The sequence below is a fragment of the Arachis stenosperma genome, chromosome 4 (genome assembly GCF_014773155.1).
Source record: "Arachis stenosperma cultivar V10309 chromosome 4, arast.V10309.gnm1.PFL2, whole genome shotgun sequence".
In the NCBI taxonomy this organism is placed as follows: domain Eukaryota; kingdom Viridiplantae; phylum Streptophyta; class Magnoliopsida; order Fabales; family Fabaceae; genus Arachis; species Arachis stenosperma.
The window spans coordinates 82,478,920-82,539,867 of NC_080380.1; the positions used below are offsets into that span (position 1 = coordinate 82,478,920).

Consider the following 60,948-nt stretch of genomic DNA (forward strand, 5'->3'; position numbering starts at 1 on the left):
ACTGCAAGTAATTCTTTTTCTGTGGTTGTGTAATTCTTCTGTGCATCATTTAGAACACGGCTCGCATAATAAATGACATGCAGAAGTTTGTTATGCCTCTGTCCCAACACTGCACCAATGGCATGATCACTGGCATCACACATTAATTCAAATGGTAATGCCCAATCTGGTGCAGAGATGACTGGTGCTGTGACCAGCTTAGCTTTCAGGGTCTCAAATGCCTGCAGACACTGTGTGTCAAACACAAATGTGTGTCAGCAGCTAACAGGTTACTCAGAGGTTTAGCAATTTTCGAAAAATCCTTGATAAACCTTCTGTAGAATCCTGCATGCCCCAGAAAGCTTCTGATTGCCTTAACATTGGCAGGTGGTGGTAATTTTTCAATTACCTCTACCTTTGCCTTATCCACCTCTATTCCCCTGCTTGAAATTTTGTGCCCAAGGACAATTCCTTCAGTCACCATAAAGTGACATTTCTCCCAGTTTAAAACCAGGTTAGTCTCTTGGCATCTTTTCAGGACAAGTGATAGGTGGTTAAGACAGGAGCTAAATGAGTCTCCATATACTGAAAAGTCATCCATGAAGACTTCCAGAAATTTCTCTACCATATCTGAGAAGATAGAGAGCATGCACCTCTGAAAGGTTGCAGGTGCATTGCACAGACCAAAAGGCATCCTCCTGTAGGCAAACACGCCTGAAGGGCAGGTGATGCTGTTTTCTCTTGGTCCTGGGGATCCACTGCAATTTGGTTATAGCTTGAATAGCCATCCAAAAAGCAGTAATAGTCATGACCAGCTAGTCTTTCTAGCATTTGGTCTATGAATGGTAAAGGAAAATGATCCTTTCTGGTGGCTGTATTGAGCCTTCTGTAGTCAATACACATGCGCCACCCTGTGACTGTCCTTGTAGGGACCAGTTCATTTTTTTCATTATGAACCACTGTCATTCCTCCCTTTTTGGGAACAACTTGGACAGGGCTCACCCAGGGGCTATCAGAAATAGGATAAATAATCCCAGCCTCTAGTAATTTAGTGACCTCTTTCTGCACCACCTCCTTCATGGCAGGATTTAGCCTCCTCTGTGGTTGGACCACTGGTTTGGCATTATCCTCCAACAGGATCTTGTGCATGCATCTAGCTGGGCTAATGCCCTTAAGATCACTTATGGACCACCCAAGAGCTGTCTGTGTGTCCTTAGCACTTTAATCAGTGCTTCCTCTTCCTGTGAATTTAAGGCAGAGCTTATAATCACTGGAAAAGTGTCACTCTCTCCCAGAAATGCATATTTCAGGGATGATGGTAGTGGCTTGAGTTCAGGCTTAGGAGGCTTATCTTCCTCCTGAGGAATTTTCGAAAATTCCTTTGCCTCTTCTGGCTCTTCCTGATCAGTTGGAGCATCTTTGAAGATGTCCTCAAGCTCTGATTCTAGGCTTTCAGCCATATTGATCTCTTCTACCAGAGAGTCAATAATGTCAGCGCCCATGCAGTCCTCTGGTGTGTCTGGATGCTGCATAGCTTTTACAGCATTCAACTTGAACTCATCCTCATTGACTCTCAAGGTTACTTCCCCCTTTTGTACATCAATGAGAGTTCGTCCAGTTGCTAGGAAAGGTCTTCCTAGAATGAGAGTTGCATTTTTATGCTCCTCCATTTCCAGCACCACAAAGTCAGTTGGGAAGGCAAATGGCCCAACTTTGACAATCATGTCCTCTATTATGCCTGATGGGTGTTTAATGGAGCCATCAGCAAGTTGGAGGCATATCCTGGTTGGTTTGACTTCTCCAATCAACCCAAGCTTTCTGATAGTGGATGCAGGTATTAAGTTAATACTTGCTCCAAGATCACATAAGGCTACCTTGGTGTAAGTGCCTTCCAATGTGCATGGTATCAGAAAGCTTCCAGGATCTTGAAGCTTTTCTGGTAAGCTTTTTAGAATGACTGCACTGCATTCTTCAGTGAGAAATACTTTTTCAGTTTCTCTCCAATCCTTCTTATGACTTAAGATCTCTTTCATGAACTTAGCATAAGAGGGTATTTGCTCAAGCGCCTCTGCAAAAGGAATCTTTATTTCAAGAGTCCTTAAATAGTCTGCAAAGCGGGCAAATTGCTTATCCTGTTCCGCTTTGCGGAGTTTCTGAGGATAAGGCATCTTGGCTTGATATTCTTCAACCTTAGATGCTGCAGGTTTATTCCGTACAGAAGTGGTTGAAGAAGCCTTGTTAGAGGGATTACTGTCAGCACTCTCAGGTGTCTGATCCTCCCTTGGCGTTTGGACGCCAGAATTGGGTGGAAAATGGCGTTTAACGCCAGCTTTTCCCCCTTTTCTGGCGTTTGAACGCCAGAACTGGGCAAGGAATGGGCGTTTAACGCCAGCTTTCCTTCCCTTTCTGGCGTTTGAACGCCAATATTCCTCTCTGGGCTCTCACTGTCCTCAGAGGGATTTTGAACAGTGGTTTGGTTGTCCTCTGTCAATGTTCCTTGTTTGACTTTTTGCTCTTTTGAGCAGTGTTATTCAAGGTCTTCCCACTCCTCAATTGAACTGCTTGACACTCCTCTGTTATCTGTTTAGATATTTGCTGTTTTGCTTGATTCAACTGTAGTTCTATGCTTTTATTAGCAACTTTAGTTTCATTGAGCATCTCTTTAAATTCTGCTAACTGTTCTGTCATCAGGAGTAGTTGTTGATTAAGCTCCATTATCTGTTCTTGAGGATTAGAGTCAGTGACTACTGTCATGACTTCCTCTTCTGGAGAGAACTCATTGCTAGAGTACAGATATTGGTTTCTAGCAACAGTGTCTATAAGCTCTTGAGCTTCTTCAATTGTCTTCCTCATGTGTATAGATCCACCAGCTGAGTGGTCTAAAGACATCTGAGCTTTTTCTGTAAGCCCATAGTAGAAAATGTCTAACTGTACCCACTCTGAAAACATTTCAGAGGGACATTTTCTTAGCATACCTCTATACCTCTCCCAGGCATTATAAAGGGATCATGATCCTCTTGTTTAAAGCCTTGGATGTCCAGCCTTAGCTGTGTCATCCTCTTTGGAGGGTAAAAATGATTCAGGAATTTGTCTGATAACTGTTTCCATGTCTTTATGCTTGCTGTAGGTTGGTTATTTAACCACCTTTTAGCTTGATCTTTTACAGCAAATGGAAACAGTAATAATCTGTAGACATCCTGATCTACCTCTTTATCATGTACTGTGTCAGCAATTTGTAAGAACTGTGCCAGAAACTCAGTAGGTTCTTCCTGTGGAAGACCGGAATACTGGCAATTTTGCTGCACTATGATAATGAGTTGAGGGTTTAGCTCAAAGCTGCTTGCTTTGATGGGAGGTATACAGATGCTACTCCCATATGCAGCTGTAATGGGGTTAGAATATGACCCCAGAGTCCTTTTGGACTGATTAATTCCACTTGAGTCCATGATGGACAAAAGGGAAATGATAATAATTGCAAAGAGATAAATTTTGTTTATTTTTTTTTTGAAATAACCGAAAAAAATAAAATAAAAAGAAATTTAAATAAAAAATTCGAAAATCAAAAGGGAAAATGAGATCAAAGCAATTTGAGAACTGAATCAATTAGCTAATTAAAAAGATTTTGAAAATAGCAATTAAAAAGATATGATTGAAAAATTTTTTTATGAAAAAGATTTGATTCTTAAAAAGAGGAAAGAGAAAAACACAAAAAGACACCAAACTTAAAATTTTAGAAAATCAAACACTAATTTTTTCGAAAATTTTAAAGGAAAAACACAAAGAGGACACCAAACTTAGAATTTTTATGAATCAAAAAGGGACTAAGACTATGCAAAAACGAAAATTTTAAAAGAAAAATAAAAGCATGCAATTGACACCAAACTTAGAATATGAAACTAGACTCAACTTAAAAGACTCTAAACCAACAAAAATAAACAGTCCTAATCTAAGCAACAAGATAAGCCGTCAGTTGTCCAAACTCGAACAATCCCCGGCAACGGCGCCAAAAACTTGGTGCACGAAATTGCAATAACACTTTTGCAATCCCGCACAACTAACCAGCAAGTGCACTGGGTCGTCCAAGTAATACCTTGCGTGAGCAAGGGTCGATCCCACGGAGATTGTCGGCTTGAAGCAAGCTATGGTTATTTTGTAAATCTTAGTCAGGATATCAGAAATTATCAGGATTGATTGTAAAAAGCAAAAGAACATGTAATGGTTACTTGTACTGCAGTAATGGAGAATGGGTTGAGGTTTGGAGATGCTCCATCTTCTGAATCTCTGCTTTCCTACTGTCTTCTTCATCAAACACGCATGTCTCCTTCCATGGCAAGCTCGTGTAGGGTCTCACTGTTGTCAGCAGCTACCTCCCATCCGCGCAGTGAAAGCTAATGCAAAGCACTCTGTCACAGTGCCGCCAATCACCGGTTTGGTTCCCTCCCCTACCGGAATAGAATCACTCTTTTGCGTCTGTCACTAACGCCCAGTAGGTTACAGGTTTGAAGCACATCACAGTCATTCAATCATTGAATCCTACTCAGAATACCACAGACAAGGTTTAGACCTTCCGGATTCTCTTGAATGCTGCCATCAGGTCCTGCCTATACCACGAAGATTCCGATTAAAGAACCAAGAGATAACTACTCAATCTAAGATAGAACAGAGGTGGTTGTCAGGCATATGTTCATAGTTGAGAATGATGATGATTGTCACGGATCATCACATTCATCCGGATTAAGAACAAGTGTTATCTTAGAACGGAAGCAAGCATGATTGAATAAGAAACAGTAGTAATTGCATTAATCCATCAAGACACAGCAGAGCTCCTCACCCCCAACCATGGGGTTTAGAGGCTCATACTGTAGAAGAAACGTGTACAAAATGTTATGAGGTCATCAGGTTTGATTACAATGTCAAAAGGTCCTATAAGTAGTAAACTAGTATCCTAAGGTTTACAGAAATGAGTAAATGACAGAAAAATCCACTTCCGGGCCCACTTGGTGTGTGCTTGGGCTGAGCATTGAAGCTTTTATGTGTAGAGACATTTTCTGGAGTTAAACGCCAGTTCTCATGCCAGTTTGGGCGTTTAACTCCAACTTTTAATCCAGTTCCGGCGTTTAACGCTGGAATTTCTGAGGCCGGATTGCTACGCGGGTTTGGGCCATCAAATCTTGGACAAAGTATGGACTATTATATATTGCTGGAAAGCCCAGGATGTCTACTTTCCAATGCCGTTGAGAGCGCGCCAATTGGGCTTCTGTAGCTCCAGAAAATCCACTTCGAGTGCAGGGAGGTCAGAATCCAACAGCATCTGCAGTCCTTTTCAGTCTCTGGATCAGATTTTTGCTCAGGACCCTCAATTTCAGTCAGAAAATACCTGAAATCACAGAAAAACACACAAACTCATAGTAAAGTCCAGAAAAGTGAATTTTAATTAAAAACTAATAAAAATATACTAAAAACTAACTAAAAGATACTAAAAACATACTAAAAACAATGCCAAAAAGCATACAAATTATCCGCTCATCAGAGATCAAGCTTGGGTAAGCCAGTTTGGCTTCAGTGGAATTTTTATTTGCAATTGTGTAGATCTCACAGGCAATCACATGATGAACCTCCACTTCTTTTCCCAGCATAATGCAATGAATCATCACTGCTCTCTTGATGGTAACCTCAGAACGGTTGCTAGTGGGCAATATGGAACGCCCAATAAAGTCTAGCCAACCTCTTGCAATTGGTTTGAGGTCTCCCCTCTTGAGTTGGTTTGGGACACCCTTAGAATTGGTTATCCACTTAGTTTCAGGGAGGCATATGTCCTCTAGAACTTGATCCAACCCTTTATCTGCTCTCACCATCCTCCTATTAAAGGAGTCAGGATCATCTTGAAGTTGAGGCAACTTGAAGATTTCTCTTATTTTGTCCAGATGGAAGTACATAACTTTCCCTCTGACCATGGTTCTGTAGGTATGGTAAGCGGTTCCAGTCATTCTCTGCTTATCTGTCAGCCACAGATTTGAGTAGAATTCCTGAACCATGTTCCTTCCAACCTTTGTCTCAGGATTGGTTAGAACTTCCCATCCTCTGTTTCGAATTTGCTCTTGGATCCCCGGATATTCATCTTCTTTCAGATCAAATTTAACTTCCGGGATCACTGACCTCAGACCCATTATTTTGTGATAATGGTCTTCATGTTCCTTGGTTAGGAACTTCTCTTGATTCCATAGATTCTTTGGATTATTCTCTTTCTTGCCTCTTAAATTGGTTTGTTTTCCCTTAGGAGCCATGATCTTGATGAATCTTGGCTTAGTGATCACGGAAAAGCACACCAAACTTAGAGGTTTGCTTGTCCTCAAGCAAAAGAAAAGAGAGAAGAGAGGGGGAGGAAGAGGAAATTCGAATGGTGTGGTGGAATGAGGGAGCCAAACGTGTATTTATAAGGTGGGGAGGGGAGTTTTCGAAAAAAGAGAGAAATTTGAAAGGAGATTTGAGAAGATATGGAAAGAAATTGAGAAAAGGGTGAAATTTTTGAACAATGTTTGTAATTGATTTGAAATAAATTTGAAGAATGGTTTTGATTTTTGAAGATTTGAAAGTGAATGATGAATGATTGAAGTGTGATTTTGTAGAAAAGTATGGGTAAGAAAAGGAAAGTTTGAAAAAATTTGATTTGAAAACAAAATTGTGGTCCCCCCACCTTGCTGGCGTTAAACGCCCAGAATGGCACCCATTCTGGCGTTTAACGCCCATTTGTTGCCCCTTTTGGGCGTTTAACGCCCAGACAGGTGCCCTGGCTGGCGTTAAACGCCAGAAATCCTTTATCACTGGGCGTTTTTCCAAAACGCCTAGGATGCTGCACACCTGGCGTTAAACGCCCAGAATGGTGCCCATTCTGGCGTTTAACGCCCAAAATGGCACCATTCCTGGCGTTAAACGCCCAGAATGGTACCCATTCTGGCGTTTAACGCCCAAAATGTCCCTTACTGGCGTTTTTTCGCCAGTAAGCTCATTTTCTCTGCTTTTTGAGCTGAATCCTTCTGTAACTCTGTGAATTCCTTCATTTTTGATACTTGCCTCTGTAAGAACTAATCATATAACCTCCTAATGACTGGGTTGCCTCCCAGCAAGCGCTTCTTTACTGTCTTTAGCTGGACCTTTACTGAGAATCACTCAAGTCTCAGTTTTGAGCATTCCTGCTCAAAATTGCTCTCAAGATAATGCTTGATTCTCTGTCCATTAACAATGAACTTTTTGTCAGAATCAATATCTTGAAGCTCAACATATCCATATGGTGACACTCCTGTGATCACATACGGACCCCTCCACCGAGATTTGAGTTTTCCTGGGAACAATTTGAGCCTGGAGTTGAAGAGCAGAACTTTTTGTCCTGGCTCAAAGACTCTGGTTGACAATTTCTTGTCATGCCACTTCTTTGCCTTTTCCTTATAAATTTTTGCATTTTCAAAGGCATTGAGTCTGAACTCCTCTAGCTCATTTAACTGGAGCAATCTTTTCTCACCAGCTAACTGAGCATCCATGTTTAGGAATCTGGTTGCCCAGTAGGCTTTATGTTCCAGTTCCACAGGCAAATGACAGGCCTTCCCATACACCAGTTGGTATGGAGAGGTTCCTATAGGAGTCTTGAATGCTGTTCTGTATGCCCACAGAGCATCATCCAAGCTCTTTGCCCAATCCTTTCTTCGGGCTATCACAGTCCGTTCTAGGATTCTTTTTAGCTCTCTGTTAGAGACTTCAGCTTGCCCATTTGTCTGTGGATGATACGGAGTTGCCACTTTATGGCTGATTCCATATCTAACCATAGCAGAGTATAGCTGTTTGTTGCAGAAATGAGAGCCCCCATCACTGATTAGTACTCTGGGAACACCAAATCTGCTGAAGATATGTTTCTGGAGGAATTTTAGCACGGTCTTAGTATCATTAGTGGGTGTAGCAATTGCTTCTACCCACTTAGATACATAGTCCACTGCCACCAGAATGTAAGTGTTTGAGTATGATGGTGGGAATGGCCCCATGAAGTCAATTCCCCATACATCAAACAATTCTATCTCTAATATCCCTTGTTGAGGCATGGCATATCCGTGAGGCAGGTTACCAGCTCTTTGGCAGCTGTCACAGTTACGCACAAACTCTCGGGAATCTTTATAGAGAGTAGGCCAGTAGAAGCCACACTGGAGGACTTTAGTGGCTATTCGCTCACTTCCAAAATGTCCTCCATACTGTGATCCATGACAATGCCATAGGATCCTTTGTGCTTCTTCTCTGGGTACACATCTGCGGATCACTCCGTCAGCACATCTCTTAAAGAGATATGGTTCATCCCAGAGGTAGTACTTGGCATCTGAAAGCAATTTCTTTCTTTGCACATTGCTGTACTCCTTGGGTATGAACCTCACAGCTTTATAGTTTGCCATATCTGCAAACCATGGAGCTTCCTGAATGGCAAAGAGTTGCTCATCTGGGAAAGTCTCAGAGATCTCAGTAGAAGGGAGGGACGCCCCAGCTACTGGTTCTATTCGGGACAGATGATCAGCTACTTGGTTCTCTGTCCCTTTTCTGTCTCTTATTTCTATATCAAACTCTTGCAGAAGCAACACCCATCTGATAAGCCTGGGTTTTGAATCCTGCTTTGTGAGTAAGTATTTAAGAGCAGCATGGTCAGTGTACACAACCACCTTGGATCCTACTAGATAAGATCTAAACTTGTCAATGGCATAAACCACTGCAAGTAATTCTTTTTCTGTGGTTGTGTAATTCTTCTGTGCATCATTTAGAACACGGCTAGCATAATAAATGACATGTAGAAGTTTGTTATGCCTCTGTCCCAACACTGCACCAATGGCATGATCACTGGCATCACACATTAATTCAAATGGCAATGTCCAATCAGGTGCAGAGATGACTGGTGCTGTGACCAGCTTAGCTTTCAGGGTCTCAAATGCCTGCAGACACTGTGTGTCAAACACAAATGGTGTGTCAGCAGCTAGCAGGTTACTTAAAGGTTTTGCAATTTTCGAAAAATCCTTTATAAACCTTCTATAAAATCCTGCATGCCCCAGAAAGCTTCTGATTGCTTTAACATTGGCAGGTGGTGGTAATTTTTCAATTACCTCTACCTTTGCCTTATCCACCTCTATTCCCCTGCTTGAAATTTTGTGCCCAAGGACAATTCCCTCAGTCACCATAAAGTGACATTTCTCCCAGTTTAAAACCAGGTTAGTCTCTTGGCATCTTTTCAAGACAAGTGCTAGGTGGTTAAGACAGGAGCTGAATGAGTCTCCATACACTGAGAAGTCGTCCATGAAGACTTCCAGAAATTTCTCTACCATATCTGAGAAGATAGAGAGCATGCACCTCTAAAAGGTTGCAGGTGCATTGCACAGACCAAAAGGCATCCTTCTGTAGGCAAACACGCCAGAAGGGCAAGTAAATGCTGTTTTCTCTTGGTCCTGAGGATCTACTGCAATTTGGTTGTAGCCTGAATAGCCATCCAAAAAGCAGTAGTAGTCATGACCAGCTAGTCTTTCTAGCATTTGGTCTATGAATGGTAAAGGGAAGTGATCCTTTCTGATGGCTGTATTGAGCCTTCTGTAGTCAATACACATGCGCCACCCTGTGACTGTTCTTGTAGGAACCAGTTCATTTTTTTCATTATGAACCACTGTCATGCCTCCTTTTTTGGGGACAACTTGGACAGGGCTCACCCAGGGGCTATCAGAAATAGGATAAATAATCCCAGCCTCTAGTAATTTAGTGACCTCTTTCTGCACCACCTCCTTCATGGCTGGATTTAGCCTCCTCTGTGGTTGGACCACTGGTTTGGCATTATCCTCCAACAGGATCTTGTGCATGCATCTAGCTGGGCTAATGCCCTTAAGATCACTTATGGACCACCCAAGAGCTGTCTTGTGTGTCCTTAGCACTTGAATCAGTGCTTCCTCTTCCTGTGGATTCAAAGCAGAACTTATAATCACTGGAAAAGTGTCACCCTCTCCCAGAAATGCGTACTTCAGGGATGGTGGTAGAGGTTTGTGTTTAGGTTTGGGAGGTTTATCCTCCTCCTGAGGAATTTTCGAAAATTCCTTTGCTTCCTCTAGTTCTTCTTGATCAGGTTGAGCATCTTTAAAGATGTCCTCAAGCTCTGATTCTAGGCTTTCAGCCATATTGATCTCTTCTACCAGAGAGTCAATAATGTCAGCGCCCATGCAGTCTTCTGGTGTGTCTGGATGCTGCATAGCTTTTACAGCATTCAACTTGAACTCATCCTCATTGACTCTGAGGGTTACTTTCCCTCTTTGTACATCAATGAGAGTTCGTCCAGTTGCTAGGAAAGGTCTTCCTAGAATGAGAGTTGCACTCTTGTGCTCCTCCATTTCCAGCACCACAAAGTCAGTTGGAAAGGCAAAGGGCCCAACCTTGACAATCATGTCCTCTATTATGCCTGATGGGTGTTTAATGGAGCCATCAGCAAGTTGGAGGCATATCCTGGTTGGTTTGACTTCTCCCGCCAACCCAAGCTTTCTGATAGTGGATGCAGGTATTAGATTGATGCTTGCTCCAAGATCACATAGAGCTGTCTTGGTGCAAGCACCTTCTAATGTGCATGGTATCATAAAGCTTCTAGGATCTTGAAGCTTTTCTGGTAAGCTTTTCAGAATGACTGCACTGCATTCTTCAGTGAGAAACACTTTTTCAGTTTCTCTCCAATCCTTCTTATGACTTAAGATCTCCTTCATGAACTTAGCATAAGAGGGTATTTGCTCAAGTGCCTCTGCAAACGGGATCTTTATTTCAAGAGTCCTCAAATAGTCTGCAAAGCGGGCAAATTGCTTATCCTGTTCCGCTTTGCGGAGTTTCTGAGGATAAGGCATCTTGGCTTGATATTCTTCAACCTTAGATGCTGCAGGTTTATTCCTTACAGAAGTGGTTGAAGAAGCCTTTTTAGAGGGATTACGGTCAGCACTCTCAGGTGTCTGATCCTCCCTTGGCGTCTGAACGCCAGGATTGGGTGGAAAATGGGCGTTAAATGCCAACTTTTCCTCCTTTTCTGGCGTTTGAACGCCAGAACTGGGCAGGGAATGGGCGTTTAACGCCAGCTTTTCCCCCTTTTCTAGCGTTTGAACGCCAGAACTGGGCAAGGAATGGGCGTTTAACGCCAGCTTTCCTTCCCTTTCTGGCGTTTGAACGCCAATAACATTCCTCTCTGGGCTCTTACTGTCCTCAGAGGGATTTTGAACAGTGGTTTGGTTATCCTCTGTCAATTGTTCCTTGTTTGGCTTTCTGCTCTTTTGAGCAGTGTTATTCAGTGTCTTCCCACTCCTCAGTTGAACTGCTTGACATTCTTCTGTTATCTGTTTAGATATTTGCTGTTTTGCTTGATTCAACTGCAGTTCTATGTTCTTGTTAGCAACCTTAGTATCATGAAGCATTTCTTTAAATTCTGCTAACTGTTCTGTCATCAGGAGCAATTGTTGATTAAGCTCATTCATCTGTTCTTGAGGATTAGGATCAGTGACTAATGCCATGACTTCCTCTTTTGGAACGAACTCATTGCTAGAATATAAGTATTGGTTTCTAGCAACAGTGTCTATAAGCTCTTGAGCTTCTTCAATTGTCTTCCTCATGTGTATGGATCCACCAGCTGAGTGGTCTAAAGACATCTGAGCTTTTTCTGTGAGCCCATAGTAAAAGATGTCTAACTGTACCCACTCTGAAAACATTTCAGAGGGGCATTTTCTAAGCATACCTCTATACCTCTCCCAGGCATTATAAAGAGATTCATTATCCTCTTGTTTAAAGCCTTGGATGTCCAGCCTTAGCTGTGTCATCCTCTTTGGAGGGTAAAAATGATTCAGGAATTTGTCTGATAACTGTTTCCATGTTTTTATGCTTGCTGTAGGTTGGTTGTTCAACCACCTTTTAGCTTGATCTTTTACAGCAAACGGAAACAGTAATAGTCTGTAGACATCCTGATCTACCTCTTTATCATGTACTGTGTCAGCAATTTGTAAGAACTGTGCCAGAAACTCAGTAGGTTCTTCCTGTGGAAGACCGGAATACTGGCAATTTTGCTGCACTATGATAATGAGTTGAGGATTTAGCTAAAAGCTGCTTGCTTTGATGGGAGGTGTACAGATGCTACTCCCATATGCAGCTGTAATGGGGTTAGCATATGACCCCAGAGTCCTTTTGGACTGATTAATCCCTCTTAGGTCCATGATGGACAAAAGGGAAATGATGATGATTGCAAACAGATAAATTTTGTTGTTTTTTTTTTTTTTTGAATTAACCGAAAATTAAAATAAAAATAAAAATAAATTAAAATAAAAATTCGAAAATCAAAAAGAAAATAAGATCAAAGCAAATTGAGAACTGAATCAATTAGTTAATCAAAAAGATTTTGAAAATAGCAATTAAAAAGATATGATTGAAAAATTTTTATGAAAAAGATTTGATTTTTGAAAAGAGGAAAGAGAAAAACACAAAAAGACACCAAACTTAAAATTTTTAGAAAATCAAACACTAATTTTCGAAAATTTTAAAGGAAAACACAAAGAGGACACCAAACTTAGAATTTTTATGAATCAAAAAGGGACTAAGAACATGCAAAAACGAAAATCAAGAGAAAATTAAAAGCATGCAAAAGACACCAAACTTAAAATATGAAACTAGACTCAACTAAAAGACTCTAAACCAACACAAATAAACAGTCCTAATCTAAGCAACAAGATAAGCCGTCAGTTGTCCAAACTCGAACAATCCCCGGCAACGGCGCCAAAAACTTGGTGCACGAAATTGCAATAACACTTTTGCAATCCCGCACAACTAACCAGCAAGTGCACTGGGTCGTCCAAGTAATACCTTGCGTGAGCAAGGGTCGATCCCACGGAGATTGTCGGCTTGAAGCAAGCTATGGTTATCTTGTAAATCTTAGTCAGGATATCAGAAATTATCAGGATTGATTGTGAAAAGCAAAAGAACATGAAATGGTTACTTGTTCAGCAGTAATGGAGAATAGGTTGAGGCTTTGGAGATGCTCCATCTTCTGAATCTCTGCTTTCCTACTGTCTTCTTCATCAAACACGCAAGACTCCTTCCATGGCAAGCTGTATGTAGGGTTTCACCGTTGTCAGTGGCTACCTCCCATCCTCTCAATGAAAATGTTCCTATGCTCTGTCACAGCATGGCTAATCAGCTGTCGGTTCTCGGTCAGGCCGGAATAGAATCCATCGATCCTTTTGCGTCTGTCACTAACGCCCTGCCTGCTAGGAGTTTGAAGCACGTCACAGTCATTCAGTCATTGAATCCTACTCAGAATACCACAGACAAGGTTTAGACCTTCCGGATTCTCTTGAATGCCGCCATCAGTTCTAGCTTATACCACGAAGATTCTGGTTAAGGAATCCAAGAGATATCTACTCAATCTAAAGTAGAACGGAGGTGGTTGTCAGGCACACGTTCATAGTTGAGAATATGATGAGTGTCACAGATCATCACATTCATCCGGATTAAGAACAAGTGATATCTTAGAATGGAAGCAAGCATGATTGAATAAGAAACAGCAGTAATTGCATTAATCCATCAAGACACAGCAGAGCTCCTCACCCCCAACCATGGGGTTTAGAGACTCATGCCGTGGAATGTACACAAAGAAACGTGTAAAAATGTCATGAGGTACAGATACAATGTCAAAAGATCCTATTAATAGTAAACTAGTATCCTAAGGTTTACAGAAATGAGTAAATGACAGAAAAATCCACTTCCGGGCCCACTTGGTGTGTGCTTGGGCTGAGCATTGAAGCATTTTCGTGTAGAGACATTTTCTGGAGTTAAACGCCAGCTTTCATGCCAGTTTGGGCGTTTAACTCCAAGTTTTATGCCAGTTCTGGCGTTTAACGCTGGAATTTCTGAGGCCGAATTGCTACGCCGATTTGGGCCATCAAATCTTGGGCAAAGTATGGACTATCATATATTGCTGGAAAGCCCAGGATGTCTACTTTCCAACGCCGTTGAGAGCGCGCCAATTGGGCTTCTGTAGCTCCATAAAATCCACTTCGAGTGCAGGGAGGTCAGAATCCAACAGCATCTGCAGTCCTTTTCAGTCTCTGAATCAGATTTTTGCTCAGAACCTTCAATTTCAGTCAAAAAATACCTGAAATCACAGAAAAACACACAAACTCATAGTAAAGTCCAGAAAAGTGAATTTTAGCTAAAAACTAATAAAAATATACTAAAAATTTAACTAATTATACTAAAAACATACTGAAAACAATGCCAAAAAGCGTACAAATTATCCGCTCATCACTAACGTAGCCACTAACGGGGATATTCTCTGCTTCTTGTTACCTGAAATCAATCAAACAAAGTGCATCAAAGTCTTGCTTTTAATCATGAAATTATGCATCATCCATTTTATCATTCAATTCATGCATAATTCTCATGAAATCATTCAAAATTCATAATGTTTGCTTGAATCATGGTATGAATGCATTTTTAACCAAATACTTGCTTATTTTCTAAGAAAATGCATGAAACCAACCTAAAGCATAAAAAAAATGGCTAGTAAAACTAGCCAAGATGCCCTAATATCAAAACACCAAACTTAAATCTTGCTTGTCCCCAAGTAAGAAAAGAACCATGCACAAAGAATTCTCTTAATTGCAATGTATTGAAAATTTCTTATGATGCCTTAGTGGGTGAAGTGAATAAGTGACAGTGGGGTGAACAATAAATTATATGCTTATGCAAGGATTCCAGTGCTCATTAGTCCTTACATTTTGGAAGTCTTAAATCTTAGGACTTTCATTCAAATGATATTATGGAAATCTCTTTATAGATTGTCACCTTGAAGCAGCACTCATTTTCTAGCATTTTTCTTTCTTTTTGGAATTTGGCCTCGACTCTAGGTATCATGTCCCAAAGCGGCTTTTTAAGATAAGCTTTCAATCAATACTCCCAAACCAGTTGGTCTAAGGTATTAGGTGTTGAAGCACCCCTTAGGATATACTTGCTGAAGCCTCTCTCTTTGACACAAATCCACCACAAGCATTTAACTAGGACAATAACTCTTTGAGTTCTTGTTTCTTTTTTTTTCTTCCTAGTAATTGATACTCAGAGCCTTGGGCTTGTTCTTTATTTTTCTTTTTCTTTTTTTCTTTTGTTACTGCTTCTTGGATCAATAGATGTTTGAGAAATTCCATAATACTTCTCTAAACTTCATTTCCTGTCTATGAGCTCCCATGCAAGTTTTCACAAACATGCAACCTCAATACACAATCATACAATCAGAACCTCCACTCCTCTTAATCTTTTGCTTGCCCAAAGATTTATAAAATTTTTCAATATTTTTCTTTCAAAAGAATAATTTCTTTCTTGCATTCTTAGAGATATTGGGTGCAAGTAAAATTCAAGATGATAATCATGATATCATAGCAACATGTTACAAATCAAATATCAAATTATGCTTATTCACAAGGAATAATCACACAAGCATACAAAGAAAATAGAAGACGATCATGCAATTTAAAGTGCTGGAAATAAGAAAGAGGAAAAAGAAACTTTACCACCTTGTAGTTCATCTTCATTGTTGTTATCCTTTTCCTCCTATTCTTCCCCCTTCCCACACCCAACTTAGAATGATTGCTTATACTCAAGAAACAATTAAAACAGTGGTGATGGGGCCTATGATGGATCATGAGTGTCTTACGCCATGAAATATGAGTAATGCATGTGCTTAAGCAAGCAAAATTAAGGATACAATAAAGGCACAAGAAGTAAAATAGAGACAATGTGATTGCATTAATAAGTGGTGTTGGCATGGTACTTTGCATGAAAGTTAAGTGGCAACACCAAATTTTGTGTAACACTTTCATTTTAGAATGATGCAAATACCCAGTGAAGATTGAAAATCATGTTGTTGCATGGCAACACCAAACTTAGAATGCAATCATATGCCAAATTATTGAAAGTAAACAAAGCAAGGAAAGAAAATGTTACCTACGGTTAAGTTGCCTCGCAACAAGCGCTCTTTTAATGTCATTAGCTTGACATGTTGTTCATGACTTTCTTCCTCTTCTTCTAGTTTGTTAAGAGGAATGACCTCAAGAGGAAAGAGGAGCCAGTTAATGCCCCTTGTTTTGAGTGCCTCTTCCCAGCAAGCTTTCTTTTGTTGTTAGCTTGAATAAACTTGCTTGTTGGGGTAGGGGTGGGATGGCTTTTGGTTGACCTTTTCTTCTTCATGGATATTATCTTTCTTTTCTTGGTCACATCCTCTTTTTAGTACTCATGTTGTTTGCCTTCACCACCTTGATTTCAGGACTTGGGTGTTGCATGATGGTTGGAGCATCCTCTTCATCAAGTGCTTCTTGAATTAGTGGTTCAATGAACTCACCCTTTATACAACTCTCTATTTTATTGGAGTAGTGTGGACTCCCTTGATTGACTTCCTCCCTTTCTTCTACATGATGTTGCATTGAGTCTTTTGGGAGCGAGTTTGCATGTTCCTTTGTCACCACTAGTAACTTCTGTGGGTATGGAGCCTTAGGCTTATATATTCTCACAACCTCCTCCTTCTTCATATGAATCTCACTTGGTATGGCTGCCTCTTTTTCTTGTTCTTCTGATTCCTCCCTTGTTCTTGACCTTTGAATGAACTCCTCTGTTTCTGGAGAGAGTGAAGTGGTCTCTCTTTGTGATCTCAGCTCTTCAATGAATTGTTCTTCAGAATAGAGTTGTGCATTCTGTCTCAATTTTTCTTCATGGTCCCATTTTGCTATTTTCTCCTCTTCATTTGTCTTTATCATTTCTTCAATGAGGAGTTCTATCCTAGCGAGTCTATCTTCTTCTCTACTTTTTTTGAGTTCTTCAATTATAAGCTCCATCCTGGCAAGTCTATCTAAAGGAGGTTGGGTAGGTTGTAATGGTTGGTCGGGGTTGGCTTGTGAATGGAATTAGTTGTTTTGTGGTTGTGTGTTTTGAAAGAGGTATGACTCTTGTGGGTAGTGGATTGAGTTTTGTGAACGATGAAATGAATTATATGGATTTGGGACAGAATTTTGTGCTGAGGTATACTCAAGTGATGAAGAATTTAGGCACGTCAAACTTGGAGGTGAGGTTGGATAATTGAGAGGTGATTGACGAATGGATTTTTGACGGTTTAGAATTTCACAAATGAAGTCTCGTTGCAAGTATAGTTTCTAAACCAACAATAATCCTTTCATACAAAAGATTGTTTGTCACAAGTAACAAACCCCTAAAATTAATAACCGAAGTATTCAAACCTCGGGTCGTTCTCCCTAGGAATTACAATAAAGTGTTTTGTTATTGGTTGTGAGTTATTTTGGGGTTTTGATAAGAAGCATGAAAGATAAATGGTAAGAAAGTAAACTAACAACTATAAAAGGCTCTTGGTAAGGTGTGAGAACTAGAAGTCCTATCCTAGTTATCCTTCTCAATTGTGATGAGAATTGTTCATTGCTACCACTTAGTTAACCCTTACTAAATAAAGGAAAGTCAAGTGGATGAATTGACTTGAGCCACAAGTCCTAGCCAACTCCCAAGGAAAGACTAGCTTTAGTGCACTCCAAACCAATTAGCAATCTCTCTAATTATCAATCAACAAAGGAATTAGATAACTCAAGTGTCATTAATTACTCTACCTAGGCCAAGAGGAACAAAATCTACACTAAATCTAGAAGAGGCATTTCAACAAACACATAGAGTGCAATACAAGTAAACAACATAAATTGCAAGAATTAAAGAGAGATCTAACTACAAAGGCAAGAGATCAACAATAGAGAAGCAAAGAAGGACAATTATCATGAATTACCTCTTATTGAATTGAAAGAAAATGGAAGGAGCAATAGTAGATCTACAACAAAGTATAAGAACAACATAAAGGAAATTACAACAAAAGAATAGAGGAAGATGAATGTAACTACAAGGAATTGAAGAGTAGAAGTAGAAGAAAGCAAAGATTAAAATCTAGATCTAAGAACTAAACATAATCCTAATCCTAATTCTAGAGAGAAGTGAGAGCTTCTCTCTCTAGAAACTAACTCTAACTAATCCTAATGTGTGTAATGAATGGGATCCCCTTTTCTCTTCAATTCTCGGCTTTAAATAGCATCTTTGGCGCCAAAGTTGGTTAGGATTGGGCCCCACAACCCTTCAGAATTCGTTGGCCACGTTTTCATTAAAAAATCATAAACCAACACCGACGCGTACACGCACATCACGCGTACGCGTCCATGGAGTGATTCGCAGGTGCGCGCAAGCGCCAGGTGCGCGCGCGCGTCCATGGGCGATTTCAACTTCTTTGACTTTTTATGATTTCTCCACTTTGCATGCTTTCCTTTTCACTCCTTTGATCCATTCCTAGCCTTTTCAATCTGAAATCACTAACAAACATATCAAGGCATCTAGTGAAATCAAAGGGAGATTAAAACCATCAAATTAAAGGCCTAAAAAGCATGTTTTCACATCTAAGCACAAATAAGGAGACAATCACAAAACCATGCTATTTCAATGGATAAATGAGGGTAAAAGGTTATAAAATCCCCTAAAATGAATACAAGATAAACCGTCAAAATGGGGTTTGTCAGTGATGGCTCTTGATGAATGGGGTATGAATGAGTGAAATCTCTTTGATTTTGATCTTCTCAGCCACAACTTGAGTAGTGATCAATTTCACCAAAATATGGACCATTTTGTGGCTCTGGAAAGTATCCCATTTCATGTTCTTAATACTCCCACCCACCATGAGCATAGTAAAGTGAATCATTCTGTGGTGGTGGAGAGTTTCCCATGAAATTTGATTGACTAAAATATGATGGATGCCCCTTTCTTTCCTGCAAAAAGCTCTGTCTCAAACAATAATCACCAAAAGAAATTGGTATCTCCATTGTAATAAATGAGGGATTCTTAGTGAGGCAATATCACAAACAGTTAGTTAGCAAAAGAAAATAAGAAACTAAAGAAAACAAAGACAAAAGAAAAGTGTCTAATCTAGTAAATCAATCAACCGGTAGTTTGTTAATTACAATTAATCCCCGGTAACGGCGCCATAAACTTCATGCACAAAAAACTTATCTCTCAACAAATCTCCCTTCGGCAAGTATACCGAATTTGTCATCAAGTAAAAACTCACAATAGAGTGAGGTCGAATCCACAGGGATTAACGGATTAAGCAGTCAATGGTTAATTGATTATTCTAGTTAGACGAATCATTAAGGAGTGATGAGCAACAGGAAAAGTAAATAGCACAAAAGTAAAGAAAGAGATAAAGTACAGAAAAGTAAAATGGCAAGAAAAGCAAATGTAAGAACTAAAAATAAAATGAACATTGGGATCAAGAGATATTGCAATCCTTTGGATCAAGTTCATTCTCATCTCTTCCTCAATCAATGCATTTATTGATCTCCATGGCAATCTTAAGTGATTGGATCCCGATTCCTTGGCAATCCAATCTCTCTAAGCTTGAACAATTTCCCAATTCCTTGATTTAATTACTCATGGGAAGAGATGAAGTTTGGTCACTGATTGTACCATACACATTCATAGATCAAAGTATTGGTAGGATTAAATGTCACAATATCCATCCAACCCCCAACCTAATCCAATGTGAGAGAGCATTTCTAGCATGATTTCCTCATTCCTCTTCCAAGGTTCAGAGAAAATCCAAGTATGAGCAATTTCTCTTCCGAGACAATTACCCAAATGGACGAAGATCGAAAGCTCTCTAGTAAAATCAAGAGAAAAGAAAGAAGAAGAAGAATAAGAACTACAATTGATCCATTGAATCACAATAGAGCTCTCTAACCCAATGAAAAGAGTTAAGTGATCATTGCTCTACCAAAATAGAAAAGAAAGAAAGTGCAGAGAAGTAAAGATGAAGATTAAAACTAAAATTGAAACTTCAAAATTCATAAATGAAAAGTACAAAAAAAGAGAAGGAAAAGTGTGTGAAGGGAGGGAGTCCGAAGACCCCTCTTCAATCCCCAATTCCCTAAATCCCCTGAATGTAAAAACTTGGCCTTTATATAGGCTCTCCTAAATTACAAAATGAAATGAAATTAAAAGTAAATTACAATTAAATACAAATTCATATTCTAGATGCTTCTTGTGGCCATGATTGGTTGACACTTGTGGGCTAGCTTGCTTGAGGTTGGGTGGTCCATGAAAGAAAAGTGAATCAAGTTGAGGTCCAGGTGCTAATGTTAGTGCTACCATTAGCCACACTAACGCTACAAGTGTGGCGTTAGTGCTGAAGTGAGTGTGGCTAATGTTACACTTGCTACCCAGTTGGTGTTTTTGGGGTTTAAAAGATGTCTATTTTTTGTGCTCCAATTTCATGCCCACTATAATATATTATATATCTTTGGAAAGCTCTGAATGTCAGCTTTCTGACGCAACTGGAATCACATCAATTGGACCTCTGTAACTCAAGTTATGCTCCTTTGAAGGGAGTAGGGTCGCTGGCATAGTCGCTGGCATTATTGGAAATGGTGAGCCACAATAACGTTAGCGATCAGGGGATTAATATTGCCAGGTTCTAAAATTCAAACTTAATGTCCACCCCATACTATTATTTATTTTTAGAAAGCCCTGGATGTCTACTTTCCAACGCCTTTGGAAGCGCATCATTTGGAGCTCTACAGCTCGAGTTACACTTCTTGGAAGGTGAAGAGGTCAGCTGGCCTTACTACAGGTTGATACCATGTTCATCTTTGCTCTTTCGGGACAGATTTTCTCCCTCAAATTTAGTATCCACCATGTAGTATCATATATGCTTGGAAAGCTCTGGAATCCTACTTTCCAATGCCACTGGAATCACCTCATTTGGAGCTTTGTGGCTCATGTTATTCTTGTTTGAAGAAGGCATGGTCAGGCTGCCGGGTGAGATTTTGCCCACGTTAGTGTAACTAACGTGGCCATTAACGTGGGTCTTCCTTTGCTTCGCTAGCATTATTGGCACTCACTTTTGCCAATAACGCTGCTCCTTGTCCCTCTTTCCCACGTTAATGGTCCACGTTAGTGTGACTAACGTGGCCATTAACGTAGGCATGCCAAGGCTCGAGGGCGTTAGTGACACTCACCTTTGTTACTAACGCTACAACAACCCCTCCTCTTCCACGTTAATGGTCCACATTAGTGGTGTTAACGTGGCCATTAACGTGGGTCTTTCTTTGCTATCTCCAACGTTAGTGACAAAGGTTAGTGTCACCAACATTGGCACATCATCCTTTGCTCCATGATACCCTTCACGTTAATGGCACTAACGTAGCCACTAACGGGGCTCTTCTCTGCTTCTTGTTACCTGAAATCAATCAAACAAAGTACATCAAAGTCTTGCTCTTAATCATGAAATTATGCATCATCCATTTTATCATTCAATTCATGCATAATTCTCATGAAATCATTCAAAATTCACAATGTTTGCTTGAATCATGGTAAGAATGCATTTTTAACTAAATACTTGCTTATTTCCTAAGAAAATGCATGAAACCAACCTAAAGCATACAAAAAATGGCTAGTAAAAATAGCCAAGATGCCTTGGAATCAGCAGTGACAGTGTGCAAAAGGATAGAGAGATCTTATTCCGACACAAGTGAGCACCGACAGATGATTATCCGTGCGGTAGCTGTGCTTGGTATTTTTCATCCGAAACGAGAGATCCGATAGTTGATTAGCCGTACAGAAACCGTATCTGGACCATTTTCACTGAGAGGACGGATGGTAGCCATTGACAACAGTGATCCACCAACATATAGCTTGCCATAGAAGGAGCCATACATGTTTGGAGAAAAAGACAGTAGGAAAGCAGAAATTCAGAAGATAGAGCATCTCTGAACCTCAACCTGTTCTCCATTACTGAACAACAAGTATCATTAATTTCATGCTCTTTTACTTTTTACAAACGAAATCATTTTTATCACTAATATCTTGACTAAGAGTTATAGGATAACCATAGCTTGCTTCAAGCCGGCAATCTATGTGGGATCGACCCTTACTCACGTAAGATATTACTTGGACGACCCAGTGCACTTGCTGGTTAGTTGTACCGGAGTTGTGAAAAGTGTGATCACAATTCCGTGCACCAGTCACATATCCCAATTAGTTCATGGAATTAGCAATTTAGGAGGAGTATTTTCAAGCTGTAGTTCAAGCGAGATAGCTCTCTCGGAATCACAAGAACTCGTGTAGAAAAGGGTCATACTCTCGTTCCACCTAATTCATAAGATTAAGAACGAAAACAACATCTTTGAATTGAATTAAACATATATTAAAATAGAAGAATAATAATCTCAATCCATAGAAATAAACAGAGCTCCTAAACTTAACCAGAAGGTTTAATTGCTTATAATTTATAGAGAAAACATGGTTCTGAAAAATGCAGAAGGAAGAAAATCCTTCATGCTCTCTAAAGGGTAGATCTTATTCCTTATATGCTAACCTAATTTGATACGAAAATAACATAAAATAATAAATTCTAAATCTAAAAGATATTGTTTGTAAATAAAAAATTCAAAAAGAAAATAAAATAGGCTAATAAGTGATAAATCCACTTGAGAGGCCCAAAATTAATTAAATCAAAGAGATCAAAGCAATATACAACTTAAGCACCAAAACACTTCCATAATTAAGCATTAAGCATTGATTTCTTGTATGAAAAAGTATATAAAACACAACGTAATGCGCATGCATCAACATCACATGCATTTGTTTGTTTTGTTTGAGTGTGCATTATTTTGGTTTGATCAACTGCTTAACTCTGCTTATCTGTTACTTGTTCTACTTGCTGTAGTTGCACCTCTATTTGTGTTTTCCTTGCTTGAATTGTATGAGTATGTTTTCTATGAGACACCTCTTGGTGGAGGTGTGAGGGGGGTTGTTCCACCGGTTATTTGGAGGATTGGAGGAGACAGAAAGTGGAGTGTTAGGTTAAAGTTAGATTCAGAACATGAAATACCTTAGATAACTTACTTAATTTCTGATTTAGTTGAATCTTTAAGCTAAAATTTGAGTGTCGGAGTTCTAGAAATGCTTCTTGCTTTAACAAGACCTTTTATATTAACTATGTGGGCACCTTTACCATGTTGAGCGAGAGGCACCTCGCTAAGCATTTGGAGTTTCTTGTGCGAGCGAAGTTTGGTTATTTTGGGTTGCTGTATTTTGTATTGATGCTATGTATATATGTATATAGATTCTCCTGTCCATCCTAGAGGTTGACTTGGAGAAACAGGTATTTATTCTGTAGTTTGAGTTATATTATGGGTTGTATAAATATATATAACTACATACTCTGGCCGACCTTAGCTTCATAGGTCGAGTCTGGAGCTTGAGATATGTGTTTTGGAACTCCGATCTGTATATTATGTTTTTAGTCTTCTTTTGATCTTACCTATCCGTTTACGATGAACCTTGCGAGTGTGATACGATTTTCTATTTTCGCTTTTGCTTAGCTTTTTCTTCAAGGCTCCTAATTATAAATCCTTTCAACTATATTTATGTATGTATTTTACTTTTAGAGATTGTAACACCTCGCCACCTCTGCTTTACGACTTAAGTGTAAGACTCTGTGTGGTAGGGTGTTACAATATTATTGCGAACAATGTTGGTAGGAGTGAACATTTTTAGCAAACTACAAAAAATTAAAGTGAGAGCTCCATCGAATATCCCTAACTCTTTGCAACATGCTTAGTTGATTTGCACATTTTCTTTGAATTTTTAATTGTTTGAGCTGTTTGTAATTGATGTATTTTAGAAGAAGTACTAATAATAATGACAATAGAATTTAATTGCGTAAAAAATTCATGTAACAATTTAATTTTACATTTCACAAAATTTCAGAACTTTCTGTAATTTTGTGTATCATGATTTGACTCAGTTTAATGATCCAAATACGTATCAAAAATAAAAATATATAAGTTTACTATTTATAAAAGTAATATTTTTTTAATAAATAGTAAAAGCTTTTTGTATCACATAATTACTAGGTCAAAATTTAGCAAGTAAGAGATTTTTAACGGTATTCTTAGAACAAGTAAATTGCACCAAAATATTTTAGAGTTAAGATGATTTATCATCTCATTGTCAATGACTTTGACACTGGTAAAAGAGCCAAACAATTGACCAGATAAAATAAAAATATGTTCTTAAATGATTATCACTTGATAATTATCTCTTGCAAGTTAATCTGAGCTACACATCTCATCCTTATCTCTACATTGAATTCATGCACCTCTCTCTCCCTTATCATATCTCATTTTGTTTCCTTTCACTTCCAAAAATATGAGAGAAAAAGATAAGCTAAGTTAAGTATGTTTCACTTCAAGCTTGATTCATAAAAGATTCAAGGTTCTAATCAAAATTCTGTTTTGATTAATCAAGTTCTCTCTTCATTTTCTTCTCATCTATATCAATTTCATGAAGCTTAGTCAAGAAAATCCCCTCATTTTCTCCTCTAAAGTTTTGGCTATATGCCTAAAGAGAAGCATAATCCATTTTCATCTTTCTATATTTATGAAATATGTTTTTGAACCTCTAAAGAGTAAAAAATCAAAGCTAAATTTCAAGCTCAAAAGATGAGAGAATTTTTTCTCTTTTTTTTTCCTTTACGAATTCTTCTATCAAGGCGTCTTGTGAGCTAATAATGGTTTTTGATTTAAATTAGGTATATTTGGATGCTATAAGAACCATTAGAGAGTAATACAAATTTGGATTTGAGGTAAAAATTAGATTAAAATATTTTTTTGTAAACTATTTGATTGAATGCTAATTGTAAATGATGATGTATTGATAGATTTGAATGCTTAAATGTGTAATTGATGATGTTTGAATGTTGAATTGATGATTAGTACGAATTATAAATAAAATTAAAAGATTTTGAGAACTTTATGGTTATGTTTAATGTATTTGGGATCAAAATACAAATAAAAAAATGTTAGGGTAAGCTAGATATATTTTAAATTATGAGAAGAAAATTTAGAAAATAAAATTTAATGCAAAAAAATATGTGTAAGCCTAAAATCCATCAAGAAAAGTGACTAAAAGTTTCTAAGTCATGAGTTAAAGGTCAAATTATAATTTAAAAAAATTTAGAAAGCAAGAAGAAATTTATTGGAAAGAGAAATAAGTCCTTATACATAAGTGAATAAACAGGCAAAGATAATTTCATAAAAAGATCTAGGATAAAAATATAATTATAATATAGTTTAAAGGTAAAATAATGATTAAGATAAAGTTTAGGATCAACGTGGTCATTATGAAAAAATTCAAAGATAAGAATGCAATTGAGACATTTAAGGATAATATGGTCGTTAAAATAAAATTTAAGGACAATAATGTAAGTCTAAAGCTTTAAGGAAAAAAGGTAATTATCGAAAAGATTGAGGTTAAATGATAATTTAATATAAAGAAAGGATTAAATTGGTATTTTTTGAAAAAAATTAAGGAGCAAATGGTTATTGATGTGTGTAAGTCTCAGAATTTTTGAAAAATCTTATTATGAGCTAATTTCAGTTTATTTATTTATTAAAAAAAATTTTCAAATATAACAAAATCAAATTTTGATAATTAAACTAGAAATTTTACTTAATTTTATAATTATTGATTAATTTTTTATATTTAAAATTATAAAGCTTAGTAGCTGTAAAAAAATGAGAATTTTATATGATTTGATTTAAATAATTGAGATTTTGGAATTTAATGCTCTAAGTTTTATTAATGAAGAAAATTAATTATATATTTTAAATTAGAGTACTTGATTGAAAGTCAATTAGTAAACTAATACAATAAATAATATTTTCAAAATAATTTTAAGGGATTAAATTAGATTTCAAATTAATACAATATACCCTAATTTTATTAAAATTGCCAAACTCTAATTTTATTCAAAATCTCCAAATCCAACCCTAACTCTAACTAAATAAAACCTAATTTTACCCTAACCCTCACCCTCATCGCCGCTCACCCTACCCTCTCCTAATACACACACATGCTGAGAAATGAACGAAAAAAAAAGATAGAAAGGGAAGAACGGAGAGGGAGAAGAAAGGGGGAAAGGGAAACAATGAGCAACAGAGGAGAAAGGGAGAAGAGAGAGGTTGGAAGGGAGGAGACCGCGTCCTGTTGCGCCGTCACCGCCATCCTCTCACTGCGGCCGTCGAGTCGTCGTCGTGGAGTTGAGTCGTGAAAAGAGAGAGCGACGTGGAGGGCGAAAGTCATGTGAACTTGGAACCGCCGCACTGTCGTCGCAGACCTTGCCACGGTTATGGTTCGTCGCCGCCATAACTGGGTCGCTGGGAAGAGGAGTCCGACGCGAAAGGAACACAATGCGAGGGAGGAAGGATGCGACTATGCCACTGCTGTTGTCGCCCGCGAGTTACACGGTGCCTTTGGGGTCACCGTTGAGCTACTCTGTTTCACTGCTGCTGAGCTTTGCCACTCCTTATTTGTCGAGATTGTGGTGCTAATGCGGGAATCACTGCCAGGGAAGGAGGAGGCCTTGTGGCCATGCCTGTTTGATGGGAAAGTCGATGTGGCTGCCAGAGCCACCATCGGAGATGCCGCTACTTGGCTCAGTTGTTTCTTCTTAGTTGTAGAAGTGTTTTCGTTTTGAAAATCCCTTTAGTTGCTGTTTTGTTATCTTATGCTGAGGTTTTATGGTGTTAATTGTTATAAGATTGAGTTTCACTTATTATATGTTGTGATTAGAGTTGTTGTGGTTGCTGCGAAAGTGGTTTAGAGCTGAGGCTGTGGTTGCCGCCATTGCAAGCTGAGAGAAAATGGAGTTTTGTCGCGAAATTGAGTCGTGAACTAGGTAGGGGTTCTTTTCTTAAACTTATTTTACTTTCAAGAGTTGTTATAAGTCGATATTAATGCGAAAAATATACTTTTGTGATTTTGTAAGTCTTTTGGACTGAATTGAGCTGCTCTGAATGATTGTAATCGTTTGTCTGGTGAAATTATTGACTATTTGAATATTTTGAGTTATTGATTTTATTAAATTGGTGGTTGCCGAATTGGTTTTCTTGAGATTTGAAATTTTTTATTGAAAATGAGTTAATTTTAGAAAAGATTTAATATTGAAATTTGTTTGAAATGGAAAAGATTTAATATTGAAATTTAGTTTCATATTGAACCTGATTTGATATCGGAATTTGGATAAAAATAAATATGAAAAGAATTTGATATTTGAAAATGGTTTGATTATTGAAAATGATTTGCTATTTGGAAATTATTGAGAAATGTTTGAGAAAAGTTTGGTTGAGACCCTTGAAGGGTGTCAAAAGTCTGAGTTTTAAAGAGATGCTGCTGAAATTTTTTTGAAAATTGGAGACTTCGTTTGATGCGGTTATTTAGAAAGGTTTGGGTTTAAGGATTTTATGATTTGATTTTGAGTTATTAAGAAAACGATTTCATTTTGAGTTTGATTTATTTAGAAAAGAATGAATTAAGTTTAGAGGATAAATTTTTTATGAATAATGATGACATCGAGACTAATTGTTGATCCTCTATCACAAGATGTGACTGGGCACTTTAACTCCCCGAGTTACAAGTTATATATATATATATATATATATATATATATATATATAACTTGAGGTTTTGTCCCATGGATATTATTGAATTTGAAGTTTGACTCCATAGAATATTATTGAGCTTGGAGTTTTGTCCCATGGATATTATTGAATTTGGAGTTTGACTCAATGGAATATTATTGAACTTGGAGTTTGACTCCACGGAATAGTATAGTTGAGCTTGGAGTTTGACTCCATGGAATATTATAATTGAGCTTGGAGTTTGACTCTGTGGATATTATTTTTGAGCTTGGGAATGCGCGCACAGAGGGACTGTCCAATGGTTAGCTACCAGGACGCGGGTTGGCTATATAACCGACAGATGAGACTCATCAACCATAGGACAGACATGCATCTTATGTATTTGTATGTTTTGCTTAGGTGTGCATTGTTTTGGTTTGCCTATTTGTTTAACTATGGTTATCTGCTATTTGCTCTACTTGTTATATTTGCATTCTATCTGTGTTTTCCTTGTTTGTAATGTATGTGTGTGCAACTGAGAGATCTCTCATACTGGCGGTGGTGAAGTTGAGGGTTATTTTCCTGATGTGATGATTTGATTGAGTTGCTTGAGTTGGGGACCGTGATTGGTTTCTGATTGAGGTGTTAGTAAAGTATGAAAAATCAAGCTAGTTCAGCATAGACTTAATGAACCTATGCTTAGAACAGGTTGGTCATTCATACAGTCTAGGAAACTGATTAAGATTTTCTTATAAGAAAAGAAAGGTTTTGGATCTTCTAGATAATTAAATATTGGTTTTTGAAAAGGTTTTAGATGATTAGCCGTTGGTTTTTAAAAAGATTCATAGGACAAACGATAATCACGACCTTAAAATCAATTCTTTTCTTTATATGTATCTTCTTATGACAATTCTTAAACCCTCTACTGAGAACCCTTTCGAGGACGATGTTCTCACCCCCTACAGCTTTATCTTTTCAGGACGGACGAGGAAGCTTGCGGAGTTTTTTTAAGTTCTTAGATATGCTATTTTTGTTTGTACACATATGTTATAGATTTTTCCTCGCCTTTATTATTATATTCTTGTAAGAGGGATAGGAGTCGTGACTGTAATAACATGTATGTATATAATATTTGTAAGTTGCTTGAGTAAGAAGTTTTGTATATATATGTATATGCTTATTTATTTTCAGTCAAGAAGTATTTCCGTGTTTATTAAAAAGAAAATAGTGATACGGTTTCGAATCAAGGCTCCTATTTTATTACTAAATATATGAAGTCGTCGTAATACTTCTCTCTATCAGAGTGGCGCAGCCAGAAGCATGATATTCTGATAGTAAGGGTATTACATTATGGTATCAGAGCAGTTCATCTTGATTAGAGACTTGAGAATGGACTGACTATGCTTCATTACACCCTTGGAGTGTTTGTCGTGTTGTAGGTCTTGTCTAGGAAACAAGAATTAGAGCTTTATGGACATGACTGTCTATTGATTAATGCTGTTAGCTTACCGTTGCATATATGTTGATGTTAAGTTTGGCCAACTTAATGTTGATGGTCTGTGTGTACAGGAAAGTTAATAGGTTACTATAGACGAATTGGAATTGATAAGTAATGGGTAATGCGAGTCACATGGTTCGGGGATGCTAGAGTTCGCTTTTCGTGCTTGGTTCGACTTATGATTCTTGTTTACGTCGCTTAGGTTGGCATATCGTTTCTTCTTTACTACCCTCATTGAAGTTTCTTGACTCAGATTCCTTCCTTGAACCATGATTTGACCATTCTCCGACCATATTTTATTATTCTTCCATAACTTTGCTTGATTGTATTCCTGAGAGTTTGCTTGAGTCTTTCAAAAATATCCGTCTTTATCATTAATTATACTCTTCTTCATGAATCCTGTGCTCATTGATTTGATCTTGAACCTGATTTGGCGTGATGCGTGATCCTTAAATCTTGAGCGGTTTGAACTTTGAAAGTTATGATTCGATCTAAGCTAACTATGTAATTTGATTCTTTTGTTTCATGTCTAATGTATATCTTGATCTAACCATATTCTTGATTATCTCTTAAATTTTCGACATCATAGTTCCTAATCTTGAATTTCTCTGCGTGATTTGTGTAACTCCTTGACGTAAACTGAGCTTGTTTTGGTGTGATGCATCATTCTTTGCAGTATATTTCTAGAGTTCTTGTTTTGGATTGATAAAGTTTTGAATTGACTCTTTCTCTGCCTAATTCTGTTCCACAATTATCCATCAATTTTTTTTTGAGATCACTTTTAATTTAGCTTATACTTCCCTACATGGATTCAAAAATTTTTTTATATGGTTTAAATATGTTTATCTGTAATGCCTCACATATTCTTTTATACACATGTGAAAACAATTTCTACCTTTGATTTTCTTCTTTGACTACAACTTGATTTACTTCTAGCCTTATCACAATTTTTATACGTATTCTTATGTGATTTTGTACCTAAGTATTTTTCAAGACTCTTAAGAGAATATTTCTGCTCGTAACCCAATTAAATTTTATTTTACAAACTTTGCGAATTTTATTTTAATTCCGGTTGTTTTGATGCAATAACTTATTTATACTTTTCGTATTTATTTTGAGAAAATGAATTTATTCCTTCTTGAGATTATTCATTCTTTGTAAATGCTACCATTGACTTCTAGTATTCTTTTCAACTCAACAAATCCGGTTTAAATGAATACACCATTCTTCCTCTTGATTATTCCTACCGAAGTTCTTAGATTCAAAATTCCTTCTTAGGATTACAACTTGATTTTCTACCAACCTCGCTTTTGCTTTTATGAAAATTCTTATTTGATTATGTAAAGTGTCTTTCAAGGTTTTCGAGAAAATATTTTATCCTTAACATAACTAATTTTCATTTCACAAATCTTGCATAATCTAGTTTGACTCGAATTTGCTTTAACATGACGCAATATTTATGTTTTTACTGATTCTCTTGAATTTTGTAAATAATTGCCCCGTTCTCCTCTATAGTTTCTATTGGAGTTCTTTGAAATCAAAATTATTTCCTATTTGCATGTCAATTTTTCCTTCTAGCACACTTTATGACTTTTGACCATTCTTTTTTGTTGGTGACTCGAACCATTTCTTCATATTCTTGTGAACTTTGTGCTCCTCTGATTTGGTTTCAGCTTATTTTAATCTAATTTATCATTACCTTTTTCTTGTTTCTTTTAGATTTCCTAGATTCAATATTTCTTGTTAAGAAGCGAAATGAATCTTTTTGGAATATTTTCTCGTGTCTGTACATCGTTGCTTAATTGTAATCCTACACCACCTTCTGAATTCATGTGAATCTTATCTTTGTTACTTATTCTTCTCTTACTGAGATTTGTATCTTTTTGAACATACTCGCGCTTATCTCTTTGAAAATTGTTTTGGTAGGACATGGATCCTTAAATCTTTGAAAACGTTAAGTGCTCCTTTTCATTAGGCGGTATTGGTTTATGCATTCTACTCGTGCCGTGTAATTTAACGTGTCGTTTATCCTTTTCCTTTTCTTAAGATGTAATTTAAATTTTCTTGCTTCACAATTTGTACCTTACGTATATGTTGATCTGTTGACATTTCTAACTATGTTAAGACTCTTGTAACACGGCTGTTGATCTCATGTTTCTCCACGAGCTAAGAAACCCTTGTAGTAATCTGAAGTTGTTCCACTGTTATACGACACTATTGTCTTTAGTTATTCCTTTTCTATAAAATCTCATACTTCTTCGACTCAGTTTGAATTTATTTTAAACTAATACGATTTTTTTCTTCTTATTGATCCTATCAAATTTCTCTGATTCAAGAGTTATCCTCGAAGTTGCCAATTGATTCCTTTTCGGCGCTCTTCATTGCTTGTGCATCCTTATTTACCTGCAATTTCATCCATTCTTTCACATCCTAATAAGTACTATCTTTGTCACTTGTCATTTCTTTCTAAAATCTTGTATCCTTATGAGTAAACTCGAGACTTGTTTTAGTATCACGTGCGACCTTTAGATATAACAAGTGATACGTTAGTTTTTAGGATACGATTGGTGAATATGGAAGGTGAAGTTTGTAAATATGCGATGCCACAAGATGTTGTGGAGCTGTGTTTTACGCAAAAGAGTTTTATCGATGTTATGCTTGTGACCGGTAGTGACTTTGCGAAGTGATTGATGAGATTGAGAACTTTCGGATGAGTCATTTGATAAAGTACAGTTGGGAGTTGTGATGGTGAGTTATGTTAAAGTGTGAAAAGTTGAAATCTTAAGGCTTGATGTGAAAAACTAGTTATTATCACGGATGAATAAGATGTGTGCAAACACCTAGCTTGAAAATTTACATCTTATTGAGTTTCTTCAAATTTAGGAAAATTGTTGGTACCATGTAATCTCTTTGTTTTCAGCCTATCTTGTAACTTTTGCTTTACACTACACTCTTCCCTTATATTTAAGTATTATGACCTATCCGCTATTTGGAAATTTATATATATGCTAAGACTTCTTACTTTTCTAAAGTATACAAAAGTAAAATATTGAAACTATGTAATGTTTTATATATTATTTTAATTTTTCAAGACAAAAATTTTTATAACGTGGGTAGAATGTAAGACCCAAAATTTTCGAAAATTCTTATTATGAGCTAATTTCAGTTTATTTATTCATTAAAGATTTTATTTTTAGAAATTATTTTATTAAAAGTAATTAAATCAAGTTTTGATAATTAAACTATAAATTTTACTTAATTTTATAATTATTGAATAATTTTTTATATTTAAAATTATAAAATTTAGTAGCTATAAAAGAATAAGAATATTATATGATTTGGTTTAAATAATTGAGATTCTGGAATTTAATGCTCTAAGTTTGAAGAAACTTAATTATATTATCTTATATCTAGAGTACTTGATTGAAAGCCAATTAGTAAATTGATACAATAAATAATATTTTCAAAGTAATTTTAAGGAATTAAATTAGATTTCAAATTAATACAATATACCCTAATTTTATTAAAATTACCAAAATCTAATTTTATCCAAAATCTCTAAATCCACCCCTAACTCTAGCTAAACAAAACCTAATTTTACTCTAACCCTCACTGCCACTCACCCTACCCTCTCCTAATACACACACATGCTGAGAAAAGAAAGAAAAAATAAAGAAAGAAAGGGAAGAACGTAGAGGGAAAAGAAAGGGGGAAAGGGAAATAGTGAGTAATAGAGAGAAAGGGAGAAGAGAGAGATCATAAGGGAGGAGACCGCGTCCTACTGTGCTGCCACCGTCATCCCATCACTACAGTCGTCGAGTTGAGTTGCGAAGAGAGAGAGAGTTTGCGAGCGAGAGAGAGAGAGAGAGAGCTTGTGGTGCTGATGCGAGAATCATTGCCAGGGAAGGAGGAGGCCTTATGACCGTGACTGGCTGCTGGAAAAGTCGATGTGGCTGCCAGAGCCACCACCAGAGCTACCACTACTTGGCTCAGTTGTTTCTTTTTAGTTGCGTTAAACGTTTTCATTCCGGAAACTCCTTTAGTCGCTGTTCTGTTATCTTACGTTGAGGTTTTGCGGCGTTAATTGTTATAAGATTGAGTTTCGATTATTATATGTTGCGATTAGAGTTGCTGTGGTTGCTGCAAAAGTGGTTTGGAGCTGAGGTTGTGGCTGCCGCTATTGCAGGTAGAGAGAAAATGGAGTTTTGTTGCGCAATTGAGCCGCGAACGCGGTAGAGGCGCTTTTCTTAAACTTATTTTACTTTCAAGAGTTGTTACAAGTCGATATTAATGCGAAAAGTATACTTTTGTGATTTCGTAAGTCTTATAGACTGAATTGAGTTGCTCTGAATTATTATAATTGTTTGTCTGGTGGAATTATTTTGAGAAGGTTGAATATTTTGAGTTATTGATTTTATTAAATTGATGGTTGCCGAATTAGTTTTCTTGAAATTTGGAAATGTTTTGTTATTAAAAACGAATTGATTTTATAAAGGATTTAATATTGGAATTTGTTTGAAACATAAGAGATTTAATATTGAAATTTGATTTGATATTAAACTTATTTTAATGTCAGAATTTGGTTTAAAACAAATATGAAAAAGATTCGATATTTAAAAACGGTTTGATTATTAAAAATGATTTGCTATTTGAAAATGATTGAAAAGGATTTGAAAAATGTTTGACTGGAATCCTCAAAAAATGACAAAAGTCCGAATTTAAGAACATATTTAATTTTCATAGATAGATAAATCCTTAATTATTTTGTAGATTTGCAACAATTTAAGAGGCACACTAGATTGTAATTCAATGACTTCTATGATATTTTTAATTTAAATAGATAAAAACATCTTTTAAATTGTGTTTTAGTTATGATTTTATTCATCTAAACATAAAACAAGATTTTATTTTATTATCTTATGCATCTTTACCAAACACTATATATATATATATATATATATATATATATATATATATATATATATATATATATATATATATATATAGAATAATTTTTAGCGTCGGTGTCTTATTTTTTTTATTTAGCGTTTTATTTTATTCTACAAATCAAATGTTGCCTAAAAGGACTTATATAGTTATATGTCTCCTATTTATAATTGTTCAAAATTTATTAAAGAGAAAAGCTTAGTATACAAGCGATTAGGGCTTGTAACTATTACAAGTTCATTAACGCCTAATCCGCTAAAACACGCTGCAACTCCTACGTCACTTACACGCGCCATACAAAGATCCCGCGTTTGTATAACTACCAAATTTAAAAGATTTGTTTCCTTCTTTGTTTTCTTTCTTTTCAAATTTCATCGTTCTTCTTCTCGCGCGTCTTCCCCTGATTTTTCGATCGTTCTTTTCCTCTCCTTTCTCATTGGTTTGTTCTTCGTCATTGACGTTAGTTTTTCTCTCTGTAACTCCAGCTTCGTTTTGACATGGTGTATTTATAGTTTTTGACATAGTGTATTCTGCAACCTCTCTGTTGTTGATGACCAGTTTGTTCCGAAGGTTGGAATGACCTTTACCACCCTTGAAGATGCTCGAAAGTTTTACAGAAACTATACCAAGGTTGCAGGTTTTTCTACAAGAGTTCGGAGCACAAATAGAAAGGAAAATGAGATTAAGAATCAATTGATTACATGTAGCAGAGAGGGAAAATGAAACTCTCATAGCAAAGACTCATTTGATAGGAATTGGAATGATTTTCTGCTAAACTTTGGTCTTGTGGACAACAAGTGGCTTTCATGTAGTGTTGGGTTAAAATCTGCAGCAGGGGTGTAAATTTAATTTGTTATCGGGTGTATTTATAGTCTGTGTTTGGGTGTATTATGCAGATCTCTATGCAGACCGTCATATTTGGGTTCCAATCTATCTGGATCACCACTTCATATTATAGTGCCTGTAAATCAGACATTTTGAATACACCAGAGAGAGTTTAATTAATTTTGGTCTTGTGGACAACAAGTGACTTTCAGGTAGTGTTGGGTTAAAATCTGCAGCAGGAGTGTAAATTTAATTTGTTATCGGGTGTATTTATAGTCTGTGTTTGGGTGTATTATGCAGATGTCTATGCAGACCGTCATATATGGGTTCCAATCTATCTAGATCACCACTTCATATTATAGTACCTGTAAATCAGACATTTTGAATACACTAGAGAGAGTTTAATTAATTTTGGTCTTGTGGACAACAAGTGGCTTTCAGGTAGTGTTGGGTTAAAATCTGCAGCAGGGGTGTAAATTTAATTTTTTATCGGGTGTATTTATAGTCTGTGTTTGGGTGTATTATGCAGATGTCTATGCAGACCGTCATATATGGGTTCCAATCTATCTGGATCACCACTTCATCTTATAGTACCTGTAAATCAGACATTTTGAATACACCAGAGAGAGTTTAATTAATTTTGGTCTTGTGGACAACAAGTGGCTTTCAGGTAGTGTTGGGTTAAAATCTGCAGCAGGGGTGTAAATTTAATTTGTTATCGGGTGTATTTATAGTCTGTGTTTGGGTGTATTATGCAGATCTCTATGCAGACCGTCATATATGGGTTCCAATCTATCTGGATCACCACTTCATATTATAGTACCTGTAGATCAGACATTTTGAATACACCAGAGAGAGTTTAATTAATTTTGGTCTTGTGGACAACAAGTGGCTTTCAGGTAGTGTTGGGTTAAAATCTGCAGCAGGGGTGTAAATTTAATTTGTTATCGGGTGTATTTATAGTCTGTGTTTGGGTGTATTATGCAGATCTCTATGCATACCGTCATATATGGGTTCCAATCTATCTGGATCACCACTTCATATTATAGTACCTGTAAATCATGCATAATTCAGAACTCTTTCTCTTTCTCCTCCTCATCTTCTGCTGCTTCTTCTTCTTCAAAAACGATTTTACCATGAATAATCGAAAAAAACGAGAAAACAGAGAGAAAAGACGTAAATGAAGAAGAAGAAGAAAAAGAGGAAAACGAGGAAGAAGAACGTGCAGAAACGAAAGAAAAGGAGAAGAAGAAGAGTAAGAGGAAGAAGAACGTGCAGCAAGAAGAATAAGAAAAATTTCAGAAACCATGAAAATCGAAAAAAAAACGAGGAAGAGGAAGAGGAAGAGGAAGAGGAAGAAGAAGACGAAGAAGAGAAGAAGAAGAAGACGAAGAGAACCGTTTGAGTGGGGCGCGTGTAGTTACGCTCCATTCAAAATGAGTTAATGCGCGTGTTAATGAAGTTTGGGCTGATAACTTGTAAAACTTGTACGGCCTTTTTACTTGTATGTGTAGCAGGCCCCTTTATTTTATTTTAATTTGGTAAAAATTTATTCATCTTCTTGATAAAAGATGAAGATTTTTTTTTATCCTTTTCTAAAAAATAAAAACAACGAAAAGAAAACACACACACACACACAAAAAAAAGAAGGTGAAAAACGGTAACCCTCACCCTTCTCCTTCTTCGTCGGCCGTAACCCTCTCGGTCCCACTCTCGAGGGTAGCCCTCAGTCTTCTCACTCCCGTAACCCTCTCTCTCTCTCTCTCTCTCTCTCGGCGAAGGTCTCATCGGCAGTTCTGGAACCGGGAAGTCGAAGATGGTGCTGACTGGCGAAGGTGGTCAACGGTGAAGTTCCTCAACAGCATTTCGGTCACTCAACCGGTTTCGGAACGTCGAAGGTCACTCAATCGATGCTCAACAGGGATTCTGGCCTGGTCACTCAGCAGGAACCACGGCGAGAAGAAGTGGCAGTGCGACAAGTTCTTCAGAAGTACGTTCAATCCGATTGGATGGCTCACACCTAGAATATTCCATAGTTGTCTCTGTGACTGTTTATTTGGGACCCATGGTTGTCAAGTTTGCACTCTTATTATGGCTTGATGGTAGTTTGTGAAACATCATTTCATGACTCCTCTGCTTTGAGGTAGTGACTTCTAATTCATACTTTGGTTAATCGAATTGGGGGGCTTTGCTCTGCATTCTCGCTGGTGTATTGTTGCATTGACATCGAACAGTTACAAAATCCATGTTATGGCCACCAATTATTATCTGCAATTTTTACGCCTATTTGTGTTTCAGATCGTTTTCCTCTTCTTAGCTGTATTCTAGGTTTGTGATAAGGCAAAGCGTTTTTGTTTTTCTATGGTGTGTGGCATTGCATTTGTGCTATGCTTTATGTGTAATATGGAGTTCCCTTATTTATGATTCAATTTGTGTTCTCTTAGGCGTAATTCTAAAGCTTTTTGTTTTCTTCTTCGATTAGGGCATTTGAATTTGGAAATACTTCAATTGGCACCCTCTTCTCCAGGTACGTACATGCATGCCACCTACTTTCTAATTAATTTCCTTTTATTTATGTGTTTCGATCTCATTCTGGAATTGCATTATTTGTCTTATCTTGATTTGAAAGAAAGAATTGTGCATCAAATAAGTTGTATAATTTCAAGTGTTTAAGCATGTTTCCTTCTTAATTAATTTCTCTATTTTCAATATCTTGCAAATTTCTGAAAGCAGCGCAATATGAGGCAGATTAGCCCAATTTTGGTGTTAACTATCAGAATCATATTTTCTTTAAAAATATCGTAAATTTACTGGCTGCAACTATGATGAAGCACCAGCTTCTGCTAATAAAATTTGAAAAGCAAAAATATGGTTCAATCGAGACATAAATAATTCTAATTACCCATCCTTTGGGTACTATTTGATGTTAACTTTAGGTATTTATAGCTTTATGTAAGGAAAACTTAGTGTAAAATTGTAACTAGCTGCTTCGTATTCAGAGAGGGTGATTGGATACTTCAATGCTCTGTTTAATGCATGTATGATTTTTTTAGTAGACATGTTTACTTTTCTGCATATCTTGACATTACTGCTATTATACAGTAATTGCAGCATTGGGAGCTATATTTTTGGTATTCAATTAAACTGGTAGTTTTTGTTGTTTACCCAAAAAAGATTGATTCTGTCTTTAGCTTGTACATAGCTGTACCTGGCTAACTGTCCTAATACTTCAGTTTCAACACAATCGGTGATGTAATCTAAATTTACTATTAAGGCATATATGACTGATAGCTTGCATGAGGCATTTCTTGGAACTACCAATTTATCAGTTCTATCATGGTCATGCAGGAAGCACATGTATATTTTTCTGCTTGTTACAATGTGGCTTCGATTTTTCTGCATTTTTTTGGGCTATGTTTCTGCTTCTTTTCTGTCATACTTTCATGTTATTTTTATGCAAGTTTCCTGCTATGTTTCTGCATGTTTTTAATGTTTATATTTTCCTGATATATATTTTTTCCATTCATTTTCATGCCTAAAATTTTGGAGTTGTTAACTATTTTTATTGTTTTTATTGCCCTTTTTTTTTACTCTCTCATAGACACCAGAAGGATATTGGAGTGGTGGAACTGGATCTGTTTCTAGATGGCTGTTGACAACCGTGGACTAAAACTGTAAGTTTGGTTTATTAGGATTATGAATGAATCTATTAGTGAATGAACTGGATCATTTAACACCTTTTCATGCCCCAACATGAGAAACATCTTGACCTTATTCACAGATGCCATTTTGTCTTCTCACCTCAAAAGGTCTTTCTCTTCAATCATTTCTCTTCCCCACCTCGGTTCCACCGTGTACCCTCATCCACCTGATTTCCCCTCCCAGCTGCTCACAATCCTTTCCCATCCAAATTGGCAAAACCACCCTTCACTCAACACACTTGTCCCGTCTCTCACACCTTCACATGTCTCTTGGCTCTTATCTCACAACCTCCCCCCCAAAACTGCATTGGGTTTCTTCAATTGGGTTTCAAACAAACAACCCGGTTTCAGGCACAATGCAACTTCCTATGCTTTGTTGCTCACCATTTTAGTGCGTAATGGCTCACTGCATTTCGCTGAGAGTGTTCGCATCTCGATGATTAAGTCCGCAAAATCTGAAGAAGATGTAAGGTTTGTGCTTGACTTCTTGAAAAAATTGGATTCAGGTGATGGTGGTGGGAGGTTTACATTCAAGCTCAATGTTAAATGTTATAATTTGATTCTAATGTCGTTGTCGAAATTCGGGCTGATCGATGAGATGAGGATGTTGTACCTAAAGATGTTGGATGATATGGTTTTGCCAAATATTTATACTTTCAATACAATGGTGAATGGTTATTGCAAGTTAGGAGATTTGTCTGAGGCAAATGTGTATGTGAATAAGATTGTGGAGGCTGGTCTCTCTTTGGATACGTTCACTTACACTTCTTTGATCTTGGGTCATTGTAGGAACAAAGATGTGGATGGTGCTTACAAGGTGTTTGAGATTATGCCGCATAAGAGTTGTCGAAGGAATGAGGTTTCGTACACGACTCTCATACAGGGGCTTTGTGAAATAGGGAGGATTGGTGAGGCGTTGAAGTTGTTTGCGCAGATGGGAGAGGATAATTGTTCTCCAACTGTTCGAACGTACACTGTTTTGATATGTGCATTGTGTTATTTAGGTAGGAAAATGGATGCACTGAAACTGTTTGAAGAAATGAGTGGAAGAGGTTGTGAACCTAATGCTCATACTTACACTGTGTTAATTGATTGCTACTGTAAGGAAGGTAATGCTGATGATGCCTGGAAAATACTGGATCAGATGTTGAAGAGAGGTTTAGTTCCTAGTGTGGTCACATTCAATGCATTAATTGATGGGTACTGTAAATTGGGAAGAACTGCAGATGCGTTGCAAATTTTGAGCCTTATGGAGTCAAATAATTGTAATCCGAATGCTCGTACATACAATGAATTGATCTGTGGGTTTTGTAAAGTAAAAGAAGTGCACCGGGCAATGTGGTTGCTTAATAAAATGATTGAGCGCAACCTATCACCAACCATTGTTACATACAACTCATTAATCTATGGTCAATGTAAAGCGGGTCATTTGGATAGTGCTTATAGGTTGCTTAACTTGATAAAGGAAAATGGCCTTGTTCCTGATCAGTGGACTTACAGCATTTTTATAGATACTCTCTGCAAACAAGGGAGAGTAGAAGAAGCTCATAAATTCTTTAAGTCCATCAAGGAGAAAGATCTTAAGGCAAATGAAGTTATGTATACTGTTTTGATTCATGGGTATTGCAAAGTTGGGAAGGTTGATGATGCTCATTCTCTGTTCAAAATAATGCTTGCTGAGGAATGTCTACCAAACACAATCACTTTCAATGTCTTGATTGACAGCTTGTACACAGAGAAAAAGGTGGATGAGGCTTTACAGCTTATGGATGAAATGATAAAATTGAATTTAGTTCCCACAGTTGAAATATATACAAATATCATCTCTGAAATGTTGAAAGAGGGTGACTTTGATCATGCTGATATAATTCTTAACAAAATGATATCCTCAGGATGTAAGCCTGATGTATTTACTTATACGACATTCGTGCATGCATACTGCAGTCAAGGAAGGTTGGAAGAGGCAGAGAATGTTGTAGTCAAGATGAAGGAGGATGGAATCCTTCCTGATTCATTGACTTACACATTTTTAATTGATGGATATGGGTGCATGCAATTGATTGATTGCTCCTTTGGTGTTCTCAAGCGAATGTTTGATGCTGGCTGTGAGCCATCTCATTATACATATGCATTTCTCTTAAAGCATTTGGCAAAGAAAATGCAAACTATAAAAGATGGTTGTGCTGTTGAAGGTTCATTTGTTCCTGGTGTTGTTCCAAAAGGTATAGCAAGTGTTTGGAATGTAATTGATCTCGATATCACATCTCTACTGTTTGAAAAGATGGTTGAACATGGTTGCAAACCTAATGTCGATACCTACAGCAAGCTTATTATAGGACTCTGCAAGGTGGATCGCTTGAATGTGGCATTTAGATTATTGAATGACATGCAAGAAGCTGGAATATCTCCTAGTGAGATTGTTTACAATGAACTTCTTAGTTGTTGCTGCAGGTTGGAAGTGTATGACAAAGCATTGAGCATTTTAGATGCCATGGTTGAGAATGGCTATTTGGCACATTTAGAATCCTACAAGGTGCTTATTTGCGGGCTATGTGATGAAGGGAGAAAAGACAAGGCTAAATCACTATTTCATACTTTGCTTTGTAGTCAGTATAATCATGATGAAATGGCTTGGAAAGTTCTGATTGATGGTTTACTTAAGAGGGGTTATAATGACGAATACTCAATGTTTCTGAGTCTCACAGAGAAAATAGGTTGTCAATTTCATCCTTCTACATATGCAATGTTGATCGATGGACTTGATGGTACATAAGATAGTGGATATTTTTATTGTTTTTGATTGATCCTCATCTACAATGAAGAGATTTCCAACTAATTGTTTATAAGCTTGCCAAGTTCAAAACAAATATCAAATTCTTTCCATTCTTCAAATCAGAATATCACCAACACTAGAAGTCATGTTTTTCATGAATAGAGTGGCAGGTTCTTGAATGCACAGACCATAGTTATTTTGACAGCTAGCTGTATTTGTGGCACTATCAAAAGCGATTTGAAGATCAGGATGTAAGTTAGGTTTCTCTTTCTCAATTTTTTATTTTTATTTTATTTTTTTACCCTTATTTATATTTTCTTAAACTAAATAAAATAAAAAGTAAGGTTGATATGCATTTGCTTCTTTTTGTTTTTCTGTTTTTTGAAGTATTCTCTGGACCACTTTTAGCTTATATCGGCATTCACCTTTTAAATCTTTATATAGTTGAACATTGTGCTATGTATCTTATTTATTGACTTGATTTATCTGAATGACTAGTAGTAAATATGACTGTGATTTGATGAGTGAAATGGAAGAAACAACTGAGTTCATGGTATTTGAAAGAATAATTTAGAAGGCTTATACATTTTTTGGGTAAATGAATTTACTAGATTTGTTTGTATTCAATGGCTTTTAATTGAAATAGTTGTTCTTTAGGGTTTAAGTTTTACAGAATCATAATTAAAAATGTGTCCAAGAGCCTATTTAATGTAAAACTGAATTATGAAATTGTGTATTTCATTTTATTAGGAAATTAAGGGGCACATTTAGTTGAGATTTGAGCAGAGTATCAGTGCCATGACCAGTGATCAGATGCTTTTCTAAACACCACAATGTTGCTGATTTACCTTAGCAGACATCAACCGCTGTATTCCTAGCTCACTTTCAGAATTTAATTTGTTTTGAGGAAATGTTGCAATTTTTAATCTACAATAGTTACCCTTTATCCAATGCTGTGAAGCAGTGACGTAAAGTCTGTTATGGTTATTTCTGATAGCAAAAGTTATGGTCACATTTTATGATTGTGTTGGCCCAAATATTACTTTTTTATGCTGTATATTGAATTTATCTATTTTCTTCTTCTTTCAGTGTCATAGTTAATAATGCAGTTAAAATTTTGAAAGCATCAAGAGTAGCTGAAGCTACCGGGCTATGGCAACAAGGTTTGGACCATGGGTTTTGCCGTTTTGGCTGGTGCCGCTACAGTTGCACACATCCACAATCTAACCACCACAGATGAGTTAACTCTGCCAGTGCCAGTGATAGAACAGAAGTTGAAGGAAGCCAAGAAGCAAAGTGCAAAATACGTACTTGAAAGTTTTTTTTCCCCCTAAGAGAACCAGTTTTCTGAAGCATGCGAATCACACCTCACAGGTTTGCAGCCTTTGTTTCGTTGGAGAAAAGACTTCTCAGCTCAAGGAACCCCAAGGTGTACTAACAGAATGTCATTTATAAATTATACTTGATTGCAGCAGGCACCCGTGATGCTTGAAGTTGAAATGTCATTTAATAAATGGTCGTGGAGCACATCTAACTTGGAATTTCTCTCGTCGGGGACGGAGGGAGATTTTTTTGTCAGGAAATCTTGGAAAGCAGCAAGTTTCCTTCCCTCGTTGTAATAATTTCGATTGATTCTGTAAATTTCGATTATTATTAAGATGCTATATAATTGATTCCAGTATCGGACCATTTGTTGCTTGACCAAGTGTTGAGTCGGATCAACCAACACTAACCTTTGCTGCCCAAAAAAGATGTAGAAATAGAAGGGTAATGCTATACGACATGAGACATGTGTAGACATGAATTTGAAATTTTTATAAAACACGAGGATATGTTATATATATAAATACGAAGTATCTTTTAAATAAATTGTAATAATATTATGGTATTTTATTGATATTAAATTATAAATTAATTTTTAATTATGTTTAATATTTTTTAATTATATCAAATATTTATAATATTTTTTATTTTAATAATTAATAATATATATTATTTTTAAATTTATTTCAATCTAAATTTATTTTAATTTAAATATTTAAATATATTCAACCGAAGAAGAATTTTTTTATCTTTTATAAGACAGTTGGACACAAAAAGAACATGCGTTTGAATAAGTACATGCGTTTGAATAAGTGTTGATGAATATTGTATCTGAAATATAACTAATATATAGATACGACAAATCAAGGGGGATAAAGTGTAATTTTTTACCATTAATTTTATAAGGAAACCAAAAATAAATATAAGAGAAAGAGCAATGAAGGATTAGAGATTACATTTTACATTTTCTATTTTTTTATTTTAAACAATTGAGATGATCTATTTTCCTAAGAGTGACGTTGAGTGAAAGATGAAAATTGTATCTTTTACAATAGAAAAAATATAAAATAAAGACATCATTGCATTCTTCATTCAACTTCATTCTTCACCGAAGAAATTTCGAAATAGAATGAATCACATTGTTGCCATTGTAATTTGGTATGCCGAGTTGACGACACCTCAACACTGATCCAATGAGCTTACCATAACCGTGTATAACAAACAAGCTAGTGCTAACTAACCCAGAAATAAATGGTAAGAGGCTTAATTAGCAAACTGAATGTAAATCCATCTAATAAATCCTCTCATTTCTTCAAGTATCAACGCAAACGCAATTGGGCCCAATTGACAAGCACATTTAAGAAGCAACAACCACAATATTGAGTATTGACAACAATAGCTGAAATTAAGTTAGATGCATTGTATAGAAACACAATTTTTGTTTTTTCTATACTTTTTTAAAACGCTTAGGCCATTTACGCTGGAGAAGTTGATTTGGGGATTGAGAAGGGAGGTATTCGCAGCACAGCTTCCTCTGTCTCAATAGGATCTGATCTCAGTATCTGAAAGAGAAGAAAACATAAATAATTGAATTTAAATAGAAAAAGATAACCCATTTAAGAGGCAAGTTTTTGAATGCTAGGCAACCAAAAAAAAACCAACAACAACAGAGAGAGAGAGAGAGAGAGAGAGAGAGAGAGAGACTACCGGATCTTGAAGCACAGGCTTTGTGTCATCCTTTGCGGGAACAAAAGAGGGCTTTGGGTTGTTGCTGGGTTTCGAGGAGTTGGTGGTGTTTGGTTTGGTTGAAGGCGGAGGCGCTTGAAAACTCCTCATGGTTTTTGTGCTGCCAGCCACACTGCAGTCACTACTACCCTATTTCAAATTCCAACTTTAAATTGCCCCTTACTGTTCTGTTACGGCAAGGCTATGTTTCATTTCGTTTGTGAAAACCAAAATTGTGAAAACTGAATGGGTCAATAAACCAGTAAAATAACTGATTTATTGATTTAATAATTTGATCAAAATTCAACCAAAATTTAATTAATTTAATTAAATATTAAATAAAATTATTAAAAATTTAATATATAATTTTAAATATTTAAATTTAATAATTTTAAATATTAAATAAGGTCCATATTTTTATCACATTACAGTTTGAATTGCCTAAAGTAATAGCAAAGGCAGCATCAAATCTTCCTGCTGGAAGAACTCCACCCAACAACACTCCTGGACCTTAAACACCAAAAAATTAACAAACCTACAACCATCATAATCAAATACTCTATTTAATATTTGTTTATTTAGTAGAAATATTTAAAAAAAAAGTTGTACCACAAACTCTATTATTACTTAAAAAAACTTAGTATTAAATTTTCCAAATACTTTTTTAATTTCTTAACCAATGACGAAAATATTATAAATACATTAATATAACAATAAAGTTAAATGTTTAAATATTTTTAAAATTAAGTCTCCAACTAAGTTATTAGGTACTTCTTTTTCTTTGTACATAGTATTATTGTTGCTAGTGTCACTTCTTTTTAGCTTTTTCCTCCTCTTCTTTCATTATCTTCTTCTACATGCTTCTTTTTTTAATGTCATTGTCGTTGTTACCACCAACCGTATTTTTCTTCCTCCTTAATAAAACGGAAAGAGCATACAAAGATAATAAAATTGTGAAAGAATAATAATGAAAGAAAAGAAAAGATGAAGAAATTTTATTTATTGTTGATTGATTGAATTATTCACTATGAAGGTAAAACTAAGTATATATAGAGCATTAGTCTATGAAAGATAAAAGATAAGATAAAGATAAGATAGAGATAAAGATAAAGATAACTATAAGATAAGATAAAGACTAAAATTATAATTGAATTTGTGTATTCTGTTTGGCTGAATTTGTGGGCCGTGAGACGTCTTTATTGTTGTCATGGGCTAAGGTAGAAGAGTGATTTAATACGCCACCGCAAGCTGGAGGATGAAAGATGTCAAGAATACTAAGCTTATTCAGATTAAGATGGAAGGGTTGAGGAGACAAAGGCTTGGTGAAGATGTCAGCTAGTTGCCCAGAAGAGGGAATTGGGAGAAGTTTCATCACTCCAGCTTGAGCTTTTTGTCGAACCAAGTGACAATCAACCTCTAAATGTTTGGTTCGTTCATGAAAAACTGAGTTAGCAGCAATATAAAGAGCACTCTGATTATCACAAAACTGGTGGGCGGATAGGGGAGATGCGTAAAAATTGTAACAGATTTAGTATCCATTGAAGTTCACAAGTTATGTTGGCAAGTGCACGATATTCTGCTTCCGTGGATGAGCGGACAACGGTGGTTTGTTTCTTGGTCTTCCAAGAGACTAAAGAATTGTCTAAGAAGAAACAATAACCTGTTAAAGATCGTCGAGTGTCAGGACATCCAGCCCAATCAAAGTCACTGAAGCCAAGAAGCTGAATTTCTGATTTCCTTAGAAAGAAAAGTCCTTTGCGGGGATTAGTTTTCAGATATCGTAACACATGCTTGGCAGCTTGAAGATGAGATTCAGTAGGAGATGCCATGAATTGACTTAATTGTTGAGTTGCATACATGATGTCCGGTCGAGTAGTAGTGAGATAGATAAGACGGCCAACCAAACGGCGATATACAAAAGGGTCGGATAGCAGGGGACTTTTGTCTTGATATAGTCTTGTGGTATTATCCATTGGAACAGAAGCAGGTTTAGCACCTAATAAACCAGAATCCTCTAAAAGATTAAGACAGTATTTTCTTTGAGATAAGCAAATTTCCTTTTCTGATTGAGCAACTTCAATACCCAAAAAATATTTTAATGGGCCCAAGTCTTTAAATCGAAAGTGTTGGTGCAAAATAGACTTAATGGTAGCAAGTTTCGAAATGGAATTACCAGTGAGAACAATGTCATCAACATAGACGAGAAGGATAGAAATTTGATCACCAATGAATTTAACAAATAGGCTATAATCAGATGATGTCTGCTGATATCCATGAGATAGCAAAAGATGAGAAAGTTTATCATACCACATACGACTAGATTGTCGTAAACCATACATTGACTTTAGTAGCTTACAGCATTGATTCGGTTGAGGATATGTAAATCCGGGTGACAGAGTCATATAAATATCCTCAGAAAGATCCCCATGTAAGAAAGCATTATTGACATCCAACTGATGTATGGGCCAACGCTTCATAGAGGCCAATGCCAAAACTAATCTGATGGTGGCAGGCTTGACAACAGGGGAGAAAGTTTCTAAAAAATCAACACCTTCAGTTTGAGTGAACCCTTTAGCCACAAGGCGTGCTTTATATTGATCAACCGAACCATCAGGCTTGCGTTTGATGCGATCGACCTATTTACAGCCAACCAGCTTAGCCCCTGCAAGGCAATCAACAAGACGCCAAGTTTTGTTTAGCTCAAGAGCATCCAACTCATCTTTCATAGTACTACGCCAATTAAAGTATTGATTGGCGTCCTTAAAAGACTTTGGCTCAACGTTAGAATGTAGAGATAAAAGAAACCTTTTATGTGAAGATGAAAGAGAAGAAAAAGACATGACTGAAGATAAAGGATACTTGCACTTTGAGAGAAATTGATTTGTAGAGATGAGAGAGGAATTACACAAGTAATCAGAGAGATATGCTGGAGGTCGGTGAGGCCGGTCGGAATGACGAGGATGGGGTTGCTCAGGTGGTGAAGAAGGTGACGGGGGATGAGAAGGTGATGGTGGACTGGTGTCTAGTGCGGAAGGAGAGATGGGTGTCTGTGTTGAAAGTGATTCGGTGGTCATGGGTTCAACTTGGCTAGGTAACGATAGTGAGGAAGAAGGAGAGGTTGTTGGAAAAAAATAAAGAACTAGGTGGAGTTGGGTCAATGGGTATAGGTGAGGGTTCAATTGGAAGACTAACTGAATCTTGTTTTTGAGAAGGTGTGTTTGATAATGTTGGGCTAAGTGTATGGAATTGGGCATTTTTTGTGACTAAGGGCAATATCATTTCATAAAAAATCACGTTTCTAGAAATCTCAATTCTTTTATCTTCTAAAACATAAACAATATATCCTTTAAAACCACTTTGAAAGCCAATAAATACATCCTTTTTGGCTCTTGGATCAAATTTTGATCTATTTGCCATTAGGGTAGAAACAAAACATAAGCATCCAAAAACTTTAAGGTCATGATAATTTGGTGGATGATTGAATATAATCTCAAATGGTATTTTAAAATTAATTGCGGATGATGGAACTCTGTTAAGTAGATAAACAGCATGTCTAACAGCATAAGACCAAAATGATGATGGTAAATTAGATTGAAACATAAGAGCACGAGCTATATTCAAAATATGTTGATGCTTGCGTTCTACCCTTCCATTTTGTTGAGGAGTTGAATTGTGTTTCAATTAAAGTAATAAAATTTTTTATTTGATTTTGCACTTCTCCTTTTGATTTTAATAAAGTAACCCATGTAAAGCGGCTAAAATCATCAACAATAGTAAAAAAAATATTTATGATTATGAATAGAACTTTGTCGAAACGGACCCCAAATATCAAAATGTAATAAATCAAAACTTGCATTGGCTTTGTTAAAACTTTGAGAAAATGAAAGTTTCTTTTGCTTAGAAAGATGACAAATGTCACAAGTCTTATCATGATGCATAGAGATAAAAGGAAATTGTTTGTGTAAATGATTAAGTCTTTGCCCAGAAGGGTGTCCTAAACGAAAATGCCATATATTGGAAGGTGTAATGGGTGGAGATTGGATGAAATTTATGGAGTGTGTAGTGAATGAATTTTTACCGAAATTGGGTTCAAAGACATATAATCCCTCTCTCATTCTGGCCAAATCAATCGTTTTCAAATTGTTGCTCTGTAAAGTGCAAGAAGAAGATGAAAAAGTGAATTCACATGTGAGTGCTAAAGTAATTTTTGAAACAGAGATAATATTAAAGTTGAAATGAGGTAAATAAAGAATATCATGAAGAACCAAGGATGGTGAAAATTGAACGATGCCTTTATAAGAAACAGTAGCTTGAGAACCATTTGGTAAATGAACAATAATAGGAGAAATTTATGTGTAAGACATAAACCAAGACAAATTTGATGCAATGTGATCTGTGGCACCAGAATCAATGATCCAAGTATTCAAGAATGAATATCGATTTGAAGAATTGTTAACAGTAGAAAAAGTATTGAAAAAACAAAGATAATGAGTAGTTGGACTTGGCAAAAGCTCAAGTTGGTTTGAAGGACGAGCTTCTTCATTGAAAGGAAGTGCCATGAAAGAAAAGTGTTGGGTTGACGAAAGGTCCAAAAGAGGCTTCGGATGAAGTTGCTGTTGTGCCCTTTCTCCTTGATCCATAGATGTCAGCAGAGCTTAAGAGCTTTGATACCATAATAAAACGGAAAGAGTATACAAAGATAATAAAATTGTGAAAAAATAATAATGAAAGAAAAGAAAAGATGAAGAAATTTTATTTATTGTTGATTGATTGAATTGTTCACTATGAAGATAAAACTAAGTATATATAGAGCATTAGTCTATGAAAGATAAAAGATAAGATAAAGATAAGATAGAGATAAAGATAAAGATAACTATAAGATAAGATAAAGACTAAAATTATAATTAAATTTGTGTATTCTGTTGGGCTGAATTTGTGGACCGTGAGACGTCTTTATTGTTGTCATGGGCTGAGGTAGAAAAATGATTTAATATTCCTTCTCTTTTATTATTGTTATCATTATTTTTTTTCTTCTCCTATATATATATTTAACAAAGATATTGAATACTAATGACGAATTCAAAGAGAACAAATAGTGGCCATGGCCTCCCTACAAATTTTCATTTAGTGTGAAATTTAATTCCTTCCATTGCATCGAAGGTGTTTTTGTTTTCTACTCTTCTATTAGTACAACTTGCTTTGACATCTTCTATGTGACATCTAATTTAATGGAATCCACGACAAATAAATTCAATATAAATTCTATATATTGTAACTCCTTTTGTTAATTAAATAAATTAAAAGAAACTATAGGTTATTTTGTGTACTAAAACAGCAATATAAAATTAATTTTCAATAAAAATGTCACTCGCAATTTTGTGTACTAAAAATTATAATCTTGAATAGATATTTTTTAAAATTTGACATAAGTTTTGCACGTCCACCTCGTGGTTCTTGGATCCGTTATTGTTGAGCACAAAAATTTTAATACACAACATATAAATTTTTGTACATATCACAAAAATATTAGTGCATAATAAAAAAAATTTTTGTTATACTAAAAAAATTTATATTATGTATAAAAATTTATGTTATATCAATAAATTTATATGTTATATAAAAAAATTTATATACTGTATGTAAAAGTTTATGTGCTTTATAACAAATTTTATGTGTTTTATAACAAAATTTGTGCTGAAGAAGTGCGATGATAAAAAACTACACCTGGAAGCGTGTTTTTTTTTTTTTTTTTTTTTTTGCTGAATTTGTACTAATTTTATTAGACTTGCTTACTAAAAATGTTTGTATATGTATGTAGCATCGTTGAAATATAAATATCAAAACCAAATATTTAAATCGTCAATGCATTAATAATTTCAATACGATTCAATATATTTTGGAAAAAAAATTTAACAATTTAGTTTTTATACATTATTTTAAAGCTCAAATTGCTAAGTCAACTTAAGTTGTATTTATCATTTTCATTTATAAAAAGTGTAGTTTCGTAAAATTTTTAATTAGATCTTTATAATTTATTTTAATTTGGTCTTGCATGAATTTTTTTTAATTATATTTCTCTTTACAGTAATTAGTTTAATTATATAGAGATTCAACTAAAAAAAATTTGGTGCAGGAACTCAAATAAAAAGAAAAAAAAAGTATAAAAATTCAATTAAAAAAAATTGGTACAAAAATTTAATTAAAAAAAAAAAAGTATAAAAACTTAATTAAAAATTTTACAAAACTATAAAGACCAACAGAATAATTAAACTATTTAAAAAGTATGGTAAAAAATCATCTTTAATTGTCCTAATAATTCTTTTACATGTCCTAATTTTGAGAGGGAGATAGAGGAAGAACGATTTAATCCTTAAAGTGATCATGAAATTTTGATTGCACCAATTTGTTTTTGAATTTGACAAAGATGCACAACCACCTTTATTTTTTTTTTGTCAAGTAACTTATCACGTCCTTAAAAATTGATGTGCTACACTTTTACTACTTTTAAAACCTAATGCATTTAGGATTTCGAGAGTTGTTTTTGTGTATGCATTTAATTTTAAATATCACTTTAACGACTAAATAATAAAGAAAAGAAAAAACTGTTGTGATAAGAACTTATGTAGATACTCATTTTTTATAAAGTGTAATTTATCAAAGATGACTTTATTTAATGTAGTTTAAAAAAGTATCATTATGTACGCATATAAATAGAATAGAGACTTATGTCTTTAAGAAAAACACAACAATAATAATTCTCTCTCTTCTTTCACTTAGCAATACTTGGCTCTCTCTCACTTTAATATATATATCTCTCTCACTTTATATATATATACACATTACATCATATAATATTAAGTAAATACATATATGAATAATTTTTATTAAACTAATTATATTAATATTAGAATTTTCTATTTACACTTTCTTATTTTATATTTATTCTTCTTAGTTATTTATTTTACAACACATTATCAGTACGAGACTCTGATCAAATTTTAGGAACACTCCAGGTAACAAATTTTCATTATGTCAAAGCTCTCTCATTTTAAATTTAATGCTCTTGATATATCTGGAAACAACTATTTATCATGCTAAAATCCATCTTGATTCAATGGATCTTGGAGATACTATTAAAGCTGAAAATAATGTATCCCAGAAGGATAAAGGCAAGGTCATAATTTTCCTTTGTCGTCATCTTGACGTATGATTGAAAATGAATATCTCACATTAAAAGATCTTGCAGATATGTGAAAAGACCTTGAAGAAAGGTACAATCATCAAAATATGGTGATACTTCCTCAAGTTCGATATGTTAGAGAAAACTTTCTCGACCTTCCATGCCTCGAATGTGCTCCTGCAGCAGCAGTATCGAGAAAAAGGATTTTAAAAAAATATTTTGAGTTAATTTCTTACCTTCTTGTTATTGAACGCAACAATGAATTACTTCTAAGGATTCATAAAGTGCGCCCAGCTGGCGCCGCCCCATTTTCTGAAGTAAATGCGGCAAATCATTACCCCAAAAAAGGTAAATGGCAAGGTTTTGGTAACAAGAAAAATTGTGGAAGGAAAAGGAATTATGTTCACAAGAGAGGATCTTACCAGAAGTGGGATTAAGAAAGAAATATTGGACAAAATAAATCAACAGAAGATAAGTATTTCCGTTGTGGTGGAAAGGGCCATTGGTCGCGTACCTTTCGTATACCAAGGCACCTAGTCGATCTTTATCAAGCATATTTGAAAAAAGACGACAAAGAAAAGGGAACGAATTTTGTTTTAAATGATATTAAAATTTCCACCACTCATTATGATGTATCTGATTTCTTTGAGGATCTTGAAGGAAATATTGGCCATTTGATCAATGATGGAATAGTTTAATATGTGTATTTGTTAAGCATTCATGTGAATAAATAATGTAAGAAACTTCTCGTTAAGTTTTATGCATTTGAATTTCAAAATTACTGAATGTGCTAATAATAATAAAATTTTTAGTATATACTATACTTTTTAGAAAAATATTTTCAATCAAGGAAATAATTTTACTAAGCAAACATTTCTACTCATTCTATTATTATTTGTCTTTGAAGAGAATGGCAAGGACATATAGTGAAGATGTTAGCCTTCCAGATAGTGCAAGTTCACACACCATTCTCAAAAGTAATATATATTTTACCCATCTTGTGCAAAAAGAAGAATATGTTAATACTATTATTGGCTCGGGCAATATGATAGAAGGCTATGGAAGAGCTATAATTTTGTTTTCTGGAGGAACAAAATTCATAATAAATAATACACTATTATCTACCAAGTCTCTGAGAAACTTGTTGAGTTTCAAAGATATTCACCGAAATAGATATCATGTTGAAACAATGAACGAGAAAAATCATGAGTACTTGTATATCACAACCCATTATTCAAATAAAAAGATTATATTAGAAAAGTTACCCTCACTTTCATCTGGGTTGTATTATACTAGAATTAGTGCAATTGAATCACATGTCATTGTAAACTAGAAGTTTACTAACCCAAATGAATTCATAACTTGACACGACTGATTGGGTCATCAGGGAACAACCATGATGCAGAGAATTATTGAAAACTCCCATGGACATTCACTAAAGAACCAGAAGATTCTTAAATCTAGTAAATTTTGTTGTGCTGCATGTTCTGAAAGGAAGTTAATTTTAAGGCTATTACCAGTAAATATTGGATTTGAGTCCTCTGAATTCCTAGAAAGGATTCAAGGCGATATATGTGAACCTATTCATCCACCATGTGGATCTTTTAGATATTTTATAGTCCTAATAGACGCATCTTCGAGATGGCCACATGTGTAATTATTATCTTCTCGCAACCTTGTGTTTGCAAGATTACTTGCTCACATTATTCGATTAAAAGCACAATTTCCAAAAAATTCAATCAAAACAATTCGTCTTGATAATGCTGGTTTACTTTCCAAGCTTTTGACGCTTATTGTATGGCTAATGGAATAAGTGTTGAACATCCAGTAGCTTATGTTCACACACAAAATGGGTTATCAGAATCACTTATTTAAACTCCTAATTAATTGCTAGACCCTTACTTATAAGAACAAATCTCCCAACCTCAGTTTTGGGCATGCTATTTTACATGCCGCAGCACTTATTTGTTTGAGGCCAACGAGTTACCATCAGTTCTCTCCTATGCAATTAGGTTTTGGCCAGCAGCCAAATGTTTTTCATTTAAGGATATTTGGGTGTGCGATATATGTTCCCATTGCACCACCTTCTCGCACCAAAATGGGACCCTAAAGAAAATTAGGAATATATGTTGGATATAATTCTCCCTCTATAGTGAGGTATCTCGAGATACAAACTGGAGATGTATTTAAAACCCAGTTTGCGGATTATCATTTTGATGAATCAAAATTTTCAACATTAGGGGGAGAGAATAAACTTCCTAAAAAGAAACTTAATTGGAAAGAATCATCTTTGATGCATTTAGATCTTCAATCAGGGCAATGTGAACTAGAAGTTCAAAAGATTATACATTTGTAAAGAATAGCAAATAAATTGCCTGATGCATTTTTTGATACCAAGAGGATAACCAAATCTTATATACCAGTAGAAAATATTCCAATTCAAATTGATGTCCCAGTAGGACAAGTACTTAAGCGTGGCAGGCCTGTCGGTTCCAAAGACAAAAATCTTCGAAAAAAAGAGGTAAATACGATCCCTGTTGAAAAAGATATAGTAGAGACACCTGCAATTGTCCAAAATTTTGATATAATTTTAACGCTAGAAGACGTTCAAGTACCTGAAAATTGTAAAAATAACGAGATCTTGATAAATTATGTCTTTACAAGAGAGAAATGGGACCGAAATAAGACAATTGTCAATGAAATATTTGCATATAATGTGGCATTAAATATCATGCATGAAAGTAAGGATCTTGAGCCAAGATTAGTCAAAGAATGTCGACAAAGGAATGATTGGCCAAAATGGGAAGAAGCCATGAAGGTTGAGTTAGACTCACTTGCAAAACGTGAAGTCTTTGGACCTGTAGTCCGTACACCAGAAGATGTAAAACCTGTTGGATACCGATGGGTATTTGGGAGAAAACAAAATGAGAAAAATGAAGTTGTGCGCTACAAAGCCCGACTTGTGGCACAAGATTTTTTACAAAGGCCCGGTATAGATGATGAGGAAACATATTCCCCTGTAATGGATGCAATAATATTGCGTTATTTTGTTCAGTTTATCCGCATATCATAGACTGCATATGCATTTAATGGATGTGTTAACAGCCTACTTATACGGCTCATTAGATCGGGATATCTATATGAAGGTCCCTGAAGGATTAAAGATGTCTAAACCATCCAATGAATATTCGCATGGGTTATACTCAGTTAAATTGCAAAGATCTTTATATGGTCTAAAGCAATCTGGACGAATGTGGTATAATTGTCTTACTAAGTATCTGGCAAAAAATGGATTCAAGAATAATGATATCTGTCCGTATGTTTTCATAAAGAAATCTGCATTTGGATTCATTATAATTGTTGTGTACGTTGATGATTTAAATATCATTGGAACTCCTGAAGAGATTCCAACAATTATAAAAACTATAAAAGAAGAGTTTGAGATGAAAGATGTTAGAAGAACTAAATTTTGTCTCGACTTGCAGATCGAGCATACAAAAAATGGGATCTTTATTCATCAAATGACATAAACAGAAAAGATCTTGAAGAGATTTTATATGAATAAGTCACACCCATTGAGTATCCCAATGATCGTAAGGTCTTTGGATGTAAAAAATGATCAATTCCATCCTAAAGAAGAGAATGAAGATATCTTTGGTCATGAAGTACCATATCTTAGTGCCATTGGAGTGCTAATGTATCTTGCTAATAATACACGACCCAACATATTATTTGCTGTGAATTTACTAGCAATGTATAGTTCCTTTGCAACTAGAAGACTTTGGAATGGAATCAAACAAAAATTTTTATATCTTCATAAAACGGTTGATATGAGATTGTTTTATCCATATAGTTGGCTATACTGATGATGGATACTTGTCTGATCCACACAAAGAGAGATCTCAAAGAGGATACTTGTTCATATATGGTGATACAGCTATATCATGGAGGTCCACAAAACAGACGATTCCAGCAACATCCTCTAATCATGCTGAAATACTAGCGATACATGAAACTAGTCGCGAATATTTTTGGCTCAGAAATTTTATTCAATATGTTCTGTCATCATGTGGACTGAATGACCATAAGATAGCTTCAACTATCCTGTTTGAAAATAATACAACATGCATTGCTCAACTTAAGGGTGGATACATCAAAGGTGATAGAACAAAGCATATTTCTCCCAAATTCTTCTTCACTCATGATCTTCAAAATCAAGGGACAATTGATGTTCGACAGATCCGCTCAAGTGATAATCTGGCAGATTTATTTACAAAGTCACTCCCAAAATCCTTTTTTGAAAGATTGGTACATCAAATTGGAATGCGCTATTTTCGATACATTAAATGATGTCGACAAGAGGGGGAGCCTGTACTCTTTTTTCCTTGGTCAGGTTTTTTTTCCACTGGATTTTTCTTGAGAAAGTTTTTAATGAGGCAATACCAGTCAAAGGATATTGTACTCTTTTTCCTTCACTAAAGTTTTTTCCCATTAGATTTTTCTTTAGTAAGATTTAAATGAGGCATAATCCTAAATAGTCATCCAAGAGGAAGTATTGTGATAAGAACTGATATGGATGCCCATTTCCCATAAAGCTTAATTTATCAAGGATAACCTTATTTAATGTAGTTTGAAAAAGTGTCATCATGTATGCATATAAATAGAGGCTTATCCCTCTTAAAAAAACACAACAACAATAATTCTCTATCTTTGTTCACTAAACAATATTTCTCTCTCTCACTTTAATATATATATATATATATATATGCATTACATCATATAATATTAAGTAAATGCATATATGAATCATTTTTATTGAGCTAATTATATTAATACTATAATTTTTTATTTATACTTTCTTATTTTATATTTATTCTTTTTAATTATTTATTTTACAACAAAAACAACATATTTTATCTCTTATCTTTTTAGTTACTTCATTTTTGTTTTATTTGGAGTTTTTTATATATGACAAAATGACAATTTTAGAAAAAAAACCTATCTATTAAAATTCTTAACAGAAGGTTAAATTAAAATTTGGTTAAATATATTTGAAGTAATTAAAAAAATAAAACTTGTCTACCAAAATAATATAGTTCAGTAACATGAAAAGTAAAAAATTTATTAAAATTAAATATACTAATTTCTATTAATCATTGATAAATTATTATTTTTTTAATTTAACTATTTTCTATAATTATTAAAAACAAATTTTAATTATTTAAATAAATATTTTACAGATAATCCTCCTAAAGTTTTTTTTCGATAAACATCGGGGCCAACGGCCCAATCCTCCTAAAGTTAATAGATGTCGCTAGTAATAATAATAATTCAAATATAAAAGGACTAAACCAAAAAAAAAAAAAAATTCAAATATAAAAGGCAAAACCCTAAAAGTGTTCAGATTCAAATTTAATTTGTTGTGCCTTGGACTGATGGACTTAGTTGGTATTTTATTCTTAACTTGTTATTTAGCCCAACTTATTCTTAAATTCAAATAATAAATTTAATTTAATTTACGTGTTTAATTAAAAGTTTCTTTTAATTATTTTCAAATAATATTTTTAATTTTTAATTTTTAATATTAATTTAAAATATATTCATATTTTTGTGTGTTTGTTTATAATTTTATATATTATTTAATTTTAAAAATCTAAATTAAAAAATAAAAGGTATAGAATAAAAAAATATGAATTAAGATACAATTAGAATAATAAAATTTAAGATAATAAATTTTTTGGGTGAGTGTTTCTAATAGGCTATTTAAGTCCATGAGAAAAAGAAATTTATATATACATAAAATAAATTATCTTTCTCTTTAATATTATAACATAATACATTTAATAATACCAAAAAATAATATATTTAATTTATATTAAATATATATTAAAAATTAAAAGATATAAAATATGCTTATTTTTAAATAAAAAATTATAAATTAATATAACTAAACTAACGGTTCGTTTCTTTGATTACTTTTTATTATTCTATAACATAAAGTATATAATATCATGTTATATATATAAATCTTGAGATTTGACTAATTTTTTTCTACTTAACTCTTATGTTATTCTTATATAAGATTATAAATTTTAGTTAATTTTGAACTTTTAATTTTTGAATTTTTAAAACTTGTATTAGCATATATATATATATATTTTGTGTGTACTTATTTATAATTTTATATATTATCTTGTTATAATTCAATTATTTTGTTATAATTTTATATATATTTTGTGTGTATTTATTTTCTTAAACCAGTTGAATCTCTAAATCAGTGAATCAATAACTAAAATGGTTCAATAATCAATTTAGTTTTTAGAATTTTAGTTTTAACTTTATGTATTTATTTATTTATTTTTGTCTTGATTAAGGCTTGATGAAACCGACCCGACCCAGAAGCAACTCAAATTTGACAACTCAAATTTCATGTTCAAAAAAAAAAAAAAAATAGTATCCCTTCCCTCTCATGACTCACCTAAGCTTACTCTCTGAAAGCCAAAACAAGCTTACAGGCTCACAAATGTACATTTTTTTTGGACTAGACTTAATATCATATTTTAAATTTATTGTAGTAGAAATCCCGGTTTCTTTCTATTTTCAAATTAGATTCAAATTCTATGTTTTTTTTTTCCTATCATGTTTTGTTTTATTTTAGTCCAACACAATTTCATGCTTTCAGCCAATTCAGTAGTTGAAAAAAAAAAAAAAAGCAATGTTGACTCCCAACAAATTTTCCCAAATTCTAGTTGAGTGAGTTTAGTGTTCTAAGTCTAACACTTTAAGGAAAAGGAAAGGGGCTGCTGATATGCAGATTTCGTAAATCCCATCACCTTTTCAATGATAATTCTCTCTTGGAATGTAAGGGTGCGACCAGCAAGACTTTTAGGCGCACCTTTATCAAAATGAAGAATCAATATGTTAATTGCAATCAAAACTTTCCGATTTTTTCCTAAAAAATTTTAAAGCATCACATTAATTCTCCAAGGAATGATGATTTAGGATTAAAACTCTCGAAATTATTTTGAATTGTGGCATCTTTTGATCAAACTTTGATAATGTTGATTTATGGTTTTGAAGCTATCTACAACAAATTTAAACTTTCTAATTTTAAAATTTTTAAATCGGTCTTTAGCAATTAGCACCCATCAAATTTTTAGCGTTGTTGTCAAGTAACAATATGTGCATGTTGGCTATTGTGTATAATATAAATATTATAAATATGTTTGTTTTTCAGTTCTTATTAGCTTTTCTTTTGTTTTACTTTTTCTTTTCTTACAAACACTTATCCTTGTAGTTTCAAATTGTATGATTAAGACAAAGTTGTAGGAATTAGCGACTTTAATGATGGTGTATACTAAGGGATAAAAATTTAAATAATGAAAGAGTCACACTCATATGAACATTTTTTTATGGAATCAACCCCCTCCGCCTATTATTATTATGACCTCCATTATGAGAAACACCGATGCAAATGGTATGATAGTGTTTGCTATGATTATGAACCCAAAAAATTATATCACGATAAACCCACTATGGATATTTTTTTCAACCACACTATCTTCAAACTACACCTCATCACCAACAAACACTTCCATGGGGTCTAAACCCATACCCGCATTACCACCACTCATATGATCCACTTGAACAATTACTTCCATATTCATCATGCCAAGACGCTTACCCCTATATTTTTTTTTTTTTTTAAATCATAACCTTCATATACACTACCCCAATATTCTTACCCTTATAAACAATCCCCTCCTCCCCCCCCACACACACACATTATGACTTGCCTCAATATATACAACAAACTTTCTTCTTCACAATAATCCTCCATGGATAAAACCTTTTTTGATCCAAGAATAAAAGGAACTTCGATCTATCTTCCAAAGGGAGAAGAGTATCAAAAGGAGCAAACCAAGTAATTGAACCTTCTCATAGAGTTGTTAGGCTAGATAGCCGAAAGTTTTTCCGCTCAAGATGAATCGATTGTCCCTGTTCCATTGAATTATTTTTGGACGAATGTGTGGAATTAACTTCAACCAAAGAGTGCGAGGTAAGCTTGGAATCTCAAGTGCAAAAAGATAAGTTGTTAAAAGGTGAGGATGTTAAATGTGTCTAACCTGAAGAAGTGGTTAAGTGATTAGGAGGAGTCGATCAAGGAACGGACTTCATAATTGAGGATGCTTCCTTACAAACCAATGACCTCAATGAGTTTGTTGAATCTTTTTCTGTTAGTTGTGAAGATAATGTTGAGAAGAAATATACACAATCTCCAAACATATTTGGAGAAATAAAGATGATGTAGAACAAGTTGGCAACCAAGAGGTAGATTTGTCATGCATGAATCCAAGGGGACGGAAGTTGTTTTGCCTAGTCTATCAGACGTCTCTCTTATTAAGTCAACGTCTCAATTATGATTTGAGTAGGTAAATCTTTCTTCTGCGAATTTTCTAGACCCACATCAATATGCTTTTTTGGAGAGGGATGATAAATTTAGGACTCTTCTTGGAATGCAAAAGGTGGGGCATTGGATGTTAGGAGGCAAAAAGACCAAAATTTATGAAATGTGAAAAGTTAAGATTTAGAGTTCAAAGTTGGTGTAAAATTTCATTCAAAGAAATCAAGGTTAAGGTGTGTATAATTTGAACAAGAAATTAGAGCTTTTACCATTTAAAAGAAAGCATCACTCTCAACAAGGTAATAGGTGGATGCATAAAATTTTGGACCCCGAAAATCCATTCAACAATCCACAATTTAGGGAATTCTTCATTTTTCTTGAAATTATTAGGAGCATGGTGGTAGTGATTTGAGATCCTAGAGAGCAATCGAATTTTAAATGTTGATGGGAGTTTAAGGAAGAATTCAAGTATAAACCTATTTGATTATAAATATTCAACTTAAAGATAATAAACAAAAGTACTAGATGAAAGACACACTACTATGATAAAACCTTCCAACTCTCTTTAACTTTTATAATTTTGTTGATGTTTTAAGTTTCTTTTAGGTTGAAATGGTTGAATTTTATGTTGAAATTGTTTGATTTTGTGTTGAACATACATTATTTTAATAGTGTAATATTTATTTGCATACTTTCTTTTATATGAAAAAAACTCAAATCACATTGTTTTACTAGTTAAAAACTCTAAAAGTCGCACTATTATTGCTCTACTATTCTTTTAAGATCTTTTTGCTCTTATACATGATCTTTCCAATTCATTCTCTTTCTCCACTCTCCTCTCTCACTCGGTTAGCACCCCATTTTCTTAGCTCTCTGATGAGCGGATAATTTATACGCTTTTTGGCATTATTTTTAGGTAGTTTTTAGTAAGTTCAAGCTACTTTTAGGGATGTTTTCATTAGTTTTTATGCTAAATTCACATTTCTGGACTTTACTATGAGTTTGTGTATTTTTCTGTAATTTCAGGTATTTTCTG

At 35.1% G+C, this 60,948-nt stretch overlaps 1 protein-coding gene and 1 long non-coding RNA gene across 8 annotated transcripts; one reads left to right on the plus strand and one right to left on the minus strand.

The window, feature by feature from the left end:
• The first annotated feature begins 36,424 nt into the window (after positions 1-36,424).
• Positions 36,425-42,978, plus strand: LOC130976428 (pentatricopeptide repeat-containing protein At5g65560). Of its 7 annotated transcripts, none has more exons than XM_057901296.1 (5): positions 36,425-36,949; positions 37,289-37,333; positions 38,408-38,480; positions 38,859-41,531; positions 42,370-42,978. In XM_057901296.1, exons 3-4 carry the CDS (start codon positions 38,452-38,454, stop codon positions 41,278-41,280), a joined length of 2,451 nt encoding a protein of 816 aa, XP_057757279.1. In that variant the 5' UTR covers positions 36,425-36,949; positions 37,289-37,333; positions 38,408-38,451; the 3' UTR covers positions 41,281-41,531; positions 42,370-42,978. The 7 variants fall into 7 exon arrangements, 6 of the variants coding, with proteins under 6 accessions (XP_057757279.1, XP_057757281.1, XP_057757280.1 ...); XM_057901298.1 differs by having other exon boundaries at positions 39,297-41,531; XM_057901297.1 differs by having other exon boundaries at positions 36,425-36,796.
• Positions 42,979-43,870: 892 nt separating this feature from the next.
• On the minus strand, positions 43,871-44,546 carry LOC130976941 (uncharacterized). The gene is made up of 2 exons (XR_009084793.1): positions 44,311-44,546; positions 43,871-44,165 (listed from the first exon to the last, which is right to left on the minus strand). It is a non-coding gene; the product is annotated as an uncharacterized LOC130976941 (long non-coding RNA).
• Between the last annotated feature and the right edge of the window lie 16,402 nt (positions 44,547-60,948).

Excerpts from the sequence above, each read along its gene's own strand:
- LOC130976428 (XM_057901293.1), top strand. The coding sequence starts at position 38,560 with ATGAGAAACATCTTGACCTTATTCACAGATGCCATTTTGTCTTCTCAC.